Here is a 65,006-nt window from a genome sequence, read left to right as displayed (position 1 = left end):
GTGACTTCACATCTCCTGTATGACTATCTTTTACTCCATAGTTATACGCGTATTTTGGATGGGCCTATAATAGAGAAAATACATATTTTATTTTATTGTAACAATCGCAGAAAGATTGCGTAATTTCTTTTAGAGAATATATATGTCTCTATGTACAGTGCAAATAGTTGAAAAGTTTATTAGCAGATAATAATATATGCATAGGAATTCATTTATATGTATACTACTTACATAGTGATCCATTCCATATAACCCATGTCCATGACCATGTCCAACGCCTCCATATCCCAATCCATTAAGAGCCAAGCTGTTGTGACCCAGTCCATTGTAAATTAATCCGTTGTGCCCAAGACCACTATAGCCTAAACCGCTATGTCTCAGTCCATTGTAGCCCAAGCCGTTATAGCCCAGTCCATTGTAATCTAAGCTGTTGTACCCCAGTCCACTGTATCCAATATTATTGTGAGCGAGTCTACCGTAGCCTAAGCTGCCGTAGCCTAAACTGCTGTAGCTTGAGCCGCCGTAGCCCAAATGATTGCTAGCGAGTCCCAGCGAATGGTGGCCAACGTCTTCTCGTACAATATTACTGTGCGAGACTGCGATTCCGTGACCATTGCACATCGCGGCTAGTGCCACGACGCAAAGAGACAACTGAAAATATATACAAAAACAACGTATTATTATATTTTTTGTATTTAGCTACAATAGTAAAATAAAATAATTTGAAAGCAATGAGTTAATTTTGTGTGTGAAAAAACCAATACTTTTTAGAGGCATAAAGAAAATTTAGTGTTGAACCACATTGTTTGGGATCTTCTATATATTTCTATTCGAAATTTATTAGATCGGCAAGATCGAACTCACTTATTACTTTTACATATTCGCAAGTATTTATTAGTTTAATTTAGAATATTTATTTAAACTCAATTTTCACATTACAGAGATACACATTCATCAGCATTTATCTGTCAACAAACGAATGATATCTGTATGAGTATACCTAGATGTCTATGAGTTGGGCCTATTTAGTATTTATTTTACAAACTACATCCACTGGGAAATATTATAGTATATAAAGACGATTTACCTTGATGAACACCATCGTTATGGTAGTATTGTTGACTAAACTGAAAACTTGATTGCACTGATCACTTGGTACAACTGATGTTTGTACTCCTCGAGAAGTGGGCTTATATACTCATTCGATTGCTTTTCTGTTTCCGTTATTACAAGAATTTACATCAGTTTCAATGCCAACAGAAATGTGCGTAAAAGTTAATGAATACACATATTTTAGCGAATGCATTAATTAACATGGTTTATATCGAATTGAATGCTATACCTAAAAATAAATGGCAAACACTTAATGCTTCACAGAGATACCTACACGATGATTACCTACATGAAAAGAATAATAATGTATATCTGTTCAATAGGGATTTGCTACTTTTCAGTTCTTCACTGTGGTTTTGCGTGCAAGTTCTGTTCTTCATTTCCCACTATCTCATACATATTATATAGTTATTATGTTGATAATACCCTCTGAGGGTGCACATAAATGTCGGTTGGAAGGTAAGAGCTTTTGTCGACGGCCCAGCTCTCACTTGAAGCAGTTGGCCATTGCAACTTGGTTTCCACAAGGGAAAATCGTGTTACGGCGAGCGAGGAAGTCTCTTCATAATCAAACTAGCTTGATCATAATGTCACACCACGCACACTCTAGTGGGCATCAACCAAGTTTTCTTGTGGGACACTCTTTGCACAATATTGAAAGTTACCTACCCTTCGTTACGCCACGTTAAGGAGTGTGGATACGTGGCGGTTAGTGGACGGCAGATTAAACCTTGCAAAAAGAACTCGTTTTCAGAATTAAAATATATGGATTGAGGCCCACCTTATTGGGAACGCACCGCTTTCATAAATCAATTCGGTTTCAGAAGAGGCAAGAAGCCTTTGTCCTTAAATGTTCAGGTAGTAGTCCAAAGTAAGTACGCGGCCGTCCACACCAGTGGCGAACCCAGGGGCGGGGGGGGGGGGGTTGGGGCAAGGGCCCCTGGCACCCCCAAAAATATGAAAATCATTAGAATGATTTTACATATTGAAATTGAAAGCCAATAAACTATACCTTGGGCTTAGACAAATAACACGGCAAAAAAATGGTTTGTATTCTCCAGCAACCTTTTTAGAAAGAATTCTTATATTTTAATTTCTAACACAAAAATTTCGAAACACCAATATCGGATTTTTCAGAAACCCGTTCCCTAATGAACTGTCAAAAACTTTTCGTGTCCACCCTAATTCCAGATTGGTGTAGGTCATGGCTGGGGAGGGCTGACAGGGCTCTAGCCCAGGCTGTGGGGGGCCCGGCGTGTCGGGTTGACCAGATAAGTGAGATAAACACACATCATAAATTAGCTTTAATAGTATAAAAAGTCGCCTGCGGCGCTATTATACTTGATGACCATGAACATTTTAAATTATATACCTAATTGTCCAATATATTTTCTGATTATTATGTGTCGATACTCGACAGCTCCATTATTAAAGTAGATGTATTGAAAATCGCCAATAATTCACTGTATAAGTACCCTCAATTTGAACTGAAACACTATTTAAAAACGTTAATGTAGTGTTTCACACTGCCTTTAAGCGGTGGATAGGAGGCCCGTCAAATACCCTAGCCTGAGGGCCCGTTTCAGGATGTGGGGGCCATGGTGTAGGTACACCGCGTGCAATGGACAAAATACCGATAAACGAGATATTAGGCTGTGTTGTGTTGAGTAGGTTGTGTATAAGTTAAATGCAATAATATTTTTTTTGTACATTTTAATTAATATTTTGGAACCCTAATATTAAAAAAACCAAAAATTGGTGATAAACATTCGGCGAAAAGAACGACTACACCTACTACAGTCAGTGGTGGTGTAAATCAAACGAACATTTTTTTTCGGTGGAATTCGGCATAAATATTGTAGCTCTCTAGATCAGTGTTCCCCAAACTTTCGACATCTGTGTACCCCTTCTATAATTTTCGTAACACTGAGTACCCCTCGTCAAAGAAAACTGCATATAAGTACGAGTTATATTTTCCTTTTATAGTACATAAACAAAATAATAATAAACGAAAAATAAAATTCATTCATAATAAAATATAAATAAAAGTTATATTATAAAAAATAACATTCATTATAATCAATGAGAAGGATGAAATTTTTTATGTTGAAACGACAGATCATCGTAATTTGGTTCCCTGGTTATTAATTTTAATCTAAGATGCGGTTCCACACCGAAAAGGCTGTTTTTTTTGACTTAATGTCTACAAATGCTGAAAAAGCTACTTCACATAGATATGAAGTTGGAAAAGGCAAGATGTATTTCAGGAATTTCTCTATTAAAGCTGTATACACATGTTGCATTTGCAACCTAAATGATGTTTAAGTACACTATTTAATTTATTTTGCAAGAATCCGTCTGAAGCTACTAGGTGCACATGTCCAGCATGGTCGCTGTTAGTCACTTCCAATCCGCCAGTCGTTGATGAAACGCTCAACGGTTACCGCCACTATGCCTTCAATTTAATAAAAACTAGAAGAATCTGTGCAAGTATATCGCCGTGTATTATGAAAATATGTAAAAAAAAATATATGAAGAAGAAAAAGAGCCTATGGGACTAATTTACATTCTCCTCCTTGCCCCCCCCCAATATTAAATCCTGGGTGCGCCACTGGTCCACACTCCATGGGGGATTGGGGATACTAGAGAATACTAAAAGCATCCAAGTTACTCACCTTCCTTGGCGTTCGAATGTATAATATGTTAAATTTCGATCATGTTCAATTAAAATCATTTTTTTTTTTTAATTTTCTATACTTCTTTCTCCCATGGGCACTTTTTATTAAATTAAGTCTCGGTAAACTCAGTCAACGCACACTTGAGTGCGTGGCTACCCGAGTCTTTGGCATCCTCTCCTGAGATAATCCCAGGTGTAAACAACTGCTGATGCTTAGCATCCAGACGTAGGGTTTCGTGGTACGCTCGATTAATATCCAGTATGGAGCGGGGTGGTTGGTTAGTAGGAAAGTATTAGATAGTTAAATGGAGCAAAATTCAACTTATTGCGGAATATCTGGTTTAATGTTAAAACCGAATGCCATATGTTCAATGCTTGTATTCTTACAGTGATGGTTTAGAATTATGCATCATTGTACTTAACCTTATATGGGGAAGATAGGAAAATGCATCCCTCTGTTAATCCAAAACAATATTGGAAATTTTAAACACTATGCAATGTAAGTACAATATTCTTACCCAAATTAACAACACGAGTATTGAATGTTTACAGCAGGGAATAGAAAAATAAAGTGTTTTGCCTTCTACATGGGCTGTAAGGAGGTACATTTGTGGAGTGTAGACAAATGGATTGAACTTAAACACGTTGTGTTAAAAAAATGTTATTTTATTATTAACGTCTGTAATATAATATTCATAAATATTCCTTCGCGTAAACGATAATATGATCATGTGTCAAACGTTCTTTACGCTACGTTAAGGGGTGTAAATATGTAAATATGGCAGGTAGTGGAGGAAAGTGCATATTATTATAAGTACTGGTTTGCTTCACAGAAAATATAACGTTGCAAACAGATCTTCCACCAGAATGAAAATTGATGGAGTAACATTCAACTACGGATTGTCTGGTTAAATGTTGAGAATATCGTACACAGTTAGAACTGAATGCCATCTGTTTAAGGCGAAATCTTCACCTACCAGAGTCACCTAGCGAAAAAATACGAAGCTTGCAATTTGAATTTTTTTTTTGATAATTTACAATTTCAATTGTAATAATAATAAATAATTATCTGAAAATATTAAAAAGAAAAATATTTATTATTTTAAGTCTAAGTTAAGGATGCAAATCACATACTATGTGAATGCCCAAGAATGTGCTCCGAAACGGCAGATATTCCTACACAAGTTGGTCCAACCAGCTGTACGGACTATCAGGCCGTCTGACCTGGTCACCACAAAGGCCAACTTAGTAGGCTTTAAAAATATAACGGTGACTTATTGGGGACCTGGATATCTCATCAGATAGTTTTTTTATGTCAGTACCTATTGTTTTGGCTTTGCTTTTCGTATATTTTATAAAAATAGAATATTTTTTTGTTAGTTTTATGTGTGTTTCAATAAATTAATCCTCTTTTAACTTAGTCAAACCACACTTGAATGCGTGGCGAGCTTAGTCTTGGGTATCTGCTTCTGAGATATTCCCAGGCGTAAATGACTACTAATACTTTATATCCAAACATAGAGGCTCGTGTTTGTGACAATACATATTGTATTAAACCATAATTTATACAAACAATCCATTAATGAATTTCTTCAATTAAACATTTTATTCATTATTTACCTTTTGGGATGGTCTTGATAAAAATACTGTCTTCGTTATTGCTTATATTTTTGGTGTTGATTAGCTCTCCATGATGTTAGGAAAACGTGATTAGAAAAAAATTCTAGATCTGTAAAGAAAACCGCTGTTGCTAACGCTAATTATTGTTTTTTAAAAAAGCTCCCTATCCGAATGAGATGTTTAGAACAATGTTCATAATATCTGGGCGTCAAAGTTGTTTTCGCCTAAAACAAAAAACCAATAACTGAGAAAAATCTTCTTCTTCTTCTCTCACCCTGTCACGACCCATTAATGGGGCATAGGCATAGCACAAGTTCGCGCCACTTTCCTCGATCCATCGCCAACTCTTGCTCCTCCCGCCATGCCAGACCTGCAGCGCGCAGATCGCTTTTGTAGCACCGCTGCAGGGTGAGGGAGAGCCGGTCACGACGACGGAACCCCTGAGGCGAAGAAAGACTGTGTGATTTGGAGTATGCAGATGACGCAGTCGTGTTTGTGAGAAAAATAAGGGGAGTATTGCCTTCTGGGTGGGCTGTAAAGAGGTAGGTGCATTTATGGAGTGTGGAAAAAATATATGGACGTGTTAAAGAAAATGTTTTTTTCTTATTAACGTCTGTAACATAATATGCATAAAAGTTCCTTCGCCATATGATATGCGCATTCAATATTTAAATATTGCATTTAGAGACAGGTACATTATTGAATCATAAACCAAAACTGACCCCAAAGTTAATCTTAATCTGTTCTGTGGTGTGTGGACTGCAGACATCACTTGAGCTGCCGAATCTTCACTCAGCTGCTGTAAACCAAAGCCTCCCGATCTGTCGCAGTGGTGAACGTAGCATGTGATTTCAATTTCTTTTCGATTTCTACCTTTTGGGATGGTTTTGGTAAAAAAATAGTAAAAATGCTAAGTTTGCAACGCTGATTACTGAGGTACATACGCACTTCGCTATCCGAATTATATTTTCCGGAACAATGCTCAACACAATTCGGAATGTCAGGGCGTCAAAGGTATTTTCGGTTAAAACCAAATGCCTCCTGTTTAAAGTTTAAATTCTGACTATGCTCTTTTGTAGCAGCGAATCATAGGGCCTTATAAATACATCTCTCATCGCCGATTTTGAGCATAACAGAATTTACCAATGGTTCTCTGTTTCTTTAGGATGTCCAGTGCATGATTTAATAATTCCTTTTTGTATGCTCCGTTTTTCTAAAACTATATTTTATTTGAAATAGTGGTAACCAATTTTCTTATCTCTGGGTGAGACACCAACTTTCATAACTATAAACTTTAGAACTAGCACTGACTGTGCTGAGAGTTTTGCTTTGACACAGTGAACTATATAGACAAAAAAAAAATTAACTTGAATTGAATAAAGGTCGATATCAAAGGATATAAGCAGTCACCGCATCGCCAAAAGATGTGAGGTTTGTATCCCATTTGGTTTAATTTAATTGTAGGATTTTCCCTGAAAGGTATGTTTTCTGAGGTATTTCAAAAATAAATAATGTATTTTTGTTACCATTATAGTTTTTTCAAAAGATCCACAATGAGATAATCAAGATAACTTTGTACAACGATTTATTAAATTAACTCATTTCGAATCACAAATTCAATTGCAACAATATTTTCGCAGATGTGGCTGAAAGTGAAGACTATTTTCAAATTCCGAAACATATCTCTACTTTGTCAAAGCCAAAGCTCATCTCGAGTTATCTATCCTATGATAATGGAAAACAATATTCATAATGTATAATCTACCAAAAAGAATTCATCAATTTCATCTGTTATTAAGAAAAGATTTTTAAAATATCATCGCGACGTATTTATTTATATGCTTTCATACACAATTTACACAAATAGCTATTATTAATAGCTTGCTATATACAATAATCATTTACAGAGTTCAATGTTGGATATACGTTTGCGTTTTTGGGTGGGTAGGTATATTAATGATTTATTTTAATAATGTCCATAGTGTCCAGAGTGTGGTACTGCGTGGATTGTTGGTCCGGTCTTTTTGACGACGGCGTTGAAGCCATTGACATCATCAGCGGTATAGTCCACGACGCGAACTGAACCGTCCGGCTCCACCAAGGAGTACTGGCCTGAAAAGAAAACAATCAATATTATAATAACGTATTGGTATTTGACAACAGGACGGTGATCATGCCAGACTGTTCAAATAATATTGGTGAAGTTATAAAATTCAAAACTATAATCTCTTTTGAAAAGTAAGTGTGTTTTTCATTCATTATTTCATTCAACATTTGACGCACACATTCATTCATTTTGATTACATACACAATATACATTGATTAAGTTACATATGGAATCTGTCTCGTATATATGGGACAGTTAGCTGCCCTAATTACATAATATGTATGTGTACTATTATGTATTCAAAAGGTATGAGGGTCATGGTTTGAGTTATTGGCTAATAATCAATCATACTTAAATAGTCTGCTACATCCTGACCATGATTTCTTACCAAGACATAAAATAAAGGCCATTCTTGGGAGTCGGATATTGATATTTCACATCTCCAGTGTGACCATCTTTTACTCCATAATTATACGAGTATTTTGGATGAGCCTTTAAGTAAACACAAATTAATATTAGTATTAACTCAGTGGAAAGCCTATCCATGGATGTACAAAATAATAAAAAAATATTGTTAAGTGTTAAGAAATTTATACTGGAATCTATAATTTAGAAACGTGTCTCTTGTACAATAACTGAATAAGATTTCCTAAAGTCCCCTTTAAAGTTGGTAACTAATCCCAATATTACTCTTTTACCACTGCCAAGGTAATTAAAATGCTTTTTTGAGCATGCAAAAGTGTTTAATTAACACAACACCTTCAGAAAATGTTCATTCGATCATTGTATTGCCTGAACCATCACAATATATTATAATATTCGGAATGCTTATTTTAATTTATATGCAACTATTTTTCATTGCGTAATACGAATGAAAAAAACGCGATTCTAATTTATTTCGTTCATCTGTCATCGGATTCTAAATAATGTGTTTAAAATAGGAGCTGCACTGAAAGCACCCGCGCATTTCAGGCATAGTATTTAAAAATTATAAAAGCACTTATATCTAAAATAATAAATTATTGTAGAAAAGGGGGTACTCCATAATTATACGAGTATTTAGGATGAGCCTTTATTATAAGAAAACACGAATTATTATTAGTATTAAATAAGTGGAAAGCCTACCCATGGATATACGAAATAATATCAAAGTTCTTGTTAAGTATTTGAACAATTATTATGCTTGTATCGATAATTATTGAGGAACTTTTTCAATGTAAAATAACTGAATAAGATTTCAGAGTTTCAAGAAGTCCCAATATAATATTGTTAACTAATGCCAATATTACTCTTTTACCACAGCCAAGGTTATTAAAATAATGTTTTGAACATGCAAAAGTATTATTTTTACAATTAATAATACAATTTATGAAGTCATTCCAATTACCAGAATATCTTCAAAAAACGCTCATTCAATCATTTTATTGCCTGAACTATCACAATACATTTTTATATTACGCACGCTTCTTTCGATTTATAGGGAACTATTTTTTCACTGCGTAATTCGAATGACAGAAACATGATTTAAATTTATGTTATTCATCTGTCATCTGATTCAAATCTAAAAAAATTAAAAGGATATCTAAAATAATTAATTATTGTAGAAAAATTAGTTAATTTATAGCACGATACAAAGCAGTGGAAGATATTTTATGAAAACCAGAACAGATTAACAATTTAACAAAAACATTTATATCTAGAATACTCACATAGTGATCTCCTCCATGTATTCCGTTTCCATAGCCATGCCCAACGCCTCCATATCCCAATCCATTAAGAGCCAAGCTGTTGTGACCGAGTCCATTGTAGCCTAATCCGTTGTACCCAAGTCCACTATAGCCTAAACTACTGTGTCCCAGTCCATTGTAGCCCAAGCCGCTATAGCCGAGCCCATTGTAACCTAAGCTATTGTAGCCTAGTCCATTGTAACCTAAGCTATTGTCGCCCAGTGCACTGTATCCGATGTTATTGTGAGAGAGTCCCCCGTAGCCTAAGCTGCCGTAGCTTGAGCCGCCGTAGCCTAAATGATTGCCAGCGAGTCCCAGCGAATGGTGGCCAACGTCTCCTCGTACAATATTACTGTGCGAGACTGCGACTCCGTGACCATTGCACATCGCAGCTAGTGCCACGATGCAGAAAGACAATTATCAACATAAAATGTGAAAGCAATGAGTTAATTTTGAGTGAGAAAGAATTAATATTTTTTTTGGAGGGCATGATGAAAATTAAGTATTAAACCACTTTGTATGTGATCTTTTTATTTTTATACAAAATTGACTAGTTCGGTAGCATCGATTTTATTCACATAATCCTTTTCCATATTCATGCATGTATTATGTTTAATTTAGAATATTTAACTCAATGTTAGATTTATATTTCTTTTCGTTACGAACATAGATTTTTTGACAACATACAAAATAAATGATTTGGAAAAACCTCAGAAAAATAGTACATTATATAAAAAAATATATGTTTGAGTTTATTTAGGTATACTAAACAATGTTGTATTCTAAAATATTGTATATTATTGATTGAATAATAAAATAATTTAATTTAAAATTCTATATGTTGATATTATTTGCAAATAGATAGGTACGTTATCAAAATAGATAAAACTGCTATAGAGACATGAATTTCTACTTACAACTGTCAATGACTGTTATTACATATTTGTTTTTTTAACACATTTATCTGCGTCTACTTATTAAACAAAGTACTGGTATTTTTATAAGAAGTCCTAGATTTCTATGAATTGGGCCTATTTCGTATTTATTTTATATACTACACTCACTAATAAGTATTACAATAAACACTGACGATTTACCTTAATGAACACCATTGTCACGTTTGTATTTGACTAAGCTGAAGACTTAGTTGAACTAATAACTTGGTAAAACTGATGCGTGTACTCCTTGAGGAGTAGGCTTATATACTCACGCGATAGGTTTCTACTTCCGTTATTACAAGAGTTTCTGTCAGTTTCAATGTTAATAAGTAATAATATTATGCGTGTAATTTGATGGATAAAAATAATTTTAACTAGTGCATTTATTAACGATTAATACCGATTTGATGGCTATTCTATTAGTAGTGAAGATGAAATCAAAAATCTGAAAAATGGTAGTATTATATATTTGGACACTAGGGATTCACTTCACGATACTATATGGAAAAGGCTGGAGCAACATTCATTTGAATTTAATTGATTCACAGATGTATTGTATCATAAACAGATTTCGCCTGTTCAACGCTTGTATTCTTGACGGTGCTGGTTTACAGTTGCGAGTCATAGCATCTTACCATATGCGCGGTGAGAATGAATACGTATTATAACACGGATACGTATTAAAAACTCCATTTGTTTCTCGAATTTCCAAAGTTTATACACAACGGCCAAAGAACCACTTTTGTATCACCGGTTCCTCTTTCTGATTTTCGATTACCTTTTTTCTAGATATTTTGCATCTGGTACATCATACGAGATTCTCCGTTACAGCTGCAGATAAGACGGAACGGTGTCAGGCATAGTTGAAGATGTGTCAGATGCGGTATGGAAATGCATTCAACCTCTCTATATGCCATCCACAGATCAAGAGGAATGGAAACAGATTGCAGTTGACTTTGAGCAAAGATGGCATTTTCCGAATTGTTGTGGTGCTCTTGATGGACAACTTGGGAAAACTTTTTAAATCGTGCTTATGGCAACCGTGAATACGAACTATAAATTAATAACAATCGATAAGGTCAATGGGTAGATTCAGTGATGGATTTATTTTATTTCCCCTTCGGAAAATAAATCGGAATAACACACCTAATCTTAAGCCATTAAACGGCCAAGAAGAAACTATACCTACCAACCATATGTTATGTTGTAGCGTTAAACCAGAAATTGTCTTTGATGATCAAATTATTACTGCTGGGAAGTCCAAAACATAATGCAAAGATAATATTCAAATTCACATAGACTATGCCATACTATGCAAGAAAAAAGCTAGATAATTGTATATAAGAGTAAAGACAAATTTATCATATATCTACATATTTATATTAATAAGTGAAGCAGTTCCATTGAAGGAAAATGTAGTGCGTCCATTTCCGAATGAACAGGACTTTAGACTTTCGTACGCGACAAACAGTTGCGGCACTTGCTCTCACAGTACGAAACAGATTTACAAATTATTTTTATGCACAAAATGCTCTTTCCTGACAAGCAGAGGCTGTAGAAAGTGGTCGTTTTTAGCTCATTGTTTGTTTTTGTTTTAGTTACTCACCATCCTAGTAATTTAATTCATTTGCAATTTTCGCCCATATTAACTCTTTAATAGTATTTTATGGTATAATATATGTGCTTAGTATCACATAAACACAGTCCACCTCGTACTGATTCAGTCAATAATTCACTCATGTTGAAATTAATTTGGTTAAAAGCACGAACACATCCGGAAAATATTTCCGTCCAGTTTATTTTTGACGTTTGGTTGTTTCGCATTTCATTTGAATTAGGAATTTCCCCGATTCACTGCTTGGTGTACTTTCTTTTTATTAGTTTAATGGCTATAAAATGGAGGTATATTGATTAATTAATTTAATATGTACACTTTGGATGTAGGTACTGTAAGGACGAAATTAAAATGGTGTATACACAATAAGGGAGGGACTTGGATCACCGGGGTGGGTGCAAAATCATGGTTGTTATACAAGGTAACGTATAATACGTTTTCTTTTATAAAATAATCGTGGATATTGAGTATGTGCTGTAGCAAAATTATCAAATCATTTATTCGTTAAGCTAAGTGGAATTTGAACCCATAACCTGTTTCAGAAGCGAACATTTTTCCACTCGACCATGTAAATGCATTCGAAGTCTCATTGTGTAATATTTTGGCAACTAACCTTGAGACGGTCCAGCGGTATCAATATTTTTTCACACACCCTAGCAATTTATTGGTATGTTATATTTTTATCTTGAAGGTTGTCTTGTATCAAGCTTAATAATTATGTATGTACTTGAGTAGGTTTTCATAGAAATCATTTGAAATTTTCTAAATAAGATTCATTTGTTAAGATATATATAATAATTGTAATATATCGCCAGATTTCAGTAACTGAATTCTTCACGCATCGATTAGAAAATTGTAATTTTACTTAAATTCAAAATATGGTAAAAAAAAAACAATGTAAGTATCTTTAATGCAACCAATTTAGATCAGTGAACGCTTTAACAAAATGGCTGAAATCCGTCGATTGTGTTTCCGATAATTGATTATAATATTATTATGTTAGTGACAATACATTGATATTGTATTTATAACAGTTTTAAATTTGGCAATACTGCTAAAAGGATAGCTTCTTCTTTCAAATCATATTTTCTTTTGTTTTTTAAAATGATTTTTCTTCTCGTGTCATTGTTTCACGTTACAAAGGATTTATTGGTCAGTAATAAACATCGATATTATGTTATCCTTTTGATCCTAGGACTTTAACGTCAAGGGAGAGACTAGATGTATTTGTCAATGTGAATGGAATGGATACTGAAAGTCTCCAAGTTGGATGCAATTATGAGTTTGACTGTGCCAATCACTATAATTTTTGGCTTCACCCTTGAGGAAGATGTCATGGGAAAATTCGTAGTATTTGGACAGGTTGAAGTGTGTGAGGCAGTTCCTTCAAATGGATGGCGCAAATTATGAGTGCCAAATGATTTTTCCATCGATTTTACGTGACGCGGAATGCCAAGCCATGTAGAAAGCTACAGTCGCCACTATCCTGGATCCATTCTTTTGAAAACATTTTTCACCCCTGATATATTTTACATATTTGTCAAAACTGTTTCGTGTAGTCTTAAAAATTGTGTATATTAAAAAAAATGGTATGGTTTGGATGTTTAATTCTGTTTCACAATGCGTTTGTTGTATTTAAAAAAATATCAAAGTATTAGTGAGTATTAAAGTGCCCAAGAAAAAAATAAGAATGTTACTCTGGATATAATTACGGACAGACGTCTTCATTTAAATAAACAGCAACGTTTCCTTGTATGTTCTCTTATTACAGTGATCTATGTAAGTATCATAATCTCTGCCATTTCATTAAAAGATTGTTTCTGATGCGAATCAAAATATATTTTGAGACAAATTGACACTGTGGAGTCATTTGATGTAGGTCGGTAATTTTCAACATTTTTTGGATCGCAGAAGCTTTGAAACTTTTGTACAATCTCAAAGAACCACTACCTTGATGACACACTACGGTCCAGAGAGATACATTACAGAATATATGCTTAAGTGATGACATACATAAACAAAGAACTGCCTATACGAAAGCTCAAATGCCCGCCCTTAACTGAAGGTAGTGTCAAATTTTATATAAGTAAGTATTTTAGGACGGCAATGTCCAGATTAAAGAGGTTTATGGTCGATTAATAAATCGGCAAATCATAAAATTCGGCTAATTACGATGGCTTTACTTATTTTTCATTTAACAAAACAAAAACACCTCTTTAAATAATATCATCGCAATTTATTTATTTACATGCTTATATACATAATTTACACAAATAGTTATTACCTAGATGAATTTATACAATAATTATTTACAAATATCAAACATTCGATTATCATCGTCAATATCACTTCTGTTTGCGATTATTGGTGGGTAAGTATATTAATGATTTATTTTAATAATGTCCATAGTGTCTATGTGGCATGACGCGGATTGTTGGGCCACTCTTCTTGACGACGGCGTTGAAGCCATGGGCATCATCAGCGGTGTAATCTACGACGCGAACTGAACCATCTGGCTCTACCAAGGAGTACTGGCCTGCCAATATTGTTTATACCTACATGGCTTATTGCTATTTGGCACAAGGATATGTGGGACCAAATTTTAATAATATTAAAACGTATGATTGTCGTTTATTTGTAATCAAAAAACACGGGGACAGAAATAAGTTTGATTACATCTTTTTGTGTCTATTTAATGGCATTAACTGTTATTTATTAGTAGAAACACATTGTTTTACATAATATTTATTACATGTAGTGTATTTGGATGACATGTATACAATGGTTTTGACTATTGACTGATCATTCTAAAAAAGGCTGTTAATTTCATGTTAATTATGTCCATGCAAGTTTATATTTTAATGATCAGTCTTGGGGTGGAATTAGTGTATTATTATTGTCTAACTGTGTAATCTCATGTGTTTTGGAGAGATGATCTATTGGATAATATAAGATCGTTTAATTTATTATATCTAGAAAATAAGAAGAGGTTTTACCCTTGACAACATCACCATCTCTGACTTCTTGTTGTGACTTCACATCTCCTGTATGACTATCTTTCACTCCATAGTTAAACGCGTATTTTGGATGAGTCTTTAAAAAAAAAAATACTTATTTATTTTATTGTGACAATCGCAAGAAGGGTTTCGTAATTTCTTTTAGAGAATATATAAGTCTCTATGTACAGTGCAAATAGTTGAAAAGTTTATTATCAGATAATAATATATGCAATTCATTTATATATACTACTTACATAGTGATCCCTTCCATATAACCCAAGTCCAACGCCTCCATATCCTAATCCATTAAGAGCCAAGCTGTTGTGACCCAGTCCATTGTAGCCTAATCCGTTGTACCCAAGACCACTATAGCCTAAACCGTTGTGTCCCAGTCCATTGTAGCCTAAGCCGTTATAGCCCAGCTCATTGTAACCTAAGCTGTTGTACCCCTGTCCACTGTATCCGATGCTATTGTGAGCAAGCCCACTATAGCCCAAGTTCCCGTAACCGTAGCTTAAGTCGCCGTAACTTAGTTGATTGCTAGCAAGTCCCAGCGAATGATGGCCAACGTCTCCTCGTACAATATTACTGTGTGAGACTGCAACTCCGTGACCATTGCACATCGCGGCTAGTGCCACGACGCAAAGAGACAACTGGAAATATATTATAATAATGTAATATTATAATTATTTGTAATTACTTAAACAGTAAAATTAAATGTAAAAGCCATGAGTTATTTTTGTGTGTGAAAGAACTAATTATTTTTATAGACATAAAGAAAATTGAGTGTTGAACCACGTTGTGTGGGATCTTCTTTTTAAATATAATATAGCAGATCCTACACTATCCAAACATTACAACAAATTAATGATATTTGTATGAGAAGACCTTGGTCTATAAATTGGGCCTACAAACTACATCCAATGGGAAATATTATAGTAAATAATGACGATTTACCTTGATGAACACCATCGTTATGGTAGTATTGTTGACTAAACTGAAGACCTGATTGGACTGATCACTTGGTACAACTGATGTTTGTACTCCTCGAGGAGTGGGCTTATATACTCATTCGATTGCTTTTCTGTTTCGGTTATTACAAGAATTTCCATAACTTTCAATGCCAACAGAAATGTGCGTAAAAGTTGATGAATACACATATTTTTAGCAATTGCATTTATTAACATGATTTATATCAAATTGAATGCCATACCTAAAAATAAATGGCAAACACTAAATGCTTAACAGAGATACCTACACGATGAGTAGGTACCTACATGAATGCATATTTGTTAAATAGGGATTTGCTACTTTTCAGTTCTACACTGTGGTTTTGCGTGCAAGTTGTAAACAACTGCTGATACTTAACATCCAGACGTAGGGCTTAGTGGTACACTCGATTAAGATCTAGTATGGAGCGGGCTGTTTGGTTTGGAGGAAAGTATTATATATGTAAATGGAGCAAAATTCAACTTATTGCGGAATATTTGGTTGAATGTTAAAACCGAATGCCATCTTTCAATGCTTGTAGTATTACAGTGATGGTTTAGAATTATGCATCATTGTACTTAACCTTATAGGGGAAGATAGGAAAATGCATCTCTCTGTTAATCCTAAACAATATTGGAAATTTTAAACACTGCGGTAAGTGCAATATTTTTACTCAAATTAACAACATGAGTATTGAATGTTTACAGCAGGGAATATAAAAATAAAGTGGTTTTCCTTGTACATGGGCTATAGGAGGTACATTTTTGGAGTGTAGAGAAATGGATTGAACTTAAACACGTTGTGTTAAAGAAAATGTTATTTTATTATTAACGTCTGTAATATAATATTCATAAATATTCCTTCGCGTAAACGATAATAATATCTTATTGTTATATTAAGGTTGAGCCAAATTGTGGTGGCATTCATCCTTAGTCCCTCTACTCAAGTTCCCTTATTAAGTATTACTTCAAGATGAGACGATGAGCAATTATGGGTCAAAGAAGACCATAATTGCGAACCACATTCAGTTACTCCAAAACCGTTGAGTGCGTAGGCTTGCTAATAGCTGTCGATCTATATCTGATATGATAACAAGGCCGTGTTAGATACAGAGTTATTCAAAAGTTAGTTCAAGACACTGGTGTGTGTGTGCCTGTTAACGCTAAACAACCGTTATTGATTAATTCAATCCTACAGACATTCCTATCCTCATCAATCATACAACTCGTCATCATTCATCAACCACATTATCATCCATAAACAAGTGTACCGTCAAGTGCCGCGCACCAGGTAACCCAAAAAAAACAATACCGCGCGAGTGACAGTGCAACCAGACCACGGTGCCATTCTAAATCATCATTGTCTGGTCTGGTCAATGTCTGGTATTCTGTTAAATCACCTCCACCCGTAGATCCGGAATCCACGTCATTCTTAAAATTACAGTCTACTCGCGAAAAGTGCCACCATATTATGTAAATTGATTTGTGTCGTTTAGTAGTAATTTAGTTTTGTTACTTCTCAATTCTGCTCTCACCCAAGGCCAGTTTTTATTAAATTAAGTCTGAGTAAACTCAGTCATATCTCACTTGAGTGCTTGGCGACCTCGGTCTTCGGCATCCTCTCCTGAGACATTCCCAGGTATATGGGAGATATTTCACACCCACGTAGGGTCTCGTGATTCGCTCGATTGTGTGCTGCGGGCGGGTTGGTTTGGTGGAACTATTAGGTAGATAGAGCAACATTCAACTAATATCAAATTTATATAATTAAAAATATTGTGGATATAAAAAATCAATATTCAGGACGTTCACAACATTATAGTAAATATTACACTCACAAGAGAGAAAAAAAACCTAAATAATTTTATACAGTAAAATAATGTTTCAAAAACAAAATATTATATAGTTTATATCTTTGGGACAGCATTGACTAGACTTACTTAGTTAAAACCAAATGCAACCTGTTCGATGCTAGTATTCTTACAGTGTTGGTTTAGGGTTATGCATCATGGCATTTTACCATAATTATATGGGTAGATAGGAAAATGCATCCCTCTATTCTTCTTATTGTGCCATCCCCTAGCGGAGGTCGGCCACCATCAAGGCGATCTTATCTCTGTCGTCTGCTACCCGGAACAGTTCAGTGGAGCTGCACTCGTACCAATCACGAAGGTTCTTAAGCCACGAAATGTGGCGCCGTCCTCTGCTACGCTTTCCATTGATCTTTCCTTGAATGACAAGCTGGGGAATGCTGTATTTTTGTCCTCTCATAATCTCTCATAAGCCCTCTATTAATCCAAAAATTAATGAAAATTTTAAACACTAGGTATGCAGTAGCAGTTGGCGCGATTTAATTACCCAAATTAACAATATGTATTGTAAGCAAGAGGAGTGTTTTGCTTTCTGGGTAGGCTGTAAGATGGTACATTTGTGGAGTGTGGAGAAATATGGATAAACCTAAACACGTGTTTAATAAAATGTTGTTTTTCGATTAACGTCTGTAATATAATTGCATAAAAGTTCCTTCAGGTAAACGATATGCGCATTCATTATTGGATTATTGTATGTAGAGACCGGAACATCATTGAATCATAAGCCAAAACTGACTACAGAGTCCTGGTGTATGGCGACTGGTTTTTTCGCATTTGTATGTTATTAATCTGTTTTGTGTAAACTGCAGACATCACCGAAGTTACCGAATCTTCACTCGGTCGCTGCATACAACAGCCTCCCGGCCCGTCGCAGTGGTGAATGCAGCATATTGTGTCGTAAAGAATAATGCTAAGTTTGCATCGCTGATTAGGTACAATTACACCCATGATTATTGGCCTCTCCCGATAGTCTAAATGATGTAATTATTAGGTGTAACCATGTCACCTGACCTCTAGTCAACAATGGCCGTAAGTATGTCCAAAATTCCTTGATTAACTGTCAAAATGTTCAACATGTACTTAGCACGTAAGAATTGTATCTAATTATAATAATAGTATGTCAGAGAAGAATGTGATTTGGCGAATAAAAGAGACGAAAGCCAAAGGAATTTAATAATAAGAATAATAATGAGTATGTAAGGGAAGGATGGCAACACTGCTCGATATAAAAACGTCAGTCTAGGGTCGCCATTTAAAGAGTGAGCATCGTCCTTACATGGAAGTGAAGTGATATGGAGTGAAAGGCCATAGACTAAAAGTTGTGAACGATAATAATTATTAATAACGAAACTAAAATTAAGAGCATAAAACATTTGGAAGTGTAACTAACATGAGTAATAAGAAACAGAGAGCAATTTAATTAATTTTTGTGAACCCCGGGTCCTACCAACATCCCGAGCTAGCCACGGAACCCAGGATATCACAGTACCTACAGAGGTGCGCACTTTGCAAAGAAACCTCGCTATCCGAATGATATTTTTCGGACCAATGTTCAACTCAATTCATAATTCTTGTGCGTCAAAGTTGTTTTCCGTTAAGACCAAACCCGCCTGTTAAAAGTTGAAATTCTGACTGTACTGTTATAATACTGTTATAATATTATACTGTGAAAGCGAATTATAAATATTAAACTCACCGCCATTTTTGAGTCTTACAGAATTCACCAATGGTTACGTGTTCCTTCAGAATGTCCGGTGCATGATTTAATTCTTTTGTGTAGGCTCCATTTTCTAAAGCTATAATTTCTTCGATCTGGGTTAGATGCGAAGTTTCACAATTATAAGTTGGCATTAGCACGGACTGTATTGAGAGTGTACATTTGATACACAAGCAACAAAAAAAATAACTTGAATAATTGAATAAAGGTCGATATCAAAGGATATAAGCAGTCACAATAGATGTGAGGTTAGTGCTCCATTTAGTCTACTTTAATTTTAGGGTTTCCCTGAAAAGTATGTTTTCTGAAGTATTTCAAAATAATGTAATTTCGTTACGCTATAATCGTTCTTAAAAGATCCACAAAAAGATAATCAAGTTTACTTTGTCCTATATCCAGATATAGCATTAATACATACATTAAATAAGCTCATTTCGAACCACATATTCAATAAATTGTAGCATTATTTTCCACGAATGTGGCTATACCGACCGACCAAATGTGAAAGATAGTCCTCAAAGACAAAGCCCGAAAGAGATCTTTAGGTACTGGGATGGATCAAGAAGGTCAAAGCCCATCTTGATCCATCCCACGAAAGTCAGAAATAATATTCACATTGCACGGAGAGAATCCACCAATTTTACATTACATTTAAAAAAAGAAAAGACATTTTAAAATATCATCGCAACGTATTTATGAATATTATGCTTTCATACATAATTTATACAATTAGCTATTTAATAGCTTGTTATATACAAGATCATTTACAGAGTTCAATGTTGGATAATCATAGTCATGGTTCGTTTGCGTTTTTCGGTTGGTAGGTATATTAATGATTTATTTTAATAATGTCCATAGTGTCCAGTATGTGGTACTGCGTGGATTGTTGGTCCGGTCTTCTTGACGACGGCGTTGAAGCCATTTACAACATCAACGGTATAGTCCACGACGCGAACTGAACCCTCCGGATCCACGAAGGAGTACTGGCCTGAAAAGATAACAATCAAGATTATTATAACGTATTGGTATTTGACAACAGGACGGTGATCATGTGAGACATATTATATTAATACATCAGTTATAATACTGTTAAACTATTGGTGAAGTTATAAAATTCAAAACCATCATCTCTGTTGATAAGTGCGTTTTTCGTTCATTATTTCATTTAAAATTTGACGCACACATATTCATTAATTTTGATTACATACATGATTATAGTGTAAAGTATAGTAAAACCTCTACATCACGTCGGGGTCACCATTTAGCGGGGGTGTTTGGAGTTGTCATCTTACCCCCGGTTAATATTTTATATTCAGACGGTTGTGTTTTTGTTGTGTTATTACATCGGCCTCTATTAAAAAATACGCATGGTCATTTATATTGTTATATATTTTGTATATATATAAATGGGTTCGATACATAGCTCGAATACAGGAAAATCATTGGTCAAATTTAGTCTTCTAGTAGTATCCAAGAGGTACAAAGATGGTACAAAATGTCCGCAAGGTAGTCCTAGAGGCCGCTGGACCGATGAAATGATAAAGTTCTATGGTAGTACGTGGCAACGCAACGCACAGGACCGAGATAAGTGGAATCAGCTTAAAGGGGCCTTATCCAGCAGTGGATAGATTAAGGCTGATGATATTTTGCATGAAGCACAATAAAATTACATTAGTGATGTTACATGGCAGGATAACACGAAAGTATAATTATTAATGTATGAATTTACATGTACAAGTACATAATGATACTTCTACATTTGATATTGTAAGGTAAGGCCGAGCGTCTCGTAACGTCTACATTTTTGAAGCTCTAATTGACAACCGGTAAAGTTTACGTCTCGTTATTGTCTATGCTCTAAACATGTCAGTTGTAGAGTTGGATAAAACATCTACAATAGATTGTTACTAATGATTAAGTAAATACGGGACATTTACTCAAGTTTCCTGACCAACGTTATATTTTATGTAATCTGTCTCGTATATTCGGGACGTTCGGCCACCCTAATTACTACATAATGTATACTATTAAGTATTCGGAATATATGAAGATCATGGTTTGAATTATTGTCTTATAATCAATCATTCTTAAATAGTCTGCTACGTCCTGATTCCTGACCATGACTTCCTACCAAGACATAATAATGTAACGCCCTGTATTTGAGTAGGAAAATTAAATATATTCTTTCATCTGTCTTTATTTGGAAATTAGTTCAACTACTTTGTTATCGACATGATAGTATTAGATATTTGTTTGTACCTTTGACAACGACACCATTTCTGACTTCTTGTTGAGACTTCACATCTCCAGTGTGACCATCTTTTACTCCATAATTATACGAGTATTTTGGATGAGCCTTTAATATAAGAAAACACAAATTAATATTAGTATTAACTCAGTGGAAAACTTATCCATGGATATACGAAATAATATCAAAACTCTTTTATAGTCGGTCCGGCTCTCACTTGAACTTGTATGCAATTGCAACTTGTTTTCTTTAAAGGAAAATCATCTAATGGCAAGTGAGAATTTCTTTTTATCATCAAGACTTGATAACATATTAAATTTCGATCACCATGCAAAGACCCAGGTCCACGGGACGGGATAGCCTTCGTAAGTGATAGTCGTACGGCTGGTGATAGATGGGGTCTAAAGATAAGGGCGCTCAGAATAGCCTATGACGTCATTTTCATGGGGATCGCTACCAGCGTATGGTGCATGCGCATCCACAAAAGTGTGAAATTAGAAATGCTCTTTTAACTGGCAGCGCAGTGAGCTGTTGTCATTCACTAATGCCTACCGTTCAACAACCACGGACGTCCTCTTTGTACTTCCTGTTGACCTGCACATACAGGTATGCGGTGAGAAGGCCGTTGTTGGTGAATTTCACCCTGCCCCGCTTCTAAGCCCTGATGCTGATAAAGTAACACTGGGGAAGCAGATAATACATCAGTTATAACGTCAAATATATGGTTAGTGTATAATAAGCACTGTGTACCTCGCACTGCTGCAATCAATAATATTTTTAGCGGTGAAATTAACGTTAAAAGCACGTACACATCCGGAAAATATTTCCGTTCAATTTATTTTTGACGTTTGATTGTTTTGCATTTCATTTGAATTAGGAATTTTCCCGAGTCACTGCTTGGTTTACTTCCTTTTTTATTACTTTTATGGCTACAGAATGGAAGTATATTGACATTGGTTAAGTAATTTAATATGTATTGTATGTCATATAATATGGTATTGACTTGGATCACCGGGGTGGGTGCAAAATCATGATTGCTATACAAGGTAACGTATGTTACGTTCAATTTTATAAAATAATAGCGAACATTGAGTATATGCTCCTAGTATAATTATCATATCATTTATTCGTATGTTATAATATAGGTATATTGGTATATAATATATCTTGAAGGTTGTCTTGTATCAAATTAAATAATTATGTATGGAAATAGGTTTTCATCGAAATCATTTGGAATTTTCTAAATAAGATGCGTTAGTTAATATTATAATATAATAATTGTAATGTATCGTCAGATTCGAGTAATTCAATTCTTCACGCATCGATTAGAAATGTGTAATGTTACTTTAAATCCAAAATTATGTTAAAAAAAACAATGTATCTTTAATGCAACCAATTTAGATCAGTAAACGCTTTAACAAAACGGCTGAAATGCGTCAATAATTGTGTTTCCAATAATTGATATATTATTGATTATTATGTTAGTGAAAATAAATTAATATTGTATTTATGAAAGTTTTAAATTTGGCAATACTGCTTAAAGGATAGCTTCTTTTTTCAAATTATATTTTCTTTTGTTTTTTGTTTTAATGATTTTTCTTCTCGTGTCATTGTTGCCCGTCACAAAGGATTATTGGTCGGTAATAAACATCAATATTATATTATCCTTTTGATTCTAGGACTTTAACGTCAAGGGAGAGATAAAGACTAGATGTATTTGTCAAATTCCATTTGAAGTGTGGTGCTAGATGTGGAATGGATGCTGAAAGTCTCCGAGTTTGACTGTGCCGAGCACTCTAATTTTTGGCATCACGCCCATGTCATCTTCATGGGAAAATTCGTAGTATTTGGACTTGTTGAAGAGTGTGAGAAACTACTTACTTCAGAGGGATGTCGTAAATCATGAGTGACAAATAATTTTTCAACCGTTTTCACGTGACACGGAAATCCTAAGCCACGGAGCAAGCTTCGGTCGCTACTGTTCTGGATTCATTCTTTTGAAAACATTCTTCGCCCCTGATATATTTTACATTTGTCAAAACTGTTTTGTGTAGTTTTTAAAATTGACTGTGTATATTAAAAAAAGTATGTGTTGGATGTTTAATTCTATTTCACTATGCTCTTGTTGTATTAAAGTATTAAAGTGCCCAAGAGTTGTGGAAAAATAGGAAGGTTACTCTGGATATAATTACGTACCGAAGTCTTCATTTAAATAAACAGCAACGATTTCTTGTATTTTCTCTTATTACAGTGATCTAAGTAAGTATCACAATCTCTGCCATTTCATTAAAAGATTGTTCCTGTTGTGGATCAATAATTAGCTTTTTAGACAAATTGACACTGTGGTGTCATTTTTGATGTAGGTCGGTAATTTTCAACCTTTTTGGATGGCAGAAGCTTTGAAACATTTTGTACAATCTCAAAGAACACTACCTTGATGACATACTACGGCCCAGAGAGATACATTACAGAATACACGCGTAAGTAATATACATAGTAAGCATACATACATAAGCAAAGAACTGCCTATACGAAAGCTGAAATGCCCGAACCAAACTATAGAGTGTAGGTAATTTTATGTAAGTGAGTATTTTCATAATTTTCTTCATTTTATTATTTCTGCAAGACTATCATAAACGGTTACAAGTAAATAAATCCTTTAATATTTAGATGGGGATAAATAATAGAAAGGGGATTTGTAAACATTACACAATGTGTCTCCAGAGTATTGGTATATCCTTATCTTTTGGTATTGCAGCCCCCAAACTATCCTCCTCTGATGGTAAAAGGCAATGTCCAGATTAAAGAGGTTTAAAAAATGGTCGATTGATAAATCGGCAAATCATAAAATTCGGTTAATAACGATGGCTTTACCCATTTTACATTGTAAACAAAACAGAAACACTTTTTAAAATAATATCATCGCGATGTATTTATTTATATGCTTTCATACATAATTATTATCTAGGTCCTAGATGAATTTACACATTAATTATTTACAAATATCATTCATTAGAGTATCATAGGCAATGGCAGTTTGCAGTTCTTGGTGGGTAGGTATAATAGTGGATTATTTTAGTAATGTCCGTAGTGTCTATGCGGCACGACGTGGATTGTTGGGCCACTCTTCTTGACGACGGCGTTGAAGCCATTGACATCATCAGCGGTGTAATCTACGACGCGAACTGAACCATCTGGCTCTACCAAAGAGTACTGGCCTGAAAAAAAAATATCCAATATAGTTTATACATGGCTTATTGGTATTCAGCACAAGGATATGTGGAGCCGAATTTTAATAATATTAAAACGTATGATTGTCGTTTATTTGTAATCAAAAAATACGGGGACAAAAATCAGTTTGATTACATCTTTTTGTGTCTATTTAATGGCATTAACTGTTATTTATTAGTAGAAACACATTGTTTTACATAATATTTATTACATGCAGTGTATTTGGATGACATGGATATAATAGTTTTGTCTATGGGTGGAATTAGTGTATTATTATTGTCTAACTGTGTAATCTCATGTGTTTTGGAGAGATGATCTATTGGATAATATAAGTACGTTTATTTTATTATATCTAGAAAATAAGAAGAGGTTTTTACCCTTGACAACATCACCATCTCTGACTTCTTGTTGTGACTTCACATCTCCTGTATGACTATCTTTTACTCCATAGTTATACGCGTATTTTGGATGGGCCTATAATAGAGAAAATACATATTTTATTTTATTGTAACAATCGCAGAAAGATTGCGTAATTTCTTTTAGAGAATATATAAGTCTCTATGTACAGTGCAAATAGTTGAAAAGTTTATTAGCAGATAATAATATATGCATAGGAATTCATTTATATAATTACTACTTACATAGTGATCCCTTCCATATAACCCATGTCCATGACCATGTCCAACGCCTCCATATCCCAATCCATTAAGAGCCAAGCTGTTGTGACCCAGTCCATTGTAATTTAATTCATTGTACCCAAGATCACTATAGTCTAAACCGCTGTGTCCCAGTCCATTGTAGCCCAAGCCGTTATAGCCCAGTCCATTGTAATCTAAGCTGTTGTACCCCAGTCCACTGTAACCAATGTTATTGTTAGCGAGTCTACCGTAGCCTAAGCTGCCGTAGCCTAAACTGCTATAGCTTGAGCCGCCGTAGCCCAAATGATTGCTAACGAGTCCCAGCGAATGGTGGCCAACGTCTCCTCGTACAATATTACTGTGTGAGACTGCAACTCCGTGACCATTGCACATCACGGCTAGTGCCACGACGCAAAGAGATAACTGAAAATATATACAAAAACAATGTATTATTATATTTAGCTACCATAGTAAAATCAAAATGTGAAAGCAATGAGTTAATTTTAGGTGTGAAATAACCAATACTTTTTAGAGGCATAAAGAAAATTTAGTGTTGAACCACATTGTTTGGGATCTTCTATATATTTCTATTCGAAATTTATTAGATCGGCAAGATCGAACTCACTTATTACTTTTACATATTCGCAAGTATTTATTAATTTAATTTAGAATATTTATTTAAATTCAATTTTCAATAATATGTTAGATTTATCTCTCTTTTCCTTTCTCACACATTTTTTTTTGACAACATACGAAATACATAATTATTTGATACAATCCCAGATGTATAGTAGGTACCTACATTGGAAAAAAATATGTTTTTGACTTTATGTAGGTATTATAATCAATATAACCTTCTTAAATATTGTGTATATTTCAATTAATAATACAATATTAAATAGCAAAAATATGTTGATATTTGTAGATGAGTTAATTTAGATTTGTAACAATGGCCATGATTACATTTTAGATATTATACATTCTTATACAAATTCATCCGCATTCATCTGTCAAAAAACGAATGATACTTGTATGAGAAGACCTAGATGTCTATGAGTTGGGCCTATTTAGTATTTATTTTACAAACATAAAAAATAATCACGATTTACCTTAATGAACACCATCGTTATGGTAGTATTGTTGACTAAACTGAAGACCTGATTGGACTGATTACTTGGTACAACTGATGTTTGTACTCTTCGAGGAGTGGGCTTATATACTCATTCGATTGCTTTTCAGTTTCCGTTATTACAAGAATTTACATCAGTTTCAATGCCAACAGAAATGTGCGTAAAAGTTAATGAATACCTACACATATTTTAGCGATTGCATTAATTAACATGATCTATATCGAAATGGCAAACACTAAATGCTTCACAGAGATACCTACACGATGATTACCTACATGAAAAGAATAAAAATGTATATCTGTTCAATAGGGATTTGCTACTTTTCAGTTCTTCACTGTGGTTTTGCGTGCAAGTTCTGTTAGCTTTATTTCCCACTGTCTCATACATATTATGTAGTTATTATGTTAATAATACCCTCTGAGAGTGCACATAAATGTCGGTTGGAAGGTAAGAGCTTTTGTCGCGACGGCCCCGCTCTCACTTGAAGCAGTTGGCCATAGCAACTTGGTTTCCACAAGGGAAAATCATGTTACAGCGAGCGAGAAAGTTTCTTCATAATCAAACTAGCTTGATCATAATGGCACATACATCAAAATATAGACCACGCACACTCCAGTGGGCATCAACCAAGTTTTCTTGTGGGATACTCTTTGCACAATATTGAAAGTTACCTACCCTTCTATTAAGGAATATGGATACGTAGCGGTTAGTGGACGGCAAATTACACCTTGCAAAAAACACTCGTTTTCAGAATTAAAATATATGCATTGAGGCCCACCTGATTGAGAACGCACCGCTTTCAGAAATCAATTCGGTTTCAGAAGAGGCATGAAGCCATTGTCTTTAAATGTCCAGGTAGTAGTTCAAAGTAAGTACACGGCCGTCCACACTCCATTGGAGATGGGAGATACTAGAGAATACTAAAAGAATCCAAGTTAGTCACCTTCCTTGGCGTTAGAATATATAAGATGCTAAATTTCGATCACCTTCAATTAGAATCATTTATTTTTCTTAATTTTCTATACTTATTTCTCCCATGGGCACTTTTTATTAAATTAAGTCTCGGTAAACTCAGTCAACGCACACTTGAGTGCGAGGCGACTCGAGTCTTAGGCATCTGCTCCTGAGATATTACCAGGTGTAAACAACTGCTGATGCTTAACATCCAGACGTAGGGCTTCGTGGTACGCTCGATTAAGATCCAGTATGGAGCGGGGTGGTCGGTTTGGAGAAAAGTATTGGATAGGTTAATGGAGCAAAATTCAACTTATTGCGGAATATCTGGTTGAATGGTAAAACAGAATGCCTTCTATTCAATGCTTGTATTCTTACAGTGATGGTTTAGAATTATGCATCATTGTACTTAACCTTATATGGGGAAGATAGGAAAATGCATCCCTCTGTTAATCCAAAACAATATTGGAAATTTTAAACACTATGCAGTAAGTGCAATATTCTTATCCAAATTAACAACATGAGTATTGAATGTTTACAGCAGGGAATAGAAAAATAAAGTGTTTTGCGTTCTACATGGGCGGTAAGGAGGTACATTAAATTGTAGAATGTAGAGAAATGGATTGAACTTAAACACGTTGTGTTAAAGAAAGTGTTATTACGTATTGTAACGTCTGTAATATAATATTCATAAATATTCCTTCGCGTAACCGATAAAATGCGCATTCAATATTGGAATATTGCATGTAGAGACCGGAACATTATTAAATCATAAACCAAAACTGACTACTAAGCCCTAGTCTATGCCGACCGGCTTTCGGATTTTTATGTTATTAATCTGTCCTGTGATGTGTGGACTGCAGACATCACCGGAGCTGCCGAATCTTCACTCGGCCGCCGCATACCAAAGCCTCCCGGCCAGTCGCAGTGGTGGACACAGCATGAGTCGGATCTGCACGCAGGACGTAGACAATACCTAATGAGCTTTTTTGTTAATTTGCAAGAAAGACTTTTTATGCGATTTCAATTTCTATTTAATTCCCACTTTTCGGGATGGTATTGATATAAAAAAATACCGCCCTTATTACAGTTTTTTTTTATTTCCTGTGGCACTGATTATAAATCTCCCTGTGATACATAATGTGATATTATAACGCCACACTTGATTAGTGACAAAATGCTATATTCGTAATGAAAAATGCCAAGTTTGCAACTCTCAATACTGAGATACCTACGCACTTTGCTATCTGAATGATATTTTCCGGAACAATGTTCAACTCAATTCGTAATATCAGGGCGTCAAAGTTGTTTTCAGTTAAAACCAAATGCCCCCTGTTTAAAGATTAAATTCTGACTATGCTGGTTGGTGGCACCAAGTCAAAGCGAATTATAAATATTAAACTCATCGCCGTTTTTGTGTCTTTCAGAATTCACCAATGGCTCTCTATTCCTTCAGGATGTCCAGTGCATGATTTAATAATTCATTTTTGTCGGCTCAATTTTCGAAAGCTACATTTTCCTTGAAACAGTGGTAAACAATTTTCTTCAAGACACCAACTTTCACAACTATAAGTTAACACCAGCACTGACTGATCTGAGAATGTACATTTGAGGCATGAGCTATTGTAATAGACAACAGATAACATGAACTCAAAATAAATCAAGGTCGATATCAAAGGATATAAGCAGTCACCGCATCGTCAAAAGATGTGAGGTTTGTATCCCATTTGGTTTAATTTAATTGTAAGGTTTTCCCTGAAAGGTATGTTTTCTGTATTTCAAAATAATGTATTTTTATTACCATTATAGTTTTGTCAAAAGATCCACAATAAGATAATCAAGATAACTTTGTACAACAAATTATTAAATTAACTCATTTTGAATCACAAATTCAATTGTAACAATATTTTCGCGGATGTGGCTGAAATTGAAGACTATTTTCAAATTCCGAAACATATCTCTACTTTGTCAAAGCCAAAACTCATCTCGAGTTATCCATCCCATGATAATGGAAAATAATATTCACATTGTATAATCCATCAGAAAGAATTCATCAATTTCATATGTTATTAAGAAAAGACATTTTTAAAGTATCATCGCGACGTATTTATTTATATGCTTTCATACACAATTTACACAAAAAGCTATTATTAATAGCTTGCTATATACAATAATCATTTACAGAGTTCAATGTTGGATAATCATAGTCAAAGCACGTTTGCGTTTTTCGGTGGGTAGGTATATTAATCATTTATTTTAATAATGTCCATAGTGTCCAGTGTGTGGTACTGCATGGATTGTTGGTCCGGTCTTCTTGACGACGGCGTTGAAGCCATTGACATCATCAGCGGTATAGTCCACGACGCGAACTGAACCGTCCGGCTCCACCAAGGAGTACTGGCCTGAATAGAAAACAATCAATATTATAATAACGTATTGGTATTTGACAACAGGACGGTGATCACGCGAGACTGTTCAAATAATATTGGTGAAGTTATAAAATTGAAAACTATAATCTCTTTTGATAAGTAAGTGTGTTTTTCATTCATTGTTTCATTCAACATTTGACGCACACATTCATTCATTTTGATGACATACATAATATAAATCGATTACGTTACCTATGGAATCTGTCTCGTATATACGGGACATTTAGCTGCCCTTATTACATTATATATATATTATGTACTATTATGTATTCAAAAAGTAAGAAGGTCATGGTTTGAGTTATTGGCTAATAATCCATCATACTTAAATAGTCTGCTACACCCTGACCATGACTTCGTACGAATACATAAAATAAGGGTCATTCTTGGAGTAGGATAAATATTTTCTTCCATATGTCCTTTATTTGGAAATTAGATCAACGACGTGCAAATATAATATATTTGTTCGTACCTTTGACAACGCCACCATCTCTGACTTCTTGTTGAGATTTCACATCTCCAGTGTGACCGTCTTTTACTCCATAATTATACGAGTATTTTGGATGAGCCTTTAGTATAAGAAAACACGAATTAATGCTAGTATTAACTCAGTGGAAAACCTGTCCATGGATGTACAAAATAATATCAAAATTCTTGTTAAGTATAAATAAATTTATGCTGGAATCTATAAAACGGATATCTAGAAACGTGTCTCATGTAAAATAACTGAATAAAATTTCCTGAAGTCCCAATATAATATTGGTAACTAATTCCAATATTACTCTTTTACCACTGTCAAGGTAATTAAAATAATGTTTTGATTATGCAAAAGTATTATTTTTACAATTAAATAATATAACGTACGAAGTCATCCCAATTACCAGAATATCTTCAAAAAACGCTCATTCAATCATTTTATTGCCTGAACTATCACACTATATTTTAATATAAGCACGTTTCTTTTGATTTATAGGCAACTATTTTTCACAGCGTAATTCGAATGACAGAAACATGATTTAAATTTATGTTATTCATCTGTCATCTGATTCAAATCTAAAAAAATTAAAAGGATATCTAAAATATTTAATTATTGTAGAAAATAAGTTAATTTATAGCACGATACAAAGCAGTGGAAGACATTTTATGAAAACCAGAATAGATTAACAATTTAACAAAAACATTTATATCTAGAATACTCACATAGTGATCTCCTCCATGTATTCCGTTTCCATAGCCATGCCCAACGCCTCCATATCCCAATCCATTAAGAGCCAAGCTGTTGTGACCGAGTCCATTGTAGCCTAATCCGTTGTACCCAAGTCCGCTATAGCCTAAACTACTGTGTCCCAGTCCATTGTAGCCCAAGCCGTTATAGCCCAGCCCATTGTAACCTAAGCTTTTGTATACTAGTCCATTGTAACCTAAGCTATTGTCGCCCAGTCCACTGTATCCTATGTTTTTGTGAGAGAGTCCCCCGTAGCCTAAGCTGCCGTAGCTTGAACCGCCGTAACCTAAATGATTGCCAGCGAGTCCCAGCGAATGGTGGCCAACGTCTCCTCGTACAATATTACTGTGCGATATTGCGACTCCGTGACCATTGCACACCGCAGCTAGTGCCACGATGCAGAAAGATAACTGAAATCAACATAACATGTGAAAGCAATGAGTTAATTTTGTGTGAGAAAGAATTTATATTTTTTTGGAGGTGATGATGAAGATTGAGTATTTAACCACTTTGTATGGGATCTTTTTATATTTTTATACAAAATTGACTAGTTCGGTAGCATCGATTTTATTCACATAATCCTTTCCATATTCGCATTTATGTATTATGTTTAATTTAAAATATTTAACTCAATGTTAGATTTATATTTCTTTTCGTTACGAACACAGATTTTTTTGACAACATACAAAATAAATAATTTGGGAAAATCTCAGAGAAATAGTACATTATATTTAAAAAAAAAATATGTTTTAGTTTATTTAGGTATTCTAAACAATGTTGCATTCTAAAATATTGTATATTATTGAATGAATAATAAAATAATTTAATTTAAAATTCTATATGTTGATATTACTTGCAAATATATAGGTACGTTATCAAAATAGATAAAACTGCTATAGAGACATGAATGTCTACTTACAACTGTCAATGACTGTTATTACATATTCGTTTTTTAACTGAATTATATATATATGCTTCTATTTATTAAACAAATCACTGGTATTTTTATAAGAAGACCTAGATTTTTATGAGTTGGGTTTATTTCGTATTTATTTTATATGCTACACTCACTAATAAGTATTATAATAAACACTGACGATTTACCTTAACGAACACCATTGTCACGCTTGTATCTATTGACTAAGCTGAAGACTTAGTTGAACCAATAACTTGGTAAAACTGATGCGTGTACTCCCTGAGGAGTGAGCTTATATACTCAAGCGATTGGTTTTCTGCTTCCGTTATTACAAGAATTTCTATCAGTTTAAATGTTAATAGCATTGTGCGTATAATGTGATGGGTAAAAATAATTTTAACTGGTGCATTTATTAACATGATTTATACCAACTTGAAGGACATATAGATATTAGTGGCAAAGACAATTAATTAAAGTGAGATATACTCTGAAAAATGGTATCTAGTAGGTAATATTATATATCTGGACACTAGGAATTCGCTTCACGATACTGTGTGGAAAAGGCTGGAGCAACATGCAACTCAGTTAAATTGATTCACATAATATTTGGTTACAAACAGATATCGCCTGTTCAATGGTTGTATCCTTCAATGGTTTACAGTTGCGAGACATGGCACCTTACCAAATGCGCTGCGAGAATGAAGTTGGCTTTAGTTAGCTTTCGAAAGTTCCTTGTTTAAACCGAAACATCAAATCAAAATATCCGATACTTACTTTATATTTGTCGACGACAATAATAGCGAGGAGATAAGAGAACAGACTATGCAGCTTCTCGTCATATCCAAGGTAATATGCATTATTGGATGAGTCATGGTGTCTAACCAAATGCGCGGTGAGAATGAATAGCAATTGGCTTTTGATTTACTGGGGTAGAATTAAAAATAAGGGTAGGCATTGAAAACTCCATTTGCTGCTTGAATTTCCAAGGTTTGTACACAATGGCCGAATAATTATTTTTGTATAACTTGTTCCTCCTTCTGATTGCGTCTCAAATTGGCAAACCTATAATTTTGATTACCTTTTTTTCCAGATATTTCGCATCTGGTATATCATACAAGATCCTTGGTTGCTTAATGGCAGAATGGTGTCACGCATAGTAGAAAATGTGTTAGATGTGATATGGAAATTATTGCAACCTATCTATATGACATCCCCAGATCAAGAGGTATTTGGTAGCAAATTGTTACCAGGCCGAATAAATACTTTTGTATAACTTGTTCCTCCTTCTGATTGCGTCTCAAATTGGCAAACCTATAATTTTGGTTACCTTTTTTTCCAGATATTACACCCACGGTGGCCGCGCGGCTTAAGCGTTGGACTATCACGCCGTGGGTCTCAGGTTCGAATCCTGTGTCTGGCAAGTACACATATTGTGCGAGTCAGGGTATGGACCTAATAGGTTGAGCAAGTGGCTGACATCCATTTCTCGTAAAAAACAAAATCTGTTATACAAACCTCTACTCTGTGGAGGCCCATATGATCCTATTTCGATCAGACATGGTCAAAATATCATACAAGATCCTCGGTTACTTAATGGCAGAATGGTGTCACGCATAGTATAAAATGTGTTAGATGTGATATGGAAATTATTGAAACCTATCTATATGACATCCCCCGATCAAGAGGTATTTGGCAGCAAATTGTTACCATTTAAAATGCCATTAAACGATCAAAAAGAATCTATGCCAACCTAGTTATTGATTAAGCATTTCCGTTGATGGAAAATGTTGTGCGTCCATTTCCGAATCAACAGGACTTTAGACTCTCGTACGCGACAAACAGTTGCGGCACTTGCTCTCACTGTACGAAACAGATTTACAAATCATTATTTTAATGCACAAAGAGCTCTTTCCTAACAAGCAGAGGCTGTAGAAAGTGGTCGTTTTTAGCTTATTGTTTGTTTTTCCATCTTTACCATCCTAGTAATTTAATTCATTTGCAATTTCCACCCATATTAACTCTTTAATTGTATTTTATGGTATAATATATGTGCTTAGTATCATATAAACACAGTGAACCTCGTACTGATTCAATCAATAATTCACTCATGTTGAAATTAATTTAGTTAAAAGCACGTACACAACCGGAAAATATTTCCGTCCAATTTATTTTTGACGTTTGATTGTTTCGTATTACATTTGAATTAGGAATTTCCCCGAAACACTGCTTGGTGTACTTTCTTTTTATTACTTTTATGGCTACAAAATGGAGGTATATTGATGAAGTAATTTAATATTATGTACACTTTGGATGTAGGTACTGTAGGGACGAATTTAAAATTGTGTATACACAACCAATAAGGGAGGGACTTGGATCACCGAGGTGGGTGCAAAATCATGGTTGCTATACAAGTTAACATATAACACGTTTTCTTTTATGAAATAATCGTGGGTATTGAGTATGTGCTTATAGCAGAATTTGAACCCATAACCTGTTTCACGAGCGGAAATTTTTCCAATCGACCATGTAACTGCATTTGATGTCTTACTGTGTAATATTTTGCCAACTAACTTTGAGACGGTCCAGCGGTATCAATATTTTTTCACACACCCTAGCGATTTATTGGTATGTTATATTTTTATCTTGAAGGTTGTCTTGTATCAAGCTTAATAATTATGTATGTACTTGAGTAGGTTTTCATAGAAATCATTTGAAATTTTCTAAATAAGATTCATTTGTTAATATATATATAATAATTGTAATATATCGCTCGATTCCAGTAATTGAATTCTTCGTGCATCGATTAGATAATTGTTATTATACTTAAATTCAAATTTATGGTAAAAAACAATGTAAGTATCTTAAATGCCATAGATTTAGATCAGTAAACGCTTTAACAAAACGGCTGAAATACGTCAATAATTGTATTTCCCATAATTGATATATTATTATGTTAGTGAAAATACATTGATATTGTATTTATGACAGTTTTAAATTTGGCAATACTGCTCAATGGACAGCTTCTTCTTTCAAATAATATTTTCTTTTGTTTTTTAAAATGATTTTTCTTCTCGTATCATTGTTGCACATTACAAAGGATTTATTGGTAAGTAATAAACATCGATATTATGATGTTATCCTTTTGATCCTAGGACTTCAACGTCAAAGGAGAGTGGGTGTTGGAGAGTGTGAGAAACAACTTCCTTCAGAAGGATGGCGTAAATCATGAGTGTCAAATGATTTTTCAACCGATTATACGTGACGCGTAATACCAAGTCATGGAGAAAGCTACGGTCGCTACTGTTCTGGATTCATTCTTTTGAAAACATTCTTTGCCCCTGATATATTTTACATTTTGTCAAAACTGTTTCGTGTAAACTTTAAAATTGTGTATATTTAAAAAAAATAGTATGTTTTGGATGTTTACTTCTGTTTTACGGTGCTTTTGTTTTATTTAAAAAAAAAAAAGTATTGGCGAGTATTAAAGTGCCCAAGAGTTGTGGAAAAATAAGAATATTACTCTGGATATATTTACATATCGACGTCTTCATTTAAATAAACAGCAACCTTTCATTGTATTTTCTCTGATCTAAGTTCATAATCTCTGCCATTTTGTTTAAAAATAGGTTCCTATTGTGGATCAAAATAAATTTTGAGGCAAATTGACACTGCAGTGTCATTTGATGTAGGTCAGTAATTTAAAACATTTTTGGATGGCAGAAGCCTTGAAACATTTTGTATAATCTCAAAGAACCACTACCTTAATGACACACTACAGTCCAGAGATATACATTACATAATAAACGCGTAAGTAATGACATACATAAGCAAAGAACTGCCTATACGAAAGCTCATTTCCCCCCCCTAACTGTAGAGTGTAGGTATTGTCAAGTTTTATGAAAGTAAGTATTTTCATAATTTTCTTCATTTTATTATTCCTGCAAGGCTTATCATAAACGGTTACAATAAAATAAAGCCCACGATGGCCGAGTGGCTTAAATGCCGGCCTATAGAGTCGAGGGTCCCAGGTTCGAATCCTGGGTCTGGCAAGTACACATATTGTTTTTCAATTTGTGTATGAGTCACAGTATGGACCTAATAGGTTGAGCAAGTGGCCGACATCCATTTCTCGTAAAAACAAAAATCTGTCAATACAAACCTCCACTCTGTGGAGGCCCATATGATCCTATTAAGATCGGACATGGTCGGAAAAAAATGCTTTAATATTAAGATGGGGAGAAAAAATAGAAAGGGGATTTGTAAACATTACACAATGTGTCTCCAGAGTATTGGTATATCCCTATCTTTTGGTATTGCAGCCCTCAAGCTATCCTCCTCTGATGGTAAAAGGCAATGTCTAGATTAAAGAGGTTTATGATCGATTAATAAATCGGCAAATCATAAAACTCGGTTAATAACGACGGCTTTACCCATTTTACATTGTAAACAAAACAGAAACACTTTTTTAAATAATGTCATCGCGATGCATTTATTTATATGCTTTCATACATAATTATTATCTAGGTCCTAGATGAATTTACACATTAATTATTTACAAATACCATTCATTCGAGTATCATAGGCAATGGCAGTATGCAGTTCTTGGTGGGTAGGTATAATAATGGTTTATTTTAGTAATGTCCGTAGTGTCTATGCGGCACGACGTGGATTGTTGGGCCACTCTTCTTGACAACTGCGTTGAAGCCATGCACATCATCAGCGGTGTAATCTACGACGCGAACTGAACCATCTGGCTCTACCAAAGAGTACTGGCCTGAAAAAAAACCAATATTGTATATAGATGGCTTATTGTTATTCGGCACAAGGATATGTGGGACCAAATAATTCTAATAATATTAAAACGAATGATGGTCGTTTATTTGTAATCAAAAAACACGGGGACAGAAATAAGTTTGAATACATCTTTTTGTGTCTATTTAATGGCATTAACTGTTAAATATTAGTAGAAACTCATTGTTTTACATAATATTTATTACATGTAGTGTATTTAGATGACATGGATACAATGGTTTTGTCTATTGACTGATCATTCTAAAAAAGGCTGTTGATTTCATGTTCATTGATTGATGTTCATGATTTCAGTGTATTATTATTTTCTAACTGTGTAATCTCATGTGTTTTGGAGAGATGATCTATTGGATAATATAAATACGTTTATTTTATTATATCTAGAAAATAAGAAGAGGTTTTTACCCTTGACAACATCACCATCTCTGACTTCTTGTTGTGACTTCACATCTCCTGTATGACTATCTTTTACTCCATAATTATACGCGTATTTTGGATGGGCCTATAATAGAGAAAATACATATTTTATTTTATTGTAACAATCGCAGAAAGATTGCGTAATTTCTTTTAGAGAATATATATGTCTCTATGTACAGTGCAAATAGTTGAAAAGGTTATTAGCAGATAATAATATATGCTTAGGAATTCATTTATATGTATACTACTTACATAGTGATCCCTTCCATATAACCCATGTCCATGACCATGTCCAATGCCTCCATATCCCAATCCATTAAGAGCCAAGCTGTTGTGACCCAGTCCATTGTAATTTAATTCGTTGTACCCAAGACCACTATAGCCTAAACCGCTGTGTCGCAGTCCATTGTAGCCTAAGCCGTTATACGCCAGTTCATTATAACCTAGACTGTTGTATCCCAGTACACTGTATCCGATGTTATTGTGGGCGAGGCCGCTATAGCCCAAGCTTCCGTAACTGGAGCCTAAGCCGCCATAGCTTAGATGATTGCCAGCGAGTCCCAGCGAATGGTGGCCAACGTCTCCTCGTACAATATTACTGTGTGAGACAGCAACTCCGTGACCATTGCACATTGCGGCTAGTGCCACGACGCAAAGAGACAACTGGAAATATATTATTATTATATTTGTATTTTTACTTAAATAGTAAAATCAATTTTGTGTGTGAAAAAACTAATTCTTTTCATAGACATAAATAATATTGAGCGTTGAACCACGTTGTGTGGGATCTTCTATATTATAAATATAATAAAGCAGATCCTACACTATCTATACATTACAACAAATTAATGATATTTGTATGAGACGACCTAAGTCCTAGGTATTGTCTATAAATTGGGCCAATTTAGTAGGTATATATTTTAAAAACTACATCCACTTGGAAATATTATAGTAAGTAATGACGATTTACCTTGATAAACACCATCGTTATGGTAGTATTGTTGACTAAACTGAAGACCTGATTGGACTGATCACTTTGTACAACTGATGTCTTTACTCCTCGAGGAGTGGGCTTATATACTCATTCGATTGCTTTTCTGTTTCCGTTATTACAAGAATTTACATCAGTTTCAATGCCAACAGAAATGTGCGTAAAAGTTGATGAATACACATATTTTTAGCAATTGCATTTGTTTTATATAGAATTGAATGTTATACCTAAAAATAAATGGCAAACATTAAACGCTTAACAGAGATACCTTAACGATATCTACATGATAAGAATAATAATGCATATTTGTTCAATAGGGATTTGCTACTTTCCAGTTCTTCTTCCAGTGCAAGTTCTGTTAGGTTCATTTCCCACTGTCTCATAGAGATTATGTAATTAATATATTGATAATATTTTCTGAGAGTGCACCTATATGTCGGTTGGAAGGTAAGAGCTTTTGTAGACGGCTACTCACTTGAAGCTCTCACTTGAAGCAGTTGGCCATTGCAACTTGGTTTTCACAAGGGAAAATCATGTTACGGCGAGCGAGAAAGTCTCTTAATAATCAAACTAGCTTCATCATAATGTCACATACACCAAAATATAGACCACGCACACTCTAGTGGGCATCAACCAAGTTTTTCTTGTGGGATACTCTTTCCACAATATTGAAAGTTACCTACCTTTCGTTACGCCACGTTAAGGAGTGTAGATGCGTGGTGGTTAGTGGACGAAAAATTACACCTTGCAAAAATAACTCGTTTTTAGAATTAAAATATATGGGTTGAGGCCCACCTGATTGAGAACGCACCCCTTTCAGAAATCAATTCGATTTCTGAAGACTCAAGAAGCCATTGTCCTTAAATGTCCAGGTAGTAGTCCAAAGTAAGTACACGGCCGTCTACACTCCATGGGGGATAAAGGATACTAGAGAATAATGCGAAAACCCTGTACCCTGAGCTAGCGGTGCCTGTTATCCACATAGACTTGGATAACAGTGTTAATCAAATCCATCTTACTCAAATTAGCAACACGAGTATTGAATGTTTACAGCAGGGAATAGAAAAATAAAGTGTTTTGCCTTCTACATGGGCTATAAGGAGGTACATTTGTGTAGTGCAGAGAAATGGATTGTTAAAGAAAATGTTATTTTCTTATTAACGTCTGTAATATTATAATATTCATAAATATTCCTTCGCGTAAACGATAATGTGCGCATTCAATATTGGAATATTGCATGTAGAGACCGGAACATTATTAAATCATAAACCAAAACTGACTACTAAGACCTAGTCTATGCCGACCGGCTTTCGGATTTTTATGTTATTCATCTGTCCTGTGGTGTGTGGACTGCAGACATCACCGGAGCTGCCGAATCGGCCGCTGTAAACCAAAGCCTCCTGGCCAGTCGCAGTGGTGGACACATCATGTGTGGGACCTGCACGGAGGACGTAGACCATACCTAATGAAAATTTTTGTTATTTCGCGAGAAAGACTTTTTATGCGATTTCAATTTCTATTTAATTGCCACCTTTGGGTATGGTATTGATATAAAAAAAATACCGTCTTTATTATGGCTTATATTTTTTATTGCCTGTGGCACTGATTATAAGTCTCCCTGTGATATTATAACGCCAGACTTGATTAGTGAAAAATGCTAGATTCGTAAAGAAAAATGCCAAGCTTGCAACTCTGAAGACTGAGATACCTACGCACTTCGCTATCTGAATGATATTTTCCGGAACAATGTTCAACTCTATTCATACTGTCAGGGCGTCAAAGTTGTTTTCGGATAAAACTAAACCCCCCCCCCCGTTTAAAGATTAAATTCTGTTTATGCTGTTTTGTGGCAGCGAGTCAAAGCAAATTATAAATATTAAACTCATCGCCGTTTTTGAGTCTTTCAGAATTTATCAATGGTTCTGTGTTCCTTCAGGATGTCCAGTGCATGATTTTATAATTCATTTTTGTAAGCTCAATTTTCTAAAGCCACATTTTCTTTGAAATAGTTTTTTTTTCAAGATATCAAGTTTCACAACTATAAGTTAACACTAGCACTGACTGATCTGAGAATGTACATTTGAGGCATGAGCTATTGTAATAGACAACATATAACATGAACTCAAAATAAATCAAGGACGATATCAAAGGATATAAGCAGTCACCGCATCGTCAAAAGTTGTGAGGTTTGTATCCCATTTGGTTTAATTTAATTGTAAGGCTTTCCCTGAAAGGTATGTTTTCTGAAGTTTTTCAAAATAATGTATTTTTATTACCATTATAGTTTTGTCAAAAGATCCACAATAAGATAATCTAGATAACTTTGCACAACAATTTATTAAATTAACTCATTTTGAATCACAAATTCAATTGTAACAATATTTTCGCGGATGTGGCTGAAAGTGAAGACTATTTTCAAATTCCGAAACATATCTCTACTTTGTCAAAGCCAAAACTCATCTCGAGTTATCCATCCCATGATAATGGAAAATAATATTCACATTGTATAATCCATCAGAAAGAATTCATCTATTTCATGTGTTATTAAGAAAAGACATCTTTAAAACATCATCGCGACGTATTTATTTATATGCTTTCATACACAATTTACACAAAAAGCTATTATTAATAGCTTGCTATATACAATAATCATTTACAGAGTTCAATGTTGGATAATCATAGTCAAAGCACGTTTGCGTTTTTCGGTGGGTAGGTATATTAATCATTTATTTTAATAATGTCCATAGTGTCCAGTGTGTGGTACTGCATGGATTGTTGGTCCGGTCTTCTTGACGACGGCGTTGAAGCCATTGACATCATCAGCGGTATAGTCCACGACGCGAACTGAACCGTCCGGCTCCACCAAGGAGTACTGGCCTGAAAAGAAAATAATCAATATTATAATAACGTATTGGTATTTGACAACAGGACGGTGATCATGCGAGACTATTCAAATAATATTGGTGAAGTTATAAAATTCAAAACTATAATCTCTTTTGATAAGTAAGTGTGTTTTTCATTCATTATTTCATTGCACATTTGACGCACATATTCATTCATTTATTTTTTATTTATTTAAGAATACAAAACATTGTGGAAATAACAAATTTTGATGACATACATAATATAAATCGATTACGTTATCTATAGAATCTGTCTTGTATATACGGAACATTTAGCTGCCCTAAATACATTACATATATATATATATATATATATATATATATATATATATATATATATATTATATATTATGTACTATTATGTATTCAAAAAGTAAGAAGGTCATGGTTTGAGCTATTGGCTAATAATCAACAATACTTAAATAGTCTGCTACATCTTGACTATGATTTCCTACCAGCACAGAACATAAAGGCCATTCTTGGAGTAGGATAAATATTTTCTTCCATCTCTCTTTTATTTGGGTATTAGATCAACTAGTTTGTTATCGACATGTTAATGTAATATATTTGTTTGTACCTTTGACAACGCCACCATCTCTGACTTCTTGTTGAGATTTCACATCTCCAGTGTGACCGTCTTTTACTCCATAATTATACGAGTATTTTGGATGAGCCTTTAGTATAAGAAAACACGAATTAATGTTAGTATTAACTCAGTGGAAAACCTGTCCATGGATGTACAAAATAATATCAAAATACTTGTTAAGTATAAATAAATTTATGCTGGAATCTATAAAGCGGATATCTAGAAACGTGTCTCATGTAAAACAACTGAATAAGATTTCCTGAAGTCCCAATATAATATTGGTAACTAATTCCAATATTACTCTTTTACCACTGTCAAGGTAATTAAAATAATGTTTTGATTATGCAAAAGTATTATTTTTACAATTAAATAATACAACGTATGAAGTCATTCCAATTACCAGAATATGTTCAAAAAACGCTCATTCAATCATTTTATTGCCTGAACTATCACACTATATTTTAATATTAGGCACGTTTCTTTTGATTTATAGGCAACTATTTTTCACAGCGTAATTCGAATGACAGAAACACGATTTAAATTTATGTTATTCATCTGTCATCTGATTCAAATCTAAAAAAATTTAAAAGGATATCTAAAATAATTAATTATTGTAGAAAATGAGTTAATTTATAGCGCGATACAAAGCAGTGGAAGACATTTTATGAAAACCAGAACAGATTCAAGTTTCTGGGTACACAGAAAGTGTTAACAATTTAACAAAAACATTTATATCTAGAATACTCACATAGTGATCTCCTCCATGTATTCCGTTTCCATAGCCATGCCCAACGCCTCCATATCCCAATCCATTAAGAGCCAAGCTGTTGTGACCGAGTCCATTGTAGCCTAATCCGTTGTACCCAAGTCCACTATAGCCTAAACTACTGTGTCCCAGTCCATTGTAGCCCAAGCCGTTATAGCCCAGCCCATTATAACCTAAGCTATTGTAGCCTAGTCCATTGTAACCTAAGCTATTGTCGCCCAGTCCACTGTATCCGATGTTATTGTGAGAGAGTCCCCCGTAGCCTAAGCTGCCGTAGCTTGAACCGCCGTAGCCTAAATGATTGCCAGCGAGTCCCAGCGAATGGTGGCCAACGTCTCCTCGTACAATATTACTGTGCGATACTGCGACTCCGTGACCATTGCACACCGCAGCTAGTGCCACGATGCAGAAAGATAACTGAAATCAACATAAAATGTGAAAGCAATTAGTTAATTTTGTGTGAGAAAGAATTAATATTTTTTTGGAGGTGATGATGAAGATTGAGTATTTAACCACTTTGTATGGGATCTTTTTATATTTCTATACAAAATTGACTAGTTCGGTAGCATCGATTTTATTCACATAATCCTTTTCCATATTCGCATGTATGTATTATGTTTAATTTAAAATATTTAACTCAATGTGAGATTTATATTTTTTTTCGTTATGAACACAGATTTTTTTGACAACATACAAAATAAATAATTTGGAAAAAATCTCAGAGAAATAGTACATTATATTTAAAAAAAATATGTTTTAGTTTATTTAGGTATTCTAAACAATGTTGCATTCTAAAATATTGTATATTATTGAATGAATAATAAAATAATTTAATTTAAAATTCTATATGTTGATATTATTCGCAAATATATAGGTACGTTATCAAAATAGATAAAACTGCTATAGAGACATGAATGTCTACTTACAACTTCAATGACTGTTATTACATATTCGTTTTTTAACTGAATTATATATATATGCTTCTATTTATTAAACAAAGCACTGGTATTTTTATAAGAAGACCTAGATTTTTATGAATTGGGTCTATTTCGTATTTATTTTATATGCTACACTCACTAATAAGTATTATAATAAACACTGACGATTTACCTTAACGAACACCATTGTCACGCTTGTATTTATTGACTAAGCTGAAGACTTAGTTGAACCAATAACTTGGTAAAACTGATGTGTGTACTCCTCGAGGAGTGAGCTTATATACTCACGCGATAGGTTTTCTGCTTCCGTTATTACAACAATTTCTATGAGTTTCAATGTTAAAAGCATTGTGCGTATAAATTTATAGATACAAAATAATTTTAACTGGTGCATTTATTAACATGATTTATACTGACTTGATGGCCGTATAGCTATTAGTGGCGAAGACGATTTATTAAATGGAGATAGGTATTTTATTTTTTAGTATTTGAAAAGAATATAGTCTGTATTATATATATATATAGACAATAGGGGTGCGCTTCAAGATACTGCATGGAAAAGGCTGGAGCAACATTTAACTCAATTTTATTCACAAAATATATTTGGTTATAAACAGATATCACTTGTTCAATGCTTGAATTCTTGACGGTGATGTTTTACAGCTATAAATCATGACACCTTACCAAATGCGCTGTGAGGATAAATAGTTGAGAAAAGCTTTTCTCCGGTTAATCCAATATATCAAAGGAAACTATATATTTTTGAATGACCATAGTAATGAGATAAGGAAACGGGCCATGCAGCCTCTCATCATGCCGAGTGTGAAGAGGCGACGTTGAATTTGGTCCGGGAACGTGATAGGGAGAGAATGGAACAACTGGCCGCTAGGATAATTGGGCGCCGCACTGTCGAATGAAATAAATAGACATTTGTTACGATTTTATACAGAAAGTATTTATTTATGCCTGAGACTTTATATAAAAATAAAAGAACTCTTTTCTCGTTAGAAATTAAACATAATAATATTATACACAATCAAATCATTATTTACGTGTGCTATTATATAATAATATAATACGTAGATATTACTTAATTTAAATAAAAATAATAATATTAAATATAATATTTTCAGGGTAGCTGTAAAATTCACGAACGTCTATTTATTTTCGAATTTCAATTCGAATCGTTCTAGACCCGATGCGGATGTATGAAGAGAACTCCAACCTGGCTTGCCTATTCTTCAAGCCAACGAATTTAATATATTATGGCGGAGCCCCTCGGGACTAATATAAGACGAAGTACATTTTTGGCCATTTGTGTTTTGTTCCCATTAGTAGTCCCAATTATAGGTATTTATTTATTTAGAAAAGAGTATTATGGCATTGCAGAGATTGGCCAATGCGCCAATAATACATTATAAATAAAAATTATAGAAAATGACTTAATTACAAATAACAACCAATATAACAAGAAAGTATGTGCTATGTAGATACGAGTATAAAGTAAAATGATAAATACAATTATAAATTTTACCTATTTAACACGTCGACAAACATGATATAGTTAATAAAAAAATAAATCAACCTTTATGGTGCCATCAAATAAGTCAATCGCACGATACACAGCATCATAAAACATCATATTACCCGTTCTGAGACCGGGTATCACGAAGACCGTAGAGTTACGTAGAGTGATATTGGTGGGAATATGAAAATCAATATTTGCCAGTGTATACGGATTGTAAATGAACCCACAAAGAAGTAAAAAGAAATGCTTTAAAAGAGCAATCACTCTTTGGGTGACAAGGATTGTATTGTTAGCAGACCCAGAAGAAAACTAGTCGGAAAATCAATTTTATTATCATTATCATAAGGAAAGAATCCGTATGTACTCAAGTAGAGAAATCTAAGAAATCTATTGTGGACACTATCTAACTTAATTGCGTGGACAGACCTGTTAAGACTCCAAATTAGGGATTCTAATTCCGGGATCCCGAGCTATTTTTGATACCTATGAATTCCGGGATTGATATCATGTTTTAATAAAATAAAAACGAAAAGATAACAAAAAAAAATACTTTTAATAACAAATAACTACATTAGAAATAAATTGAGTTTCAATGAAATTTGACTTATACCCATGTGTAAGTTGCCGATTCATTTTATTTTTTCACATAAATTAATAAAAATGAGAAAGATTGAAAAAAACAATGCTTAGCACTATTAACAAAGTAATTCCACCATGATCTCATACGTTTTACGACAGTTTCATATTTGGCTGACTAATTAGATTTATGAAGCGGAAAGGCCTTGTAAGTACACCATGATTTGCTTTACTATTTTAAATCTCGCTAACCCATTCATTAACTCTTTACTATCAGAAACAGCAATCTCATATTAAATTCACATTATTATTTATATAACAATATTATTTACTCCATTAAACTTATGTTATGTATATGTATTTCCAAGATTGAACGTATACAATATTCACAATAAATGTCTTAAATAGTATAAATTATACTAGATTTATTTTTGACCGGTTTTATCAATGTTATTTGTAAATATAAAATTTTTATATTAAAAATGGAAGAAATGCCAATCCCGGGATTGTCAAATTGTAATCCCAAAATCCCGGGATCGGAATTTTGACTCGGGATTGGATTCCCTACTCCGAATAATGCTGGCATATTCAAGTGTTATGTCCTCGGTATACTGGGCGAAGCGCTCATATTTATAGCACGTGTTCAGAAGACTTATTCTACTATAAAATGTTGTAAAAGTAATTGTGTCTCCTTTCTTGTATCAATGACATAATAATTCCGATGTTGCAATATTCAAAAATATCGGAAATCGCTATTAAACGTTGCAATAAATATATATCATATGATTCCCCTTGGTATACTTTTGTCGAAACTCTATAAGCTACACACTCATTAATATTTCTTTTAAACTGACTAATTAATTATACGAGGCTAAGTAAATGTGATAATGTTTTGAATCCTTTAAATTAGTTCAATTAATAGAATTAAATATAGAAATAATGAGCATTCAAAGCACACTCGTTTTTATTAATATTTATACAATATATCTATCTATATTAGACTAGAAATCTTACGTATTTTTTTTGTAATTTGAAGTGTTGATTTAAACAATTATGAAATATTTCACAGTTGAACGCGCCCGAAATAATACTTATCTACTAAAATCGTGTTCACAATTTTACATAATAATTCCCAAATGCATTAAGTGAAAACAAAACACTGCAAATAATTGCATTATTTTGCAATGGATTAAACATGAAAATTACTATAAACTGCTATCCATTATAGTTATACTATGCATTCCATGTATGACCCACTAGTTTAAATCGTCGTAATTATATAGGAGGCTTATACGGGTTCAAATCCCATCGAGTTTCGTATTTTTTCAAATATGATTTTTTTATAGTGGGTATATTATATCTGTGTTTTCAAGTTATGTATATTCAATATATGGAATGTTACATTCTCAATATCTTATGAATTATTAATTGAATAAAAAAAATGGTTTATTGAAAATCCACTTGAATTGTTGGCACTCCGCGTCATATTATTATGAGGGAATGATCGTGGGCCCCTTTTGTAATAGCCAAGTAACATGCGACCCTTCGCTATATTGGATAAATACTCATTTTTACAACGTTTTTATTAGGTCGTATTCTTGTTTGTCCGGTGGTTGTTTATCCAGTACAAATCTTGCAATCGATTTTTAACTAACTTCCCGACTAGCCAGACATTTGAAACTTTGAGAATATATCACAACACGGCGAAAATGCATTCTTTTAATACTTTTGGCCAACTTAAAGCAGAATTGAATTCATTTTCAGTTAATTCTGTTTTGTATGTTTCAAAGTAATACTTACTACTCACTATTATTGGTTGCTAAGTGGGTCCTTACAACTAAAATTATTAATATTTTATTTCATTTATTTAATAATGGATTTTTTTCCGGTACCGTTATTTTAATTTATCAAATAAATTAATAAGAAAAGTAATTAAACAAATAAATAAGAAGGGCAAATAATGCTAAAAAATCGACTGACATTTAAAAATGCCAATACGTTATAAATTGCATATCTCTGAGGATTGCTTATATTAAGCCATAAGAAATCGACTTTGCTTTCAAAAATTGCATGTCTCTTGGTGATGGGCATTGGAAATTGAATATAATTCCAAGTGGCAAAGACTCCATACTAGGTGATTATTAAAAGCCTACTAACAACGCCAAAGAAAAAGATACCGGAATCATTATAGGGATTCATAACTCATAGAAATATGAACAGGATTGATAACAAAGCGTAGGTACTTTTACCATTAAAAAAGCAATGTATTTAGTCTAAGTGAAATTAATATTTTATAAAACACGTAGTTTTTTTTAAATAGTAATCTAATAACTAATGTCATAGCCCCGCAACTTTGAGCCTGTCTTTGTATTCTTATCAAGTATTAATAAGCAACATAATTAATGTCTCACAATGCGTTTGATAAAGATTTGTTTATCGCACCATTGTTCTTATCAATCTAATCAACTGAAATGAAATGCATCTTTATCGCTCATTGTTTCATACTTCTGTCTAACGGATATTGTTTTATAATTAACTATTTCTTTTATTCAACGAATAATTCACAAGATTTAAGAATGTACCATTCTAATTATTGAACATAGATAATTTGAAAAAATCTTTTTTTTAGATATAGATTTTTTTCTATTGGTTATAATATATTTTCTCAGAAAGTGTTTTTCAAAGTTATGGATACTGTTTTATATATGGGTACTTTTTACTTAGTACCACTTTTCTTATCAACGTCTGGGAATGCCAAGCCTAATATTAATACTGTTTGTTTTATGTAGAATCAAAATAGCTTTTCAATTTAGTTTAAATTCATCCTTATAGAAGGACGCATCGACTGCATTCAATTACTGTATCCAGTGATGTCATTAGACAAAATGCCGCCCCTAGGCAGTACCAAAATGTCGCCACATTTTTTTTATGCATTACTTTATAATATCTTCCTTGCATCTCTCCAATATCTAAGAAATATGTGTTGTATGGATACATTACTAACGATATAAATCGAATTTAAATGCCATTTCTGCTTCAATAGACAATATTGCGAGTCTACGGTTTCAGAAAGGTACGTTTAAAAATACTTTTTGACAAATTCCAAAACTCGCAAGTGACTGGCAAACATATTTGGATAAATTTTAAATTAGGTATACACGTGTCATTGACCAAGAACGTGACGTCCAAGGACAACGGAAGTAAACTAGACATCGCGAACCCGACAAAAATCCTTATTCGTACCTAATTAATACATTTTGTTTCCAACCAGTGAGCTGAATTTTTTAATGGAAAAATATTTCCGTTATTACTAAGTTTAGGTTTTTTTTAGGCTTAGGATTTCTATATATACCTAGTGATTCTCCTCGATTTTTCGCCCTTTGGGTAACTGCCGTCCCCAAGCAACGCTCGATCTGCCTACCCCCACGGGACGTCACTGACTGTATCGAATCAGACTGTTAACAGGTTATTGTTTAAAACATAATCTATTATATATTATATTAGGTACCTTCTAATAAAGCCAATTTAAATACAAAAGGTATTTATATGAAGTGATCCCGCCGTTCCATTACTTTACTGTAGTCTGTATTTTTTCCCGCTCAGATTTTCAGAGTACCTATTCAGAGCTGAGGGATCTTGGCGTTCATCCGTTGAACCATTGCTGACTCAAGAGATCTAAAGATGGCGCTGGTTTAACACATCGGCGTTGTTTGCCGGGATGTTAAAACAAAATTATTTTTTTTATAAATATTTTCTGTTACGAACTATGTATTCTGAAAAGTAAAATACACCTTCTAATCTACAAATCCGTGTTGTTCAATATGTCCTCGAGGAAGAAGCATATATACACACACACATCATCAGCGGCAGGGTAGGTACCATACAGCCAAATAAACTACCTCCCCTCCATCTTCGGAGATGACAGAAAACTAAATTTGAATAACCTAATTTCAAAGGTAAAAAAATACCAATAGTCTAATAGAGTCACCTGTCTCGGCGTATTGTATTGTCATTTTATTGACAGATAATATTAATATACTCATGGCCCCCACAAAGGGGGGCTGACGGGGCTCTAGCCTGGGGGCCCGGCGAGGCGAGTCGACCAGATGAGTGAGATAAACACACATCACAAATTTGGTTTAATAGTAATAAAAGTCGTTTTCCTTCGGTTATGTTATTGTTTTAAATTATGTGGTTGTACGATAAAATTTTTAATTGTCCACTCCATAATTCAAATGGATGTATTAAGATATACTCATTAATTTTACTGCGAACACCATTTGGAAAATACTACTGTAGAGCATCACCCTGCCTTTATCCTTAGCGATAGGTAGTGGGGCCCGCTTCAGAATGTGGGGGCCATGATTATAATGTATATAAGTCAATTGAATATTCTCCTAACACATGCAAGTAAAGGCTTGAAACTGAAAACTGAAGTACCTAATGGGTGTGACGTAACAGGCAATCGATTTCGAGTGTTGAAGAATATGGGATAAACTTAGACACATTTCAAGTTTCTTATTCCGTAGTATTGTAGCGCTTCTATTATGGAAAAATATGGAGCAAATAGAAATAAAAAGTTTTTTTTTTGTGAAGTTTCGTAATATTTGTGCAAATGGCAATACAATGTTATTGATAATAATAATATTGTTATATTTACATACATATAATTTAATTTACTTATAGAATAATTATCAAATTCATCACATTATGTCAGTCAACTAGGTGATTATCATTTTACAACTACCATTGTTCTGAGTCATAATAGTTCTTGAAGAATAAAAGTGCTTCTGGACATCCATATTAATGGTGTACTAATTGTGACTTCAATGATATAATATTCCGTTTATACGTTGCCAGTAAAACTGTCGATGTGACTACGCTCTTTTAAAATTCGTTGGGTCTTGACTTGGCCATTGGTAATTCAGATGTTGCACTATTGTTTCAAGTTGGTGGTATACATTGAAAACCATCTGTCAAAATACCACGACTGGCTGATGATATAACAAAAAACGGACTGAATTAATACTTGTCGTAAAAAAAATAATTGACAATTAAATTCAATTAGGAAGCAGGTATCAGCTTACGGTTATTACAATAAGTATGATAGATAAGTTATAATATTACAAATATTAAAAATAAAAAAAATACAACTTTTATTTTAGTCCAACTCATTCAAACCGTAGCAAATATTTGATAAGTTATAAGCCACTCTATCGACTTACTGATATTACGAGTTTGACACAAAAAGTGCGATTTTCATTGAGTTTCAGTACAACAAAGTCGATTTCTACAACATGGCAATTTCTACTGAATTGATAGCAAATTGGAACTTTTCATTACTGATCAGCTAAACATTAAATGAAAAGACAATAAGTTGATTGAAGGCATTCAAACTGTGTCTGTATCTGTATATATATGATATGTCTGGCCCAAGATAGCCAGGTAAGTGGAAGACGGTACCAAAACAAAAAGAAAATATAAATATAATATATTATATATTATTATGTTAGATAATAATACATACTTATACTAAACTAAAATGTATTTAGATATTAGATTAAGTTAGAACAGTGATAATCATATTGTTATGTTATTTTAATTGTTTAATAATGTCCATGTCCATAGTGCTTGATGGGTACTGCGTGGACGGTGGGTCCAATCTTCTTGACGTTGGCGTTGAAGCCATGGACATCATCAGCGGTATAGTCCACGACGCGAACTGAACCGTCGGGCTCCACCAAAGAGTACTGACCTGCAAAACAAACAATCAATAATTCACGTATTATTAATTACTATACTCTACAATGATATTTGTAAGATAGGCAACATTTTGGCAGCGAATTTAATGAAAACTCTTAAAAATTAAATTCACGTATGAGATTTTGTAATATATAAACAACTTTTTGTTTAACCATGTTCGATCCGTAGTCATATTATTAGGTCCATACTCTGGGTCCAAAAACCTCTTGGGTAATAAATACTTAACATACAATGTAACTAAAAATAATTACAAGATAAAAAGAACTTTTTATATACAACGTTTTTAAATTTTCTGTTGAACCATATAAACTTGACTTGACTAGCTTAAACGATCAAAACAAATTGTACTTGACATGTCATATTGATTTCACTAGTAACGCACGTATAATATATTAATAATTTAGTTGCTAGGACCCCAGACCCCTAGCAACCAATAATGGTGTCAAAATAACTTTTCATACAAAACAGAATTAACTGAAAATGAATTCAATTCTACTTAAAGATGGCTAAAAGTATTAAAAGAATGTAGTGGCATCGTGTTATGATATATTCTAAAAGTTTAAAATGTCTAGCTAGTCGGGAAGTTAGTTAAAAATCGATTGCAAGATTTGTAACGGACAAATAAGAATACGAGCTAAGGAAAACGTTGTAAAATAATACATGCAACCCTGAACCCATGGATATAGTCAAAAGAAACAAATATATATCTATGGCACAACCGTAAACCTTTCCAAACCAACCCGCCTCGCACCACATTCGGTCTTGATCGACCGTATTACAAGGCCTTACGTTTGCATGTGAATCATTAGCAGTTTTTTTCGCATGAGAACGTCTTAGGACTAGATACACAAGATGGCGGTCACTACGCATTCTCAAGTGTGCTTTGAATGATTTAATTTGCAGAGACTTTTTAATAAACGTGCCAATGTCCTTTTACAAATGCAACCATATTTCTCTACCGACTGCACAAACCTTAAAGTAAGAAATATAGTCCAAACATGGCCCCCACATCATGAAGCGGGCCCCAAAACCTTTTGCTAAGATTAAGGGCAGTGTAATGTTTTACAGTAGCGTTCTCCAAATGGTATTCCAGTGAAATCCCAGCATTCCGTATAGAATAAAGGGTATTCCGTGTATTTTTAGCGATTATTGGAATTTTTAAATAAATTCACTTGAATTGTCGGCTCTCGGCCTCATATTATGAAGCACTGATCGCGACCCCCTTTTGTGATAACATGCGATCCTTCGCCATATTGGATAAATAGTCATTTTTTAGTCAGGAAACATACTATAAATAAATATAAAATAAAATTGTACACACTAGACTTTTTAACTATTAGAGCAAATTTGTGGTGTGTGTTAACCTCACTCAACTGGTCCCCAGTCAAGAGCCCTGTCAGCTTTGTGGGGGCCACCAGTCCAAATCATCCGAACGGACTGAAAGTGATATAGTTATGACCATGGCCCCCACAAAGGAGGGGCTGACAGGGCTCTAGCCTGGGGGTCTGGGCTCAGGAAGGGCCCGGCGTGGTGAGTCGACCAGATAAGTGATATAAATACACATCATAAATTCTCTCTAATAGTAAAAAAGTCGCCTGCGGGACTATTTTCCTTCACTAATGTTATCATTTAAAATGATGTATTTGTACGATACAATTTTTATTTGTGTATCGATACTCGACAACTCCATAATTCAAATGAATATATTAAAATATTAAAAAAAAACACAAAAAATATACACATTAATTATACCGCGTACACCATTTGGAAAACGCTACTGTGGAGAGTTACGCTGCCTTTATACTTAGCGATAGGTAAAGGGACCCGCCAAAGATCCTAGCCTGGTGGCCCGCTTCAGGATGTGGGTGCCATGGTTATGACATCCGGGGGGAATCGAGTCGCTTAGTTAACTTTCCGACTAGCTAGACATTTGAAACTTTTCGAATAATATATCAGAATACGATGCCAATGCATTTTATTAATACTTTTAGCCATCTTTAAGTAGAATTGAATTCATTTTCAGTTAATTCTGTTTTGTATGAAAAGTTATTTCGACACCATTATTGATTGCTAGGGGAGGGGTCTGGGGTCTTAGCAACTAAATTATTAATATATACGTGCGTTACTATGGAAATCAATATGACATGTCAAGTACAAAATTTTTTGATCGTTTAAGCTAGTCAAGTCAAGTTTATATGGTTCAACAGAATTTAAAAACGTTGTATATAAAAAGTTCTTTTTATCTTGTAATTATTTCTATATAAGGATTGAAAGAATCAAAGACAACCAATCCTAGTAAAAACTTGACTTAAATTTTTCGTAAGGGATAATTGTTCTATTACCTTTGACTACGTCTCCATCTCTGACCTCATGCTGCGACTTAATGTCACCTGTGTGAAGATCTTCTACTCCATAGTTGTAGGCGTATTGGGGATAAGTCTGAAAATATATAGATAAAGATTTAATACGTGTTCATTATAACACATTAATCCCGGAGAGACTGGTGGTTTTGGGTGGCCTCCAGGGTAGCGAGGCAGAGAAAGAGCTGACTAGGGGCACCATTCATTCTGCCCTGAGAGAAGCGGAAGATCGAGAAGGATGGAAAGTCTTGATCGCCCAAAGGATGGCAAAATTAAAAAGTGGTCACGATCCTCAGGCATGAGTGTACGACCAAGAAGAGAGAGAATATTAATTTACTCTCATCACTATTGTAAAAACTATTTTTAAAAAATACAATTAAGATAGTTGTATGTTTAGTTTGTTTATTATTTTTATCAATTATTGTAAAACAGTTTTTCTTCTTAGCTCAACATCAGAGTCCTAAAAATATATAACATGTTATTGTCTTATAAGGGTTTCGCAAAATTCTTGCTTTCATAGCTTATCATAATCTAACGATGTCAAGATAATATATTGTATAATATTCTTATCTTTTTTACAATGTACATTATAATCGATTAGAGCCAGACCATTTAATCCACTCCATACCAGGCACATTAAGGGGACGCTCTACAGAATTGCCCTTGAGAATTGAAAATATGGTTTTTTTACATGTGGTCCGGAATTGTTGCTCTACTGGTAATATTCAAAGGTCGCCGACAATGCTTTGGTCTAAAGTAAATAATGATCTCTCATAACATAACACTGTCAACGTGAATAAAATATGGGGTGACCAAAAAATGATATCTTCTAATATACGTAAATGTTACTAAATTCAATTTGTTAATCATCTGTTTGGTGGTAAATATTGTAACCAATATGATGGATAGCCACGATATAAACTTAATAATATATTAATAACGTTTTAACCAGAAATTGTCCGAGAGCTAAACATACGAAGGATGTTGAAATACATATCTACCTACATTTTTATTTCATGTGCTATCCCATGCTATCCAAAAAACATTATTATTGAATAGTATTTATTTTGAATGTGTAAGACCTATTACATAATTATTAAACAAATAGGTACATATTGTTTAATTCTAATGCATATTTAAAAAAAAGTGTAATATAGTGATGTCTGTTTATTATAAAAAGAAAGTGACTTTTTATTAAAAGAAATGAAAATATAATTAATTATATTTTCATTTCTTTTAAAATGGAATTCTACCATTTACTTGGTTACTACTGCTAACTCAATTAATGACTTTTTATTACTTACCCGATTAGTTTAATTAATTTAGTCTGACACTTTTACAAACAAGTAACGCAATTTTACTTTTATAAAAATAGGTAGGTACAATAATTATTGTTGGTAAGTAAAGCCACTGCAAGAAATAATTTATATAAAAAATTATTATTAACGTAGAGACACCCACACATTTTTTTATTCAAAGCTAGCGTCGCTGAGAAGATAGCAAAGTTACCGACCCTGTCGAAGACTAATTACTTATTTTTATGATGTGTTTTTAATTGTGTGCAATTTGGCGGAAAAATATAATATATAGATACAGTTGCTTACCATTCGGGTATCCAATGAGATGGGTTTTGTTTAATCTTTTGCAGACATCCTACAGTTTTATTTTTTATCTTGCCCATCTCACGTAAGGATATCTGATATTATAAAAGTTACATAGTACAACAGTGTTTAAATCTAATATGTAATTGTACAGGTTTAATTAAAAACTATAACAAAATTAACATTTTAATGATTTACAGATTTTCCTATGCTATATCAACTTAATATCAATTTTAATGAGACAAGATACATATTACGAAATATCCAAAATACACATCATCAGATAATATGTGAAATATTTTGATAAGCAAAAAAATAAGAACAATAATCAGCCAGTCTTTTCATAATTATTTTAGATAAATGTTGTATGCCGTTTGACGCTTGGAATTATGTAATTATTCCATCTGTTCAGTAAGCTATTTTTAACTTTAAATTTGTAACTTTTTAAAACGTAAAATTAGATTGATATTATTTTGACAGCCCTGTATTCGTTCGGCTGGCTTCAGGTTACGTCGCATACATGTTATGTTTCAAGGGAATAATAATAATAATATTCATTCGCCCGAGAATTGTAATTAATAATTATTGCGTTTCTTAAAATAAATCCCCGATGGTTAGAGGTTTTTGAGGTTAGACTGAATTAAAATGACGTCCTTTCAACTCTGAGATCATTCTCTGAATGAACTATGAATGACCTTGTTCCTGTTCATCGGGCTCTTAAGGTGACGTGAGGCAACTGTGGTTTTTTTACGCTTGGAAATCTCTTCCAAGACTGGGGTCACCACGCATTTAAGTGTGCTTAGAATGAGTTAACTTTGTTTTTAGTCTAAGAGTACTCATCGGAGAAAGGATCCCGAAAGAAGAGGCAAAACATAACTTGAATAACACCTTTATCATTCTGTAACATTTCAAGACACTCCCAGAAGATTTGGTTAGCCTGTCACATTCCATAGATTTTTTGAAAAGATCTTTTGTTTGTAAGTAGCCAACACATTCAGTCACCTTTGGTACTGTTCAACAGTTTGAATCGTATAAAGGAAATTACTGAATGAGTGTCTTATAGAATTTAAGTTCTTAATTTTTTTTCGTGATGGTAGACGAAATTTTAACTATTTATGGCAAATCCATTATTAATGTTACAATATTACTCACGTGATGATAATCTCCGGCGTACACTCCTCCATGTTTTCCATGTCCATATGTCCCATGTCCGTATCCATATAATCCATTTCCAGAATATCCCAATCCTCCATATCCTACTGAATTATGAGCCAATCCGTGGTTCAATCCATGCCCTAGTGTATTATGAGTCAGCCCATGGTTCAAACTATATCCCAACGTATTATGTCCCAGTCCGTGGTTCACGCTATATCCTAGCGTATTATGTCCCAAACCATGTCCCAGAGCACTATAGCCAAGACTGCCATAGCCTGAACCAATCCCATTATAACCTAATCCAGAATAAAGAGCTTTATGGCCTAAGCTACCGTAGCCTAAGTATCCTGAGTCAGCGTGGCCAAGTGCGTTGTAGCCTAAGCCACTGTATCCTAAGTCATCGTAACCTAAGCCGCTGTAGCCTAAGCTTCCGTAGCCTAGGCCTCCGTAGTTTAAGGCGCCGTAGCCCAAAGCGTTGTGGCCATGTGGCAATACGTGGTGACCAACGTCGTGGACTATATTACTATGTGAGACCGCTGCGTGACCGTGGCATACTGCTAATAATGCTGACAGGCATAATGATAACTGAAAATTAAAAAAAAATGATATAAATAAAAATATAGTCGACATGTACTGAAACCAAATAACGGTAGGTATAATGCAAATGCCTAAGAAAATACTGCGTTAATTATGAGCCATGTTTTATTTTAACTATTTTCAGGGTTAGTCAACCTGGCCCCAAGCGTCCACTAGTGGGCGGTAGCTTTCATGGTCGGCGGTAGGGGTTTTAAAAACATTTTCAGTTTCATAAATGAGACCAATCTGTGTCAACAGTTAAAATCAGGCTTTAGTGCTGTTAATCATGTATGACCAAAGCAAGAAACCGCTTGAATATTTCCGAAAGAGGAGACCTTCGTTTGTTCTTCCCAAAAATTGAGCCAGATATTTATTCAGTATTTAGTTTCACAGCATCAGCCTCAGGGATCTCATTTATAATTTAATTTATTAAATATAATTTCATGCTTATATGTATGCAAAGTATTAATAAATAATTACAAGATAAAAAGAACTTTTTATATACAACGTTTTTAAATTTTCTGTTGAATCATATAAACTTGACTTGACTAGCTTAAACGAACAAAGTTTGTACTTGATAAAAATAATAATGAAATGTCATATTGATTTCCATAGGAACGCACGTATATATTAATAATTTAGTTTCTAGGACCCCAGACCCCTAGCAACCAATAATGGTGTCGGAATAACTTTTCATACAAAACAGAATTAATTGAAAATGAATTCAATTATAACTAAAGATAGCTAAAAGTATTTAAAAATGCATTGGCATCGTGTTCTGATATATTATAAAAGTTTAAAATGTCTAGCTAGTCGGGAAGTTAGTTAAAAATCGATTGCAAGATTTGTACCGGACAAATAAGAATACGAGCTAAGAAAAACGTTGTAAAATATAGATTTAACTAGTTAGTTGTTTTATAAATATTTTCTCTGCCAAACTTATCGAAAGTCTGACACATAAAGTATTTGGTACTTAATTATTATTATATGTTTTAATTTGCTGTAACTCTGCTTTATAAATTTTATAAAGTATAGTTACTTCATCATTACTGTGGAACCGACGGGCGGTTCGAAAATTTTACTACTAACAGAGATACAAAAGTGGGCGGTAGGTATAAAAAGGTTGACTACATCTGATTTAGACAAATAATCACAATCCTTGTTTTCAAGGCGTGGTTATATATTTAAAATAAATTTTAATAAATAGTCGTAGTTTTAAAAACTAAATAGCGACTATAAAAGATTATGAAATTTAACTAATATCCCAAACAGTTCAAATTTAACCTGCTTTAGAACATGCCATAACAATATAAAATTGTCATGTCATTTTTGTTTACAATTTAAATGTTCATTATGACATAATCTAAACAAACATTATATTTATTTATATATCACAATTCATATGTACGTGGTGTGACCACTTGTATTATTATGGTGCAAATATATATTATTTTAAGAGCCTACCTTCAACAGTGCCATCATTAATCACTTCCTTGTCCAACTGTATGCAATTGAAGAGATCCTCGGACACTAATCAACGCTACCAAACTGATGATAATATGGCGTATCAGGCTGTTTATATAGTGATTAGATGTAAATGCCGTTTTCCGGCCTTTCATAATTTTCGCAATCACCTATTCCGGTTCATTTGTGAATCCGTTTCGCATATTTTAAGCGTGTAATATTATTTATATTGTTTACAATTAGACGCAGAAAGGATGAACACGCACTTTGGCCGTGGATTTTTAGTTGTTGGTAAAACAAAAAACACTATTCAACAAAACATAATTTGGAAAATACTAGAACACACTGAGAAAATATATTATAACCAATAGAAAAAATCTTTTTGAAAAAAGTAGGACCCACGCAGGAATCGAACCTGCATCTCTCGGATATCGGGCCCATGTACATATACCACTATGCTAAAGGCGTCATACTTAAATGTGACAATTTTTAACTAATGGCTTTTAGTAATCTCTGAAGCGCTTTCCAAATTGAGCTACTATTGGCAATCGGCTGTTGTATTTTGCACTATGCAATAGTAGCTCAATTTGGAATGCGCTTCACAGAGTATTAAAAGCTATTAATTAAAATTTGTCGCAATTAAGTATGATGTATTTAGGATAGTGGTCGATGTCCATGGGCGCGATACCCGAGAGATTCAGGTTCGATTCGGGGTGTTTCACTTTTTTCAAAAAGATTTTTTCTATTTGTTGTAATATATTTTCTCAGAAGTGTTTTCAAAATTATGTATGTTCAATAATTAGAATGTTACATTCTTAAATCTTGTGAATTATTCGTTGAATAAAAAAAGTAGGTAGTTAATTAAAAAACCTAGGTACATAGTTTATCACACATAATAATACAATTGGCAACATTTTAGTCTTCCGAGGGCAGACAGACGCATATGTTTTTCATAATATAAAGTGGCGCATGGAGATAACCAAGTTGCCGCTCAGACCATTGGACTTCTCAGTTCTTAACCAGTCGCGGTGGTTTTGCCTCCAAGCTCTGTCAGCTTGGCCTAATAGAATCTCCGACTTGCTTTTGTGGTGAATTGCAGGATGCACACCACATTCTCTGGAAATGTCCTAAAATATGTACGGAAAGGGAAGAGCTGCTCAAGTCGGTTCAACCATATGTTGAGCCTATCGTACTGTCCAACTTGATGATCTATTAGAATGTTCTGCAGTTTTGTATTAGCTTTTGTTACTTACTACAATTTTTAATATTGCCTCTACGTGCTCATCTCTCCCATGGGTACTCTTAACTTAAAGTCATGTAAATTCAGTCAAAACACATTTGAGTGCAAGACTTGGGTAATTGCTCCTGTGACATTCCCAGTCATAAAAAATATGCTTCACATCCAAACGTAGGGTTCCGTGATACGCCCGATTAAGACCGACTGTGGTACGGTCGGGTATGGTTCGGTGGGGCCATTAACTTCAGTAAGACGTACCTAGTGAAAATATCAATGTATCTCTCTGCTAGAATCCTATCCAGTAACTAAGAAGCTGACAGGGATGATATATACTATTACATATTAATTAATAAACTACATTATATATTAATAATTATTATTATTCGTAATTATTATGTTGGCCCCCGTAGTCAGTCCGTAAGGCACTGGCCTTTCATCTGGGTCCCCAGAGTTTGATTATCGGCGAGTTCACAATATGTATGTGATTTTCTCAAAGCCTGGGTGTTTGTGAGTATTTCTCTTATATTACTAAAAATAATACACTTTTGTCATTGAGCCGCATGACTTGTGTAGTGATACCTCGTTTACACGTGCATGGATTTATTACGACATTAATAAGAAAATGCACGTGTAAACACGTATTATCGTGCAAGTTGCAAGATTGCATGCATGATTTAAAAAAAGTTCGGAAGCTTCCGAATTTGCAAGCAATAATTGATACTTGCATGGTGAGTGCGCATGTGTAGTAAAACGATAATGGCGAACCTACCGGAAGAAATACGAACTACACCGCACAGAATATTTTGACGTTTACCGATTATCTACGAACTTGTCTGAATCTGTCAAATAGCACTATACGATGACAACATCGCGTTTCGCTTACGCTTGAAGAATGAGATTGGATAGACAGTCAGCACTTTTACGTGTAAACAGTTATTACCGCGATAGTTTAAAATACACACTGTGTGAAAGTAAATCCATGAACATGTAGAGCAGGCCTTGGGAAAATGGAAATTGACATTTCCACTCCTACGCATATGGGCTTCCACAGAGATGAAATTATATTAACTGAGTTTTAAAGATAAATTGTTAACGTTTCACCTATCCCATTGGCTCCGTTCAACGGTGAAGCTGAGATGTAAAAGTAACGCCGTCATTACTATAGAAATAGTGAGCTTGTGAAAACTGGTGTTTTAATTTTTGTATTTTACGGAGATAAAACATAACATCGCAAGTTATTGCAATCCAACTAATTATACGTACCTAAAGTCACCAAAAATAACAAAAAGAACAGAACGCTCCAACCACAGACATCGTTTCGAAAATCAAATAGCCTATCAGAATGAGCCCCGAAACCGGGTATGCTAAATTTCTTAGTCAAAAAAAAATACCAACATTATAACAAACAACCAAGTCAACAAAGACAAGAATACATAGTAACCAACCCACCCCTCCCACGAAGATCTCATACATGAACATATTATAACAAGAAACAAAAACCGTCTTCCAATACGGCTGGTCACCGAGGAAGATCACGACCATAACCCTCCAAAGGAAAATACAACCACACAATACAACAAACCTTGTATCTATCCCAGAGTCCAGTGGGGTTTCTTTCTTTGGAGGAGGCCTTCACCCGAAGAGGGGTTCTTACAAACCAAACAAACAAATAAACCAAAATATTATTTAAGCTACAAATACAAAAATATATACTATATAAACGTTACACAGCACTGTTTAATATATAAACATTATTTATCAGTATTATATACAAAATAAAAATCTTAATATATATATATCGTCGCTTAACGGCCCACATGCTCGTCGTAGGTCAAAATTGAGTTTTTATTGTATTTTCAAACCATGATCCTGGACACTCCTTAAACGTTGTAGATAATCTATTTATATAATTTTGAAGCCTTATTATCCTTTATATTTATTTTAAGCATTTGATGACTGCATAAAGTATTTTTGTTACATAAAATAATATTCCTTTAAACCTCTCGCTCTAATGTTTTTGAATATAGTCATATTTTGGTACATGAATGTGCAGTGGTGTTAAAATTTTTTACATTTATTAATTTTTAATCGCATTTATAAAACCATTAATGTAATTTATGACGAGATAGTTTTAGTAAAATATTTACGATAAAAAATTATATTGATAATCTCTGTGATCCCAAATTTGACAAGAATTAGGCATTTTATTATTCAAAAAATCGGCAAGATTAACACATTTGAAGATAATTATAAATATACTTATTATAAGCTATGTCTTTGACCATTCAAGTGTGATAAACATCTTATGAATAATGATTGCTTTATAATAATTATTGACCTAAGAATGAGGTAGTGTTTTTTTGAAATACGCCATTTCTTTTGTCATTACCCAGTGGTTAAGCTACAACATACGGCCATAAATTGACAAACTATAATTGAAGTGGGGAGTAAAATGATATTGACGCGCATGTTTGAACATGCACCGTTTAAAAAAAAATAAACAAAAATTCGGTTAGGCATAGAAGATAGACCTCCGATAGAAAAATAATTAACAAATGGTTGTCTCATACTTTTGTGTAGTCACCCGAGTGACCATTTTTTTCAAACAAATTGTTTTATTTGAAAACAGCATGCTGGAAAATCACTCAACTATAATACTTTATGTCTACGAAACATATCTACATGCCCATTGCGGGACTGTAGAGTATACGCTGCATAATTTTGTAATCCGGCTCTATGATGAAAATTATGTAATATTATATTAAAAATATATTTTTTTACATATTATATAATCCACGTATTTATTTATTACTACATAATATTATATTAATACACGTGAATATCATTTGATCTAATTTTATGCGTAAGTAATCAGACAAAGAGGCGTATCAGTGTAGTAAAAAGTGCAAAGTTATAAAACGTAGATTAGCTTCTTTTATTATTTAACTGTTATATTTCCCTACAAGTTTTCTTCGAGAGAATAGATTCAGAATATTTGTTCGTTTCTTCGCTGCAATTGTTTGTAATTCCGGCTTGTAAATTACTTTATTGTTATAATACATACCCGTTTTTTGGGAATTACTCCTTACTTAACTCTTTTTTATTTATTACTATTTCCTAATTTGTCCCATGTGTGTTTTTCTCTATGAATAGATTAGGTGGCGCCTGGCATATCTCAATAATAAGAGATGCGTTGCACGGAATGTTCCAGAATTCAACGTGTAGACAACTGGTTCTCACGCCCTAACCTTTAATTTATCTGTTGGTCTCATTTGATCTGTTTTACTTCTCCGACTGAACGGTCGTTTGTTAGCGAATTGGTGCAGTAATACACACTCGCATGGGTAAGCCGAGTAACATTTTATCTAATATTTTTTATTCCCACTGCACCGTCGTTACACTATGCTCTTCTTCTTATTGTGCCATCCCCTAGCGGAAGTCGGCCACCATCAAGGCAATCTTATATTTGTCGTCTATTACCCGGAATAGTTCAGTGGAGCTGTACTCGTACCAATCACGGAGGTTCTTAAGCCACAGAATCGGCGCCGTCCTCTGCTACGCTTAACATTGATCTTTCCTTGAATGACAAGTTGGGGAATGCTGTACTTTTGTCCTCTCATAATGTGGCCGAGGTACTGTAGTTTCCTGGTTTTGATACTACGTAGAACTTCTCGGTCCTTCCCCATTCGATTGAGAACTTCAACATTTGTCACCCGGTCAGTCCAAGAAACTCTACAGGCGCTATCTATCTATATATATATTATAATATCGTCTTAGCAACATATTTAAATTGAAAAAAAATACCAATTAAAACAATTTTTGTATAATGTGTTAATTAAATTTTAACCTTGAAAAGTGACAGTTTCCTAACACATATTTATTTCAATGTGTTAAATTACTATTTTTTTCCGGCGTTAATTATGAAATGAAAATTTAGTTTGAAAGATTCATCAACATATTATATGTGTATTATATGGATAATGATATTATCCACGCATGCGTAAACACTGTATTAACATGCGTGGAAATTACGCAATTCAAATATACTGGAGTGCTATTTTATACCCACGATGGCCGCGCGGCTTAAGCATCGGCCTACAGCGTCGTGGGTCCCAGGTTTAAATCCTGGGTCTGGCAAGTACACATATTGTTTTTCAATTTGTGTATGAGCCAGAGTATGAACCTAATAGGTTGAGCAAGTGGCTGACATCCATTTCTCGTAAAAATAAAATCTGTTAATAGAAACCTCCACTCTGTTGAGGCCCATATGATCTTTATTGATTAGGATCGGACATGGTAAAAAAAATAAAAAAATACAGAGAATTTTCGATGGAAAAAATTCTTCTATGGAATACATATAAGGGTTTTCTTAACCCCTAGCAAACTAATGTTATTATAAGTCTGAAACTGCAATCTTACTGTAATGATTATGTTTGTGTTCATTATTTTTTTTACTAAGTATTTTAATGAAACGATGGACTGATGTATTATCAAATAATTGCAAGATAAAAATAACTTTTTATATACAACGTTTTTATATTTTCTGTTGAATTATTATGCTCAATATACTCAAACTTGTACTTGATATGAAGTAGATAAAAAAACAAACAAATATAGAATACTGAAAATGCCATTTTGACATTTCATTTTGATTTCCATAGTAACGCACGTATATATTCATAATTTAGTTGCTAGGACCACATTCTTAGCAACCAATAATAGTCTTTTACTTTTTACGGATTTTTCTGAAATAACTTTCCATACAAAATAGAATTAACTGAAAATGAATTCAATTCTGCTTAAAGATGGCTAAAAGTATTAAAAGAATGCGTTGGCATCGTGTTCTGATATATTCTAAAAGTTTCAAATGTCTAGCTAGTAGGGAAGTTAGTTACAAATTGATTGCAAGATTTGTACTGGAACAACCACCGGACAAACAAGAATACGAGCTAAGAAAAACGTGGTAAAAATACGTGGTTACTTGAATTCGCTATTAATAACTATCTTTATCATACCTACAAGTTAAGTTCAACCATCATTATTTATAATATATATTGAATCTACTTATCTACTGTATAATATTCGTACATAAGAGTAAGACTCAGTGTACGTCCTGAGTGGCAGCGTTTGGCGCAGCGTTGAGCGTGTTGCGCAACTCAAACGTATAACTGTGTGTGAAAATGTTCGTAGACAAT

At 33.9% G+C, this 65,006-nt stretch overlaps 5 protein-coding genes across 5 annotated transcripts in view; all 5 read right to left on the bottom strand.

Moving 5' to 3' along the window:
• Window positions 1–9,631, bottom strand: part of LOC147068935 (uncharacterized) — a 10,196-nt gene extending 565 nt beyond the window's left edge. Inside the window, exons 1-4 of the mRNA XM_085951569.1 lie at window positions 9,223–9,631; window positions 7,410–7,522; window positions 232–651; window positions 1–64 (exon numbers count right to left, since the gene is read on the bottom strand). The exon at window positions 1–64 is cut by the window's left edge and continues 33 nt beyond it. Of these exons, the coding sequence (XP_085807695.1) occupies window positions 1–64; window positions 232–651; window positions 7,410–7,522; window positions 9,223–9,631 (1,006 nt within the window). The remainder of the gene's footprint in view (window positions 65–231; window positions 652–7,409; window positions 7,523–9,222) is intronic.
• Window positions 9,632–14,190: 4,559 nt separating this feature from the next.
• LOC147068934 (uncharacterized) lies at window positions 14,191–24,499 on the bottom strand. The gene is made up of 7 exons (XM_085951568.1): window positions 24,496–24,499; window positions 22,226–22,302; window positions 21,633–21,729; window positions 20,249–20,361; window positions 15,051–15,449; window positions 14,794–14,890; window positions 14,191–14,333 (listed from the first exon to the last, which is right to left on the bottom strand). Exons 1-7 carry the CDS (start codon window positions 24,497–24,499, stop codon window positions 14,191–14,193), a joined length of 930 nt encoding a protein of 309 aa, XP_085807694.1.
• Window positions 24,500–29,830: 5,331 nt separating this feature from the next.
• Window positions 29,831–32,344, bottom strand: LOC147068933 (uncharacterized). Its single transcript, XM_085951491.1, has 4 exons — window positions 32,330–32,344; window positions 31,201–31,635; window positions 30,473–30,569; window positions 29,831–29,976 (listed from the first exon to the last, which is right to left on the bottom strand). Exons 1-4 carry the CDS (start codon window positions 32,342–32,344, stop codon window positions 29,831–29,833), a joined length of 693 nt encoding a protein of 230 aa, XP_085807617.1.
• Window positions 32,345–36,772: 4,428 nt separating this feature from the next.
• Window positions 36,773–58,589, bottom strand: LOC147068931 (uncharacterized). The gene is made up of 7 exons (XM_085951567.1): window positions 58,575–58,589; window positions 56,532–57,119; window positions 53,761–53,857; window positions 51,280–51,410; window positions 37,620–38,030; window positions 37,356–37,452; window positions 36,773–36,915 (listed from the first exon to the last, which is right to left on the bottom strand). The coding sequence occupies exons 1-7, from the start codon at window positions 58,587–58,589 to the stop codon at window positions 36,773–36,775; spliced, it is 1,482 nt and encodes a 493-aa protein (XP_085807693.1).
• LOC147068932 (uncharacterized) lies at window positions 40,921–43,805 on the bottom strand. Its single transcript, XM_085951163.1, has 4 exons — window positions 43,724–43,805; window positions 42,596–43,030; window positions 41,839–41,935; window positions 40,921–41,235 (listed from the first exon to the last, which is right to left on the bottom strand). Exons 1-4 carry the CDS (start codon window positions 43,736–43,738, stop codon window positions 41,090–41,092), a joined length of 693 nt encoding a protein of 230 aa, XP_085807289.1. The 5' UTR covers window positions 43,739–43,805; the 3' UTR covers window positions 40,921–41,089.
• Window positions 58,590–65,006: the final 6,417 nt, after the last annotated feature.

Source organism: Rhyacophila brunnea, unplaced genomic scaffold, assembly GCF_057557595.1.
Source record: "Rhyacophila brunnea isolate RB1 unplaced genomic scaffold, BYU_Rbru_1.0 scaffold_24, whole genome shotgun sequence".
NCBI classification, from domain to species: Eukaryota; Metazoa; Arthropoda; class Insecta; order Trichoptera; family Rhyacophilidae; genus Rhyacophila; species Rhyacophila brunnea.
The sequence above is the reverse complement of the archived record's forward strand: the minus strand, read 5'-3'. Positions and strand labels throughout refer to the sequence as shown.

Excerpts from the sequence above, each read along its gene's own strand:
- LOC147068932 (XM_085951163.1), bottom strand. Across the intron at positions 41,936-42,595 it reads TACATGGAGGAGATCACTAT|GCTCATCCAAAATACTCGTA; the intron begins GTGAGTATTCTA and ends CTTATACTAAAG. Across the intron at positions 41,236-41,838 it reads AGATGGTGGCGTTGTCAAAG|GCCAGTACTCCTTGGTGGAG; the intron begins GTACAAACAAAT and ends TTTTCTTTTCAG.
- LOC147068931 (XM_085951567.1), bottom strand. Across the intron at positions 53,858-56,531 it reads ACGCCGGAGATTATCATCAC|ACTTATCCCCAATACGCCTA; the intron begins GTGAGTAATATT and ends ATATATTTTCAG. Across the intron at positions 36,916-37,355 it reads AGATGGTGATGTTGTCAAGG|GCCAGTACTCTTTGGTAGAG; the intron begins GTAAAAACCTCT and ends GTTTTTTTTCAG.
- LOC147068933 (XM_085951491.1), bottom strand. Across the intron at positions 30,570-31,200 it reads TACATGGAGGAGATCACTAT|GCTCATCCAAAATACTCGTA; the intron begins GTGAGTATTCTA and ends CTTATACTAAAG. Across the intron at positions 29,977-30,472 it reads AGATGGTGGCGTTGTCAAAG|GCCAGTACTCCTTGGTGGAG; the intron begins GTACGAACAAAT and ends TTTTCTATTCAG.
- LOC147068934 (XM_085951568.1), bottom strand. Across the intron at positions 20,362-21,632 it reads AAATGGTGTCGTTGTCAAAG|GCCAGTACTCCTTCGTGGAT; the intron begins GTACAAACAAAT and ends TTATCTTTTCAG. Across the intron at positions 14,891-15,050 it reads TATATGGAAGGGATCACTAT|ACTCATCCAAAATACGCGTT; the intron begins GTAAGTAGTATA and ends TTTTTTTTAAAG.